At 40.6% G+C, this 61,565-nt stretch overlaps 5 protein-coding genes and 1 pseudogene across 11 annotated transcripts in view; 1 reads left to right on the plus strand and 5 right to left on the minus strand.

Moving 5' to 3' along the window:
• Window positions 1-253, plus strand: part of LOC133731772 (uncharacterized) — a 3,199-nt gene extending 2,946 nt beyond the window's left edge. The window contains exon 6 of the mRNA XM_062159179.1: window positions 1-253. This exon is cut by the window's left edge and continues 8 nt beyond it. Within this exon, the coding sequence (XP_062015163.1) occupies window positions 1-69 (69 nt within the window). The 3' untranslated portion in view covers window positions 70-253.
• Window positions 254-509: 256 nt separating this feature from the next.
• LOC133733721 (zinc transporter 11-like) lies at window positions 510-2,157 on the minus strand. Of its 2 annotated transcripts, none has more exons than XM_062161367.1 (3): window positions 1,713-2,157; window positions 1,571-1,590; window positions 510-1,164 (listed from the first exon to the last, which is right to left on the minus strand). In XM_062161367.1, exons 1-3 carry the CDS (start codon window positions 2,140-2,142, stop codon window positions 661-663), a joined length of 954 nt encoding a protein of 317 aa, XP_062017351.1. In that variant the 5' UTR covers window positions 2,143-2,157; the 3' UTR covers window positions 510-660. The 2 variants fall into 2 exon arrangements, with proteins under 2 accessions (XP_062017351.1, XP_062017350.1); XM_062161366.1 differs by having other exon boundaries at window positions 515-1,164; window positions 1,674-2,157.
• A 23,636-nt stretch (window positions 2,158-25,793) lies between these two features.
• LOC133728371 (zinc transporter 11-like) lies at window positions 25,794-27,550 on the minus strand (annotated as a pseudogene).
• A 349-nt stretch (window positions 27,551-27,899) lies between these two features.
• LOC133728370 (zinc transporter 11) lies at window positions 27,900-52,914 on the minus strand. 3 transcript variants are annotated; one of them, XM_062155786.1, is made up of 3 exons: window positions 52,258-52,914; window positions 28,741-28,784; window positions 27,900-28,621 (listed from the first exon to the last, which is right to left on the minus strand). In XM_062155786.1, exons 1-3 carry the CDS (start codon window positions 52,712-52,714, stop codon window positions 28,106-28,108), a joined length of 1,017 nt encoding a protein of 338 aa, XP_062011770.1. In that variant the 5' UTR covers window positions 52,715-52,914; the 3' UTR covers window positions 27,900-28,105. The 3 variants fall into 3 exon arrangements, with proteins under 3 accessions (XP_062011770.1, XP_062011769.1, XP_062011768.1); XM_062155785.1 differs by lacking the exon at window positions 52,258-52,914 and adding an exon at window positions 35,686-36,238; XM_062155784.1 differs by lacking the exons at window positions 27,900-28,621; window positions 28,741-28,784 and adding exons at window positions 50,888-51,606; window positions 51,726-51,772 and having other exon boundaries at window positions 52,258-52,869.
• On the minus strand, window positions 37,348-51,134 carry LOC133728373 (uncharacterized). Of its 4 annotated transcripts, none has more exons than XM_062155787.1 (9): window positions 50,994-51,134; window positions 50,411-50,472; window positions 50,270-50,318; window positions 50,205-50,223; window positions 49,641-49,722; window positions 49,498-49,555; window positions 47,719-47,875; window positions 47,520-47,625; window positions 37,348-37,693 (listed from the first exon to the last, which is right to left on the minus strand). In XM_062155787.1, exons 1-9 carry the CDS (start codon window positions 51,084-51,086, stop codon window positions 37,645-37,647), a joined length of 675 nt encoding a protein of 224 aa, XP_062011771.1. In that variant the 5' UTR covers window positions 51,087-51,134; the 3' UTR covers window positions 37,348-37,644. The 4 variants fall into 4 exon arrangements, with proteins under 4 accessions (XP_062011771.1, XP_062011772.1, XP_062011773.1 ...); XM_062155788.1 differs by having other exon boundaries at window positions 37,350-37,693; window positions 47,520-47,604; XM_062155789.1 differs by having other exon boundaries at window positions 37,352-37,693; window positions 47,520-47,601.
• A 2,275-nt stretch (window positions 52,915-55,189) lies between the features above and the next one.
• LOC133733874 (mitochondrial import inner membrane translocase subunit TIM50) lies at window positions 55,190-60,400 on the minus strand. The gene is made up of 10 exons (XM_062161527.1): window positions 59,995-60,400; window positions 59,544-59,635; window positions 58,381-58,417; window positions 57,779-57,840; window positions 57,573-57,686; window positions 57,243-57,347; window positions 56,999-57,097; window positions 56,320-56,476; window positions 56,128-56,230; window positions 55,190-55,560 (listed from the first exon to the last, which is right to left on the minus strand). Exons 1-10 carry the CDS (start codon window positions 60,260-60,262, stop codon window positions 55,512-55,514), a joined length of 1,086 nt encoding a protein of 361 aa, XP_062017511.1. The 5' UTR covers window positions 60,263-60,400; the 3' UTR covers window positions 55,190-55,511.
• Between the last annotated feature and the right edge of the window lie 1,165 nt (window positions 60,401-61,565).

Raw genomic sequence — 61,565 nt, forward strand, 5'->3', positions numbered from 1 at the left:
CTGGGAGATGTGGCAGGGCCTATTATTGTCTCATATTGCCTTGAGAGATCTTTCCATATAGAACTTTAGGCACTGGGAATAGTTTATCTGACATTTATTCTTTGCACTTGCTTCAATTTTGACTGCTGTACAATAGGAAATTTCTAAATTTGTGATAGTGTTCTTAATTAATTGGAGTTTTGCCTTTTCTTGAATCATGTTAGTGCTTTTGTTTACGATGAAATTTTGAATAAATTGGGCTTCTTTATGATCATGTTTGTGTCATGTGGGAGGAATGCACCCTGGATCGACGTGCACTGATTATTTGTGGTTTTTCTGTGGATAGAATTCAAGGTGTCGGTTTGTTGAACTTGGTATTTATGAATCAAAGGTTTTCTGCTTTCTTTTAATCTTGGTATATTAATAAAATGATGCTTGCAACGATGTTGAAGAATTTAAGATCTCTGAGTTTAAGTTCAACAAATTTATCCGTATAGTTTGCATTTTTGTGACATTTGTTGATGTGATATTCATATCGTCAAGGATTCGCTGACTTAATAATAAAAGGCCATTTTCCAATAGATCTACATCATTGCACAAAATTAGTTAAATTACAATGAAGAACAGAGAGAGTCGATTCTGGTGGGGGAATCTGTCCTTGGAGTCTTTAACGATATGAGCTTAGTCCCAGATCATGGCAACAGAGATCACCCCAACACCAAAAACAACAGCCAAAAACTTGTAATGGGGTTTATCAACAGAGACTGCATTTTGAGCTGTGTAACCTTTCGAAAGCAAATGATTTATTGACACATAGATGAACACTCCACAAGCCAAAGCTGTAGAAATAGCAAACATCCAATCTGCTGTGGCACCTTGGGTTTTGGCGTCTATTATGATCCCAACTCCTACACCAACTGGACTGGAAATGGCAAATACAAAAGCATATACCATGCATGATATGAATGGCCGATTTGGAATCATGCGAAGAAGGGCAATGCTCATGGCAATAGCTGCAATGATTTTGTGCACACACACTGTCCACAAGGCTTTCCAAGCATCCAGTTTTGTCTTGGCAATCCCAATTGCAATCCCCTCAAAGAAAGAGTGGAAGCACAAGGCTACGATCAACAGAATTGTGTCCCTGAATGAACCAACAGCTGCAATGTGGTGAGTATCATGGCCCTGCAGTGAAAGCATACATACAAGCAAAATGTTAAAGTTGGTATGTACTATTAAATCGAGGTGGCTCTATTTCTAAAGCATATGCTTCTGTGTTGCAAGATGAGGCTCATGGGTTGCGTTATACTGTTATAGTTTATCTTGGGCTATGGTGCTTAGGCTAGATCGCTTGCAGGAGAAGGCGACTGGTCAAAGTTGCTTATCAAGACGGTGAATAACCAGTATTGACTTGGCCAATCAATAACTAAGGATAGTCATTTCTGTTGTCACAAGTGTTTTTTAAGCATATATTTCTTGAAGCTAATATGACAGTTGATCAATTTATAGGCTAGAACCCTCATCAAAATTGTTTAAATGTTCCCTAGGGGATCTTCCTTGTAATAAAAATAGAGTAAGAATCCAATCTCACCTTGTGAGCCTCTTCCTTTCCTGTAGAATAAGAAATTTGTGAAATCAGCAGCATATCTAATTTTAAAGTTAAAAACCTCAATCAAGTCTGAATAATCACCAACCTAGAACTTCTGGGTCAGTAGTACTACCCTCCTGCTTACCATACACATAAGAAACAACACAATCAGCAAGCATAGTGATCAAGAACCCCACACATGCCAGCATATAGGCAAAAGGGTACTCCTTTTCAGTCAAGCCCTGAAAAGTCATGTCTGAATCACTCAGGAAGTGCATGAGAGCTGTTCCCAAAAACACACCACCAGCAAACTGTGTGCCTAGAACCAAGAATGCCTCGTTCCACCTTAAGAAGTAAGGTGACATTCCTGCTGCAAAAGTCCCAACAAAGACCAACAGCAAGCACCATATCTTGACCAGGACTAGAGACTTGGACCGAAGGTTGTGAGCACCATTTCCATTTTTGGTTTCATTGTCGTTGTCGTTGCTGTAGGCTAAGGAAGAGAAGGTGAGGCAGAGGAAGAGAGAGAGGAAAATAAGATTATTACAGCAAGCCATTTTTCTCTGGAACTGCATGGAAAGGTTTGGGGGGTATCAATATGTTATTATACACTGGCGATTTTGGACTCTACGTTAATTGGAGAAGGGGAAAAAACAATTGCAGCTTGGTCACTAATCTGGTATTTTATTACAAGGTATCAATTGCTTTTCATTTTCACATGGTTTTGTAAAATATTCATGGTCTGACCAAGTATCAGCACGCTCGATCAATTGAGCTGTAAGCCAATTGTTTAAGCAGATCTTTATTATTAAAAGAACGAATGCAGTTATCACCATGAAATAAAATTTCAGAAGTGAAAGCTACCTTGGTATAAATCTAAGAAACAGTAATCAGATTCTGATTACAATGACATACATGTCTGAATAAAACAGTAATCTGATTCTGATTACAATGACATACGTCTCCAAATAAAACAATAATCAGATTCCTATCTGGGGAGATAGTTTACTGGAGTTGGATTTTACTATAGTACAAATATTTTGTATCTAAGATACTTGTTAATGAATCTTTTTAGTTGTTAACCAAGACATGTTCACCCATTGCCAACTGAGCTGTGCTTGATAAGGATTTGGAGTTGGTAGAGCATTTATCCCAAAATTCAACTCTCCCCCTCCCTCCCCAGAGCTTTAGGCCTCCATTGTACATTGTGTCGACACTACTATTATGTAAGTCAACACAGATAACAATTTGTTTCTTCCTTTCTTGCTTATACACATGACCGGCCAATATCAAATGTTATATATCCAACCATATGACTATATCTAAAACAAGATCGAGAGGGTTAGTTTACATGAGTTGGATGCAAATACCTAACCGACACTTACTAACAGTGCCTGAACTCGAGCAATTGCAATACTTTGGTACTTCACATTTAACAAAACCATAAGATAGTCTCATAGTCTAACAGACAATTTAGTACATCCGTAAATTTTCCATTAGTATTTGAGGATTTTGAGTCACTGCTGTTAAGCTGATTGATTAGGCCATGCATAACCTGCCAAAGCTTTGGTGCGCATCTAAATAGCCATTTTATGCCTTTATATTGGTTTTAGCAAACTTCTGGAATCCCTAGATTTTATTTTTGTAAAGTCTCCAGGCACCAAACAAATTGACAGGAAACATCATAAATAATTACTCAGATAAAAAATATACCAAACTTTTCATTTCCTCAGACTTGAAACTTACTATTGCATTCTGCAAATGCACCAAACTTCTGCATCTTCTATTATTTTCATTTGGATGTGTTATCTATCGTCAATGTAACTACTAGAACCAGAGAAAGTTCAGTTAGTTATGTCTTGTAATCCATTGCACATTACTGAGTCTGTGTCAATGTTCACAACAACAGCAATGGCTTTGGCTGTGATCAGCCGATTGTTGGATTCGAGATAAGGGTGCAACTCAGCTACTCACCATATAACTGGTGAGATTATCACCGCTGCTCGATGCTACACCAGTTGAAACAGATGCCAAGAATCCCAAGATAACCACTGGTACTTGGGGAGCGCTAGAATACATGTCCTGCTTGTTTCTCTGATAGTGTGATAATATAGCACAGCATCCATTTGCAAAAGTTCATAGTAATGTACCCCTGCCCCGTGTCTCCTTCGAAGGATACAGATACTATGCCATTTGTGTTGGTGACTATAGACCTAACAGTAGAGTTTGCATGGTTGTATCCTCTTTCAAACAAGTCTCAAGTGTTTGCTGTCTTTACTGAGTCTTACGGTATTTGGTTCCACATGTTATCCTTTCCTTGAACCATGAAATCCAATGGTTGCTGAATCTAATTTCCATTGTTGCTAAAGAACTAAAATGCTATGAAATCAAAACTATCAGAAGAGAGAGGATGCTGAAAATGAAGTCAGAGTTGTCTTTTACTATTGATGGACTACAAACAATTACACCAGACCAAACACAAGAGATACGGTGTACAATACTCGATGTGAATCACTATACAACTATTCTAAGTTTTCAAGCAACTGTGTCAAATACTTGCAGCTGTATATCTAAACCTACTTTCTTATGCATTTAAGAATCTTTGTATTAATCAAACATGTAAAATGGAAGCAGACAATCTCTTGAATACATTAGTCTTCTGCACTTTTGAGTATGTCTTCTTCCCTTGCTTCTAGACTCCTAATAATTCAAGTGTCTTCTTCCTTACTTCCAGAACTCGAAGGAAGTGTTCGAGTCCTACGCCTTTTTGTCCTGCAAATAAAGTAAACAATTAATTGCAACATTTCCATGAAAACGAAGCAAAACTTAGATAAGACAATGAAATGTGCATACCCTCACCGAGGAGCAGTAATATTCAACTGCTTCATGTGCATACCCTCACCAAGGAGCAGTAATATTCAACCGCTTCTTTCATTTCTGCGCCATACAGGAACCATTTTTTCAACACATTATGCTAATGCATCCCAGGTTCCCATATCTGAAAGATATAAAAATTTTAGTATCCATGCTCTGCTCAGAAGACTAAAACTCCACATTACACACACTATGTTTACAACTGTAAAACAACCCTTGAAGCAGCACATCATCTCCATCATCATAGCCTTTCAATTTGACCGTCATCACTAGCATCGAACAGATAATGCGCTGTTTGAAAAGCCTCTGGTCGTTGCATCCCTGTAAAGTGACAATTAGCAAAGGGAAACCAAACATTTCATGATTAAGAAACCAAAAAAGCATTTCCTCTATGCTTAAAAATTGTAAGAACTGAAAGATACTAGATAGGGAACATACATAAAAATAGTAGGGAACATACATAGGGAATATTTTCTATAATTCAACTTTTCATCGATTCTATGATTTTCACTCTTGAATATTTTTGTTGAGTCATATGAGTCGCTCATAAAGTTTATTGATCCTAAGTCTAATAGATAACTCTATCATCTCAAATCCATTAGGAGGGGGTGAACTATTTGCTATTGATTCGGTTTCTTTTTTTTTTTTTTTGAAAAAAATTGATTCGGTTTCTTTGCTGCGACTGAATTGAAAATTTTGGTTTCATTATGTTCAAAACCTCCTCCAACATTGACTTTTTTTGACTAATTGAGCTGACGACACTTCTGGCCAGAGCCAAAGTAGATCCGGCCTAATTTCAACATAAGCCTCAAGATCTGACTAATAAGCCTCTATATTTGGCCAGATCTTGTTAATTTGCTAATTCCGACCAAACCAAACCAAGCCTAAAGCTTGATGTTAAGAAAAAAAAAAATTCTAAATTCAAACACTAATGTCAATAAATTTGAGTTGTAACACTTCGAAATGCAAATGAATATAAGTGAAGAGTGAACTGTTTATTACCTAATTTTTTTTTATGTTTTTTTTTTTTATGGCTGGAATACAGTAGGAGACTAGGCTGCTCGGTCATGAAGCTTGAGATTAAAAGCTTCTTGCATCCGATCGATAGAGATTGACAAATCAAGGAACGAAAAGAAAATGGACAAGTACAAAAGATGGAAACTAAACATGATTAGAACTGGAAGATCACGGCAGGTAGAAGAATGAGGCAGCGAGACAACATTAAATAGTAGAATAGGATTGGGCATTTAGGGTTAGAAGGGTATAAATATAACTGTATTTAGCAACGTGTCAAAATATCGTGGAAGCATGTCGCCATTGCAACTTCCATGGTAATTAAATATAGTAAACTACACATAAGTCCTTGACAAAGAAGGGTTTCACAAATACATCCATACAAGTTGATTTTAAGCTTATAAGGACAAACTTTTATACATAAGGACAAGTTGTTATTTTTTTACTATGTGTCAATAAGACATTTACAATTCTAACCTTCACATATGGATAACTAAATGTTAATTATTTTCTTTAATTCCAACTCTTTTTTGTTCAAATGAAGAGAAACCACATCAGAAAAAAAAAAAAAAAAAAAAAACAGAGAAACCTATTAGACACTCATCCAGTCCTGCTACTGCACTCATACTAGTCTAGTCCTGCTACTGCACTCGTACTCTTCCAATCCTGCTACTGCACTCACTGCACTCATACTTGTCCAGTTCTGCTATAACACTCGTACTCTTTTGGTTTTGCTACTACACTCGCTGCACTCATGCTCGTCCAGTTCGGCTACTGCACTTGTACTTGATTAGTTCTGCTATTGCACTCGTATGCGTCCAATTTTGTTACTGCACTCGTCTAGTTGTACTGCTTGAGGATCGAGACAATATTAAAGGTTAGCTGCTACTGCTTTGAGATGGAGATGAAATGAAGATTAGTTTTGCAATTGCTACTTGAAATTGAAACAATATTGAAGGTAGCTACTACTGATGCTACTGACTCTAAACAATCTCAATTCATCATTAATAAAGGCACATAGAGATCTTAAGCCTTTACCGAATGCTACCTGATTTAACTATTAGTGTAAAACTTCACATTGTCATGCCCTCTCGCAATTGTAAATTGGCTTGCATTAATAGAAGAAGTTATCTGCTTCATAAATCTTCTGTTACTCACTTTCGGAATAGTATTTAGCATCGTGTAACTCTTAGAGCAACTCCAACAGTTTTCCTATATTTTGATTTTTCTCTACTTTAGGGAAAAATGAGCTTCTTTTGCTCCAACAGATTCCCTATAATTATCCCTATTTTAGAGAAAGTGAGGAAAGAGAAAACCAAATTCCCTATATTTACAGCAATCTAAAATTTGAGGAAGAATATGGAGATTTTAGAGATTGCTGTAAAATAGAGAATCTGTTGGAGTTGGAGAAGAAAAAAATGCTAAAGCTTTGACTTTTGTTTCCCTATTATACAGAAATTATAGGGAAACCTGTTGGAGTTGCTCTTACGTCTGAAAAATTACCAACGAAAACTGTGAAACCTCAAGGTAATGCAATTTCTTGGATGATATCTATGCAACATCATTCACTAGATAATTCCACACAATTGGTTTCTCTTTGGTTTAACAGAGCACAAGGTCCAAGAGGAGTGCGGAATCACTTATGTTATAATTTGCCAATTTTGACCATTACAACACCAATAAGACTTTACTTAATCCAATTGAAATTCTCTATACAATAATTAGGTTTTGCCTCACTGTGAATCCATCCGTATTAACTTACAGTGTGGGCTTAGCTTCAATGGTGACCATGCGAGCTCCGAACTTGACGCTAATGGTGAGGTCATGAACAGGTTGGAAGTTGGAACCACTTGTCCGTCAATTGCAGTAGCAGATTTCCCTACACCTGCGTCCACACGAAAACCCCCAATTTTGTGACTCAATTCTCACGCTCCCGTTGAAGAACTCGTCATCGTCCCTCCGCCGGTTTTCTCGGTACTCGTTCTTCATGATCTTGGACCAGTCCGGAATGCCCACCGGCAGTGACGCAACCATCAATCTGTTTCGGTCGCCGGCGTAGAGCGCTTAGACGAGGCGGACTTCTTTGACGCCTTGAGGAGACGACGCGGAAACTCATCGCTGGCTTATGCATAGTACAGTGGCATCATTGTAATTTCAACAAAAAATTATTCTAATTTGTAATTGCTGATGAAACATCTGGGATTAAGTCTATTCTATTTGCCCAGTACCATTTGGTCTAGTGGCATAAGTCTCCCGGTCTCCCATTTGTAAGTGGGAGGTTGTGAGTTTGACTCACAAAAAGACTAGTTGTTGTTGTGATAAAAAAAAAAAAAGTCTATTCTATTTTCTTTGGGCTTGGGCTCCTTGTACTTTTTTGTATAAAACTTACACAAGTTGAGTTTTATGTTTTTTTTTCAACTTTTGTCAGGTATATTACTATGTATTTTTCTAATAAATTTATAGAAAATTACATATAAGTGTCATTTTGAAACTTTAATTATCAATACAGCCACTAAATTTTTTTTGTCAACATAAGGCCACTTTGAGGCTAAAAATGTGATTACTTTGACTATTATGCCTTATATGTAATTGACCCAATTAAATATTGTGCACCTTGAAAGTTGAAACCGCTTGTTAGGGTTAGTGGAGTTCCCAAATTAGTTTTGTAAAGGTTAAAATGGTAATTAAATTGCCTATAATAATTAATAAAATTGGTTAATGACATTTTATTTGTAATGAAATGAATCATTATTAGGCTAACCTAAATTAGGTCATGTGATTAGATTTTTCTCATAATTATGGAGAGATTCTTACGTACGGCAAACGAACCACGTGACGGTGAGGTAGCCCAATCAAAATCCAGAGAATTTTAAGTGTGTTTCGAAACTATCCTTACTTATTAAAATGAAATATCTAAAATACCCCATTGCATGTTCAATGATTGGACTGCCCTACCAGCCACGTGGTACGTTTGCCCTATGTAAGAATCTCTCTTATGTATATAATGATGGCTCGAAACATTATCGATCAACTTGTGGGTGACAATAATAAGTATTCGAAGGAACAAATTCATTCTTGTACAAACCCGATGCTGCAAAAGTTCCTATCCTATTGTTTGAACCTAAATTTGGCAAGGCCCATGTGGCATTAAGCTTGGACCCATATGAGGCAGGCCTAGGTCATGGGAGGCCGTGACAAAACAAATGTTTAGCTAAGGTCCGGCTCACCTTAATCGAGGCCTGGCTCACCGTAGCCGAGGTCCGACTCACCATAGTCGAGGTCTGACTCACTTCATCGTAGCCGACGTCTGGATCACTTTAGCCGAGGTCCGGCTCACCTCACCGACATCAAGGTCTGGCTCACCTCAGCCGAGGTCCAGCTCACCATAGTTGGAGTTCGGTTCACCTTATCGTAGCTGAGGTCCGGCTAGTCTTAGCCGAGACTAACTTTAGTCAAGGCCAACCATGGCTCAACTAGCCCTAGCCAGGGCTGGGTTTGGTAAGTTGAGGTCGCTGATGGATAGTTTGGCGGGGCATTATGAGCAAATAAAAGCCACTAAATATCAAATCAAACTTTTAGAGAAATTACAGCATCAAGTGTGGCCATTACCAAAATGTGCATCGAAGAGTCTTAATATTCAATCATAAGTTTCTACACAACAAAGGAACTATATTTTTAAATTTTAATTTGTAATCAATACTATCTCAACATTTAATACTAAGATTGTATTTGTTTCAGTATCCTAACCCTTTGTACTATAAAAAGGGCCATAGACATATTTGTTAGGGGTCTATGACCAACAACACAACAACTCAATACAAATTCAACATTCCCAAATTCTCTATCGCATTTCTACACACTATCAATCTACAGTATCTCTCGTGAATTATTTTTCTTACTGGTATTGTTTCTGTTTTCATGCACTTTACATTCTTGGAATTTATCTTCTTGTTCTATATTTCTATTGCTCGTTACTCTACTTGCATTTAATTTTTTTTGCATCTACTTTCCTGCACTTACTTTTTCACAAATCATAGTAAGAGAATCATAAAAACTTTCACAAGGGCGTCTGGATCCTATAAACAAGTTTTTAGAGTTCATGCGTTTCTTCATCTGTACTAGTATTGAATCGATCAAGGCATTAGGATAACACCTTATACTTTGATTTCATTTTTACTGTGACTTGTGAATATTTGCAATTTTGCATCCTATAAATTTATCTATAGCCACTCACACTTTCACATTCTGTTTGGCTCCAATTTTGTTGCAGCTGGTCAACAGTCTCTTTTCTGCGCGGGCGTGCCAGCACCGTTCAGGTGCGGTCGTCGGGGGTGTCCCTTGACCTGACTTCTTTCAAGCAATTGTGGACGAGGAGAGCACCAACCTCGTCGTGGGATTCTTTGTGCCTCGTGGCGAGGACTTTTGCTGAGCTTCTTGAAAATCACAATCGATACTCGATGTTGTAGATCGAGCAGAGCGAGAACCACTGGGAAGTGAGGAGAACTTGCTAAAGCGTGACTTTAGCTTGGCTGGGTTGCTAGGGCGTTACCCTTGCTTGGCTGGTTCTGTAACCGTTGTGGTCGTGGCACTACCGTCGGCTCCCGAGGAGACTAGGACCGAAGTACTTTGACAGAGGGTTTGGTGGCACTGAAAGTCGGCTTCTGAGAAGACTAGGACTAGGAGTGTGATCACCGCTAAGAGAAAGAGAAGGAGAGGAGTTGCTCTTAGAGAGGTTGCTCTAGAGAGAACTTAGATCATCTTAGAGATGTTTTGATGTTGTGTTGTGAATGTGTGTCTTAGAATGAGAGGAGAAGGTGTTTATATAGGAAAGAAAAAGAAGAGTGAAATGATGAGTGGAAGACAAATAATGAAAGTGGAGTATGAAAGTAATTTGTAAAATATGGAAAAGATAGAGAAATGATGAAATGAAAGCAAGGCATGAAGGTGCAAAAACATGGAAGTGATGATGATCTATTAAAGAGATTGTTGTAGAAAAATATATCCAAGGAAAAAAAGAAAAGCATCTAGCTTTCTTCATGTGGGTAGGAAACATGAACATGTGAATATTGAGCTGGTTTTAGGTCAGTTTCTGCCTCTTTATTCCTTCAATTATTTCTCCAACAAGACTTCAGATTGAGCCTTCGACTTCTTCATAAAAAATGTTCCACTATGAGTGTAGATCATCCTGACAAATTTTCAGAGCTTTATTCTATGCGGTTGGGCTGGAAATGCTGCTGGACCTCTTACAGGTCCAGTTTTCCAGTTTTGCTTCTGTAGAAAATTGGACTGATTGTTTGAAGGCCTTCCACTCAAAAAAATCTCTGGCACTCTTCATAAGAAATGATCCTTGGGCTTTCTAGAATTAATCTGGAAAGTTTTAGCTCATTTAGATTTCGTTTGGTTAGTCTGCCGCCCCTCCTTCCTTGTTTAGCTCGGTTTCTCCTAGCCGAAGTAGGAAAATGTGCTAAAGTTAACTTTTCATGCTTCCATGCTTCCATAGTAGGCTTTATTTAGCCTCTAAATATATATTTCGAGCTTGTCGACAATATATAGCTTGAGCCATTGACATTGGCTCAATTTCTCCAACACATGCCTTGTCAAGCCAAAATGTTCATTTTGGGTCCAAACATTGCCCCCCAGACCTCGAAGTCAAAGGTCTTCGTCTTGACTGAAGGGGTCTTGAATCAACACTACTCTTATAATGTTGTTGCTCCAAAGCCACTTGTATTGGCTTGACTGTTTCCATATAGGCCTCTAAATAGGCCATAAAGCTTGAATGCCACTACTGAATTGCCTTTGTCATGAACTGACGCTTCCTTTGCCAACTTTATTGCCCCCCATGGATCTGGCGAAACTTGGGCAGGTTGTAGGAGATTAGAACTTTAGCGTGCCCCCCATGCGAAGGAGACTGCTTTTGATCACGAATGAGTATCCTTCTCTTCCTTGGTGGTAGCTTCGCCATGTGTATAGCAGCAAGTATCGGCCTTGTTTGCTAGCTCTCTGTTGAGAATGCAATTGCTGCAAAAGAAGCCCAACTCGATGAACCTTTGGCTGCTTCTGAAGAAATGGGCCGCAACCTGGCCCGTGTCAGAGAACGGGCCACTTAGGCCGAAGCAAGTGCTATTGCGGCGAAACTCCGCGTGGAGGAACTTTGCTTGAAATTGAGCTTTTCGGGCCAATCTCTGTAGGCCCCCTCGAAAACCGTTCGGTCTCCTCACATACTGTTAATCCCTTCTTTTTCGAGATTTAAGGCATTAATTACTCGTTGAAAAACAACAGTCGTGAAAAAATAATCTTGTGAAAAGAACAGTTACCTCCTCGAAAACCGTTCGGTTTCCCCACATGCTATTAATCCTCTAATAATAGCTAACTCTTCAAAAACCGCTCCTCACATTCTGCTAATCCCTTTTTTCTCGAGATTTGGAATCACTAATCTCGATTTATTGACATCGGTTTTGAAATAGAGCTTCATTCAAGGGTGGGGATTTGCCTGAATTCCCTATAAATAGTTGTATTTCGGGAAGGGAATACTCACAACAATTTTTCTGAAATATTCAAGAAATGGCCTTTCAGTCCTTGCTTCTTTTTCTCCTTCTTCACAAATCTTCCCCTCATGAAATGACCTTTAGCCTCTAAATTTTAGGCTTTATGGCGTAATCTTAAGCCTGGGTTAGGCCTCATGGCGTAATCTTAGGCAAACCCTTGTTTCATCCTTCTGGGAGTCTGTAACAACAATGCCAGGCTTCAGATTGGTTTAGAAACGCGAGGGGGCTCCGAGTGTGGGATCTCCGGTCATGTAAGATCATTTTTTGTTAGGATCCCCCACTTGGAGCAAATCGGGGAAGGGAGGGAAGCCAAATTGAGGTTCGTCTTTCCTCCTCTGTTTCCTTCCTTCTGGACCCGGCCCGTGTTGTGCCCTCCAGATGGAAGGGGCTTTGGTTCTCACCTCCTTCTCCCCCTTTCTCTTCTTGATAGAATCTTGGAGGGATGAGAAGGGATGGACTCTTTGAAGGAATGGGTTCAAGCTACTGAATGGCTGTTCCTGTACTTCATGTCCAGCTAATGGTGGTTACCAAGGCTAGAGGGCGTGCAGAGACTCAAGCTGATATTCGGTTCCTTCACTCTCTGCCCCTCCAAGAGATAATGGCGCGGCTCAACCCGGCGTTGGATTCCATAGCTGCTTCCAATTGAGGGGGCTTGGAGGCTCCATTTTCTTTCACTGGAGTCTCCCCTTCTCATGAATAATGGTGTTGGCCAAGCCTATGTTGTATTCCTCTACCGCTTCCATGTAAAGGAGGCGTGGGGGCTCCGTTACTCCTCTTTTTCCTTCCCTGAAGTCTGCCCCTCCTTGGGATAATGGCGCGGCTCAACCCGGCGTTGGATTCCATAGCTGTTTCCACTTGAGAAAAGATTCAGAAGATATCGGAAGATTCATGTTTTGTATTCTAGCCACTTTTGGCTTTGTAATGAATGTACTGCTTTTGGCCGCAAAACCACTTTATGAATACAATAATATTTTCTTATCCTGATATTCAAATATCCGTGAGAAGCTGTGTCAACGTGTCTCGCAAGGCCCCAAATATAGGCCCCCATAGTTGTATATTGAAAATAATACGAACTTTTAAAATATGCTCCGCATCAAAAAGAGCCTCGCGGCGAGGGTTTTGAGAAAATATGTATCTTTTGGATCCACTTGCTGGCTCCCAACTCAAAACTCTTAGCGCCAATAACTCCTTCTTTTCCGAGATTTAAGGCACTAATCACTCGTTGAAAAACAACAGTCGTGAAAAATAATCTCGTGAAAAGAACAGTTACCTCCTCGAAAACCGTTCGGTTTCCCCACATGCTATTAATCCATTCTTTTCCGAGATTTAAGGCACTAATCACTCTTTACTGACACTCAGTTTGACTCTTCTTTTCAACCGTCCATCCAAGGGTGGATATTTGCATGCCTATATCTTCCTCCACAATCTCCAATCCCAAAACCATTTCATCAACTCCAATATTTCTAACAGCAATCTTTCTTAATTACTTGTCACCACCATTCTTCAATTCTCGCATTCTCTCAATCCTTCACCAATGGAACCACAAACCCAGCAACCAACCGAGGATGGAGGAAGTAACAAAGCAGCCGGGAGTAGTGCTAACATGCTTTGTAGGCGGAGCAGGTGGACTCCCACTATAGATCAGATAAGAATCCTCAAGGAGCTTTTCTACAATAAGGGAGTTAGGTCCCCAACTATAGAGCAGGTTCAGAGGATCTGTCTCCAGCTGAAATGGTACGGCAAGATCGAGTTCAAGAACGTCTATTTTTGGTTCGTGAACCAAAGGGCTCGGGAGAAGCGGAAGAAGAGGTCCACTTCGGATGTTCATGTGCCCATGCAAAAATCAGGGATTGTTGGTGATAACAATGGTACCAATTGGAAACCTGAGGATCAGTATATTAACTTCGGATCTTCTGCATCTGCTTCTGCTTCTTCAGCTGGTGTGATTGCTTTTAACGGGCAGATGGGGAACTATGGTGGTTATGGATCTATGGACATGGAGATTGAAACCCTTCCTCTGTTCCCCATGCATGGTGAGGACATCTTTGGTAACATGAAGACTACTTCCGATGGAGGTGGCGGTCACGGTGGTGGCTCTCACATTTCCCTTGAGCTCAGCCTTTCCTGCGAGGGCAAAGCTGAAAAAAATTTCCGGAGCCGCTGACTCGGCTTAGTATTGTATAGTGTTGCCCCCCTAGTGTTGATAGGCAAAGCGAAGAAACGATTATGGGCCTCAAAAACAGGCCTTCATGAATGGGCTTCGCGAGTGTAGGAACACTAGAATTTCCCACGAAGGCTTATGCATGCGAAGAGACTGGCTAATAAATTAATCCCTCAGTGTTTTGACTCCTCAGTAATTTTTGGATCGCACTATATATATATATATATATATTTTTTTTTTTATTTTTTTTTTTTTATAAGTAGTTGAATTCAATAAGACAATGTGAATCAAGGTTTAGACATGCGGCCCAAGTATAGTCGCCTAGACACAAATTTTCTTTCAAATCCTTTGGGCAACCTTACTGAAATGGCCAGGTGGGGGAGGGCGAACAAGAGAGGCAGAATCCATTTTGGCATGAGCTATTCCCACATAGTGGTTTAGACCCATTTGCACGCACTTCTGGATTCAAGAACCTGTCATGAACGTTGTCCCCTTTCTAGACACCATTTCACATAGGCTATACTTACTAAGATGAGAAAGGTCATAAGTGTGAAGACAGTTCAACAAGTGTTAATAAAAGGCGCCCTTAACCTTAAGGGACCTGAACTAGGCACCAATAAGGAGTTTAGGCCAATATTAACAAAAGAGACTTCACCTATTCCGTTATGATTCACAACCCCTTTACCAAATTCAACTTTTTTTTTTTTTTTTTTTTTAATGAAAAGAAAAATAGAAACGAAAAATTAACAAAAAATTAAAAGCAAAGAAAGAAAGAAGCTAGCAACACTATGTTTGGCTAACCTCTAGAAGACCACGGGGGAGGCCATCTATGCTTCATTCCAAGCTCCGAAAGCTCCGATGTATCAAAATTTGTAGGGTAAAAATCCCTCCTGTGAGAGCTCATAGGAAAAGAACAAAGACACTTCTCGTTGAAGAATTTGGAGGAATTTGGCTCGTGAGAGGGGTAATCTTGCCCCCGAAGTATCTTTGTTGGTTGATGAAGCATGATCTTCAATTGCACTTTTGGAGATGAAGATGTTTCAAGATCGGCTTTGTCGCCAACTACCATGTCATAGAACATGGTGTCTTTAGGATTAGCCACAGATTGGCCATTATAGACGACCACTTGCTGGTCTGAATTCTCCATATCAAGAGCTTCACTTGCTGGATAATTGTAAACAAGAGTTAACTTGTATTGATGATACTCAAATTTACAGTTGTGAAGGACAACTTGGCCACTAGAATAATTGTTCTGGCCATTCATGCAACGTGGGTTGTAGATGTGCCCTCCACATATATCAAAGCCACCGCTTGGCCTTGAAGAATATATGAAGAACTTCAAGATGAATTGATTAATAAAGCCACAAATTGGCTTCTGTAGACCACAACTTAATTGATAATTAAGTTGGTCCTGATTTTGATCACCTTCCCCATGACGTCCAGTAGCAGAGTCACAATTAAAATGATCATGAACTTGCTTCTTTTGATCAAAGGGATGATCATGGGCCATATCTTGCCCCCCATGCATCTGATCAGTGGCCACGTATTTGGCTTGATCAGTGGAGAAATCAGATATTTGTTCCGAGACAATTTCATTGTCAGAAAAACATTCTTGTTGATGACCTTTTCCATGCACAGCCTCTGTGTAAGGCTGTGACTCACCAGTGAGACCCTTAGGTTGATTGCCACCTATAGGCAAGTTAGTCTCAGAAACGACCTCTTCGCGAGCAGGTTCTTGACGTTCCAATTTGCCTTGTGTTTGTTGTGCCCCCAACTCGAGTTTTGTGACCGAAATCGTGAACTCATCGAGCCGTCGACGGTCCTCCGCAAGGGCTTTTCTCAGATTCTCATGGTATGCGGTAGAATTCTTTTGAAGGATATCAAGCCGCTCTTCTATGCTCGCATTCTCTGGAATGGGAATGGGCACATAACCTTCTATCGTAGCCATGACTTCAGGAATTTCTTTTGGTAAAGATTTTCCTCTGGCATCCCAATGATGGTGAACATAAAAAGACTCTGGTGCTGTCCCACTGGGCGTGCCAAAATGTTTGTTTTGAAGCCCGGTGGTTGAATGTGCTTCAAGAGAAAAAACTTCTTATGTGGTCCCACCGGGTGTGCCAAAATGTTTGTTTTGAAGCCCGGTGGTTGAATGTGCTTCAAGAGAAAAGACTCTGATGTTGTCCCACTGGGCGTGCCAAAATGTTTGTTTTGAAGGCCGATGGTTGAATGTCTTCAAGAGAAGAAAAAAAATTCTAACATTGTCCCACTGGGCGTGCCAAAATGTTTGTTTTGAAGCCCGGTGGTTGAATGTGCTTCAAGAGAAAAAACTTCTTATGTAATCCCACTGGGCGTGCCAAAATGTTTGTTTTGAAGCCCGGTGGTTGAATGTCTTCAAGAGAAAAAACTTCTTATGTGGTCCCACTGGACGTGCCAAAATGTTTGTTTTGAAGCCCGGTGGTTGAATGTGCTTCAAGAGAAAAAACTTCTTATGTGGTCCCACCGGGTGTGCCAAAATGTTTGTTTTGAAGCCCGATGGTTGAATGTCTTCAAGAGAAAAAAAATTCTAACCTTGTCCCACTGGGCGTGCCAAAATGTTTGGCTATGTTTTGAAGCCCGGTGGTTGAATGTGCTTCAAGAGAAAAAAAAAAAAAAATTCTAACCTTGTCCCACTGGGCCTGCCAAAATGTTTGGCTCCAATTTTGTTGCAACTGGTCAACAGTCTCTTTTCTGCGCGGGCGTGCCAGCACCGTTCGGGTGCGGTCGTCGGGGGTGTCCCTTGACCTGACTTCTTTCAAGCAATTGTGGACGAGGAGAGCACCAACCTCGTCGTGGGATTCTTTGTGCCTCGTGGCGAGGACTTTTGCTGAGCTTCTTGAAAATCACAATCGATACTCGATGTTGTAGATCGAGCAGAGCGAGAACCACTGGGAAGTGAGGAGAACTTGCTAAAGCGTGACTTTAGCTTGGCTGGGTTGCTAGGGCGTTACCCTTGCTTGGCTGGTTCTGTAACCGTTGTGGTCGCGGCACTACCGTCGGCTCCCGAGGAGACTAGGACCGAAGTACGTTGACAGAGGGTTTGGTGGCACTGAAAGTCGGCTTCTGAGAAGACTAGGACTAGGAGTGTGATCACCGCTAAGAGAAAGAGAAGGAGAGGAGTTGCTCTTAGAGAGGTTGCTCTAGAGAGAACTTAGATCATCTTAGAGATGTTTTGATGTTGTGTTGTGAATGTGTGTCTTAGAATGAGAGAAGAAGGTGTTTATATAGGGAAGAAAAAGAAGAGTGAAATGATGAGTGGAAGAAAAATAATGAAAGTGGAGTATGAAAGTGATTTGTAAAATATGGAAAAGATAGAGAAATGATGAAATGAAAGCAAGGCATGAAGGTGCAAAAACATGGAAGTGATGATGATCTATTAAAGAGATTGTTGTAGAAAAATATATCCAAGGAAAAAAAGAAAAGCATCTAGCTTTCTTCATGTGGGTAGGAAACATGAACATGTGAATATTGAGCTGGTTTTAGGTCAGTTTCTGCCTCTTTATTCCTTCAATTATTTCTCCAACAAGACTTCAGATTGAGCCTTCGACTTCTTCATAAAAAATGTTCCACTATGAGTGTAGATCATCCTGACAAATTTTCAGAGCTTTATTCTATGCGGTTGGGCTGGAAATGCTGCTGGACCTCTTACAGGTCCAGTTTTCCAGTTTTGCTTCTGTAGAAAATTGGACTGATTGTTTGAAGGCCTTCCACTTAAAAAAATCTCTGGCACTCTTCATAAGAAATGATCCTTGGGCTTTCTAGAATTAATCTGGAAAGTTTTAGCTCATTTAGATTTCGTTTGGTTAGTCTGCCGCCCCTCCTTCCTTGTTTAGCTCGGTTTCTCCTAGCCGAAGTAGGAAAATGTGCTAAAGTTAACTTTTCATGCTTCCATGCTTCCATAGTAGGCTTTATTTAGCCTCTAAATATATATTTCGAGCTTGTCGACAATATATAGCTTGAGCCACTGACATTGGCTCAATTTCTCCAACACATGCCTTGTCAGGCCAAAATGTTCATTTTGGGTCCAAACACATTCACTCACCAAGTTAAATAGCACGAACATTCCGGCTAGTAAAGCCGACTCGTGTATAGTCCTTACATATTCAAGGCAGATTATCTATATTGGTATTTGAAAAAGCAGTGGGTGAAAGTGTATATATATACATATATATACAGGCCGGTTCTGAAGCAGACGTCCGCACTTCGCTAAAGTGCGGATGGTGACGCAACAGGGGAGTTCCAGGCGGCGACGGCTGCTCGGGGCTTGGCGGACGGAGGCCGGAGGCATCCCAGACAGTTCTGGGCAGCGATCGAGGTCAAAGGAGGTCGAGGTTGCAGGTTCTAGGCAGCGACTCGACCTGCAACTGCAACTTTCTGGGCAGAGCTGCAACCTCGTCGCCGGCGACTCCACCCGACTGCAGACCGGTCCGTCCTACTCCTGGCCTCCGTCCGGCAAGCGGCGCCGTGTCCTCTTTAGAACCGCTCCGTATATATATATATATATATATATATATATATAGACACACACACACACATACTTAATTGGTAGCTCATTACGTACGGATATAGATCATATCGTAGACTTATGCAAAGTAAGAGAGACTAACAGTGTTGAATGTTATCTTTTCTGTTCCAGTTATACTTGAAGAACATCAAACGATACTACAAAAATAGTGGACAGTTCAGAGGAGATTAATTTATGAGACATGAGAGAGACAAGAAGTTGCTGATGATCGATACGAGCTTAGAGCTCATCAGGAGCTGACCAAAGCTTATTCTTTTATAGAATGCTATTAGAAGGGAGAACACATTAGCTCTAATATGTGTATGAAGTGCTTACGATTATTTTGGTATTTCTGGAATGTTATTGCAATGACTCTACATGACAAGTATTGACAACGTGGTGCAACATACTAAATGGTAATATATATGGAATCACTATTAGTTTAATGGATTGGATACGCATGAATCAAGACTTTTCATCACGAAGTCACGACAAAGCTTGATCACTTAAAGAAATCAAAAAATTAAAAACAAACATTAGCATCTCATTTAGTCAAGCCATATATATATCGAAAATGGGTGTTTTGTTGAGCCTGTTATCAATTGATAAATATTTTAGGGTGTTGCTATTTGTACCCAGCAAAGTTCTTAGTGTACCCAGCAACACAATTATTGTTCTTAGTTTTCCATTTTTACCCCTTATTTAAATTTCAAAAAAAAAAAAAAAAACAGAAAAAGATGAGAAAAACCTACACCCCGCCATCGTGAGTCTGTCTCTTCCTCCCCATATTTCTCATTGGCTAGCTGCTGTCACACTCTCAATTTGAGAGTCTCGAAACCTTCTTCATTGAAGGGAGGGAGAATTTTGTTTTATTTTCCTCAAGGCCTCGACCAGAGGTTTCTACTTTTGCTGCTGCTGCTTCTATTTTTTTTTTTTTTTTTTGCTTTTTTCTTTCTTTCTTTCTTAGGTGAAATTGGTTCTTCGTATGAAATTTTACTCATGTCGTTGTTAACATTAGTTTGGACATACAAGATATACATATATGTGATTGATTAAGTTAGAAAAATGAATCAATAACAATATATGAAACTATGAGACCAAAAAAAGAGAGAGAATGCTTAAGAGGCGTCTCCGAGCTTCTCGGAGCGACCTTGGTTTTCGAAACCTAGGTTTCGATCTGGTGGCGGCGATCTTCCCTCAGGCAAGGCTATCTTTCCTCAGGCAAGGCGATGATCGTGGAGCGACAGGATGCGGCGGCGTGGAGTGGGGCCTCGACGTTGATCGTGAATGGCGGCGCGAGGTTTCTGGGTTGGAGGCCTCACTGACCGTGTTTTCTTTTGGATTAGATCCTGTCTTTGAGCGTCGTGCAGCGACGACGGAGGTGGCTGGACGAGGCCGGCTACTAGGGTGTGTAGATCGGTGTTTCGATCTGGGGGCCGTTGTTCTGAGACGTCGATCGAGGTTGTTCTTTGACGCGGCGGCTCAAATAATGTGGGCAGGAAGGCCGCCGGAATTGATGGCGGTGGTGGAGGAGGAGTTGCAGAAGAGGATCTGGGCTCTTGCTAGGTTGGGCTGGAATGCTCCTCAATTGTTGGCCTTTGGGCTGATGGGGCAGGAGATTATTCATGCTAGGCAAGGTTGGTCTTGGGATTGGCTCAATGCGGCGGTAAGTCGCGAGGAAGAATATGGTCCGGAAAAAACGGCGGGAAGCCCTAGTTTTGAACTAGGGTTAATTGCTGGCTTGACTGGGTCGGTTGCTGGGTTGAAGACTGGGCCTAGGGCAGAAATGGGCCAAAGGCAGAGACTGGGCTGAAGAAAAGGAATGGGCCTATGCGGCTCAATTCTGAAAATAGGGGCTATATGCGGCAGACACTCAAGAAGAGCTCAAGGAGCAACCTGATGCCGAGGTTGTTGGCTACTGAGGAGGATGGAGATGGTGTTGGTTCCAACCCTACGGGGAAGGGACTCGCGCTTTCTTAAGTCCCCAAGCTTCTAGACATTCTGGACTCAAGTCTTTTGAAGTAGGGGTAATTTCTATAAGCTATTCTAAGACGTTTCTAGTTGATCTTTGTACCACAATTGCGTGATTGGCAGATTAGACTAGATGAATATTCCTCCCTTAGAGAGCGAGACTACTCTTGCTTAGTTTAGGCTTGCTGTTCAGCGAGCGTCCCTTTAGATCTTAATGAGTTTAGAGTGGCTTAGATAGGTTATCCGGTTTGTCCCGGGTTTTCTTATGTAAGTTATGTTAAACTCTGGCCTGTTTTTATGGCTTTGATATCTAATAACATCAAATCCTTTCAAAAAAAAATATATATATGAAACTATGAAATTAAAAATGAGAGGTGAGAGATAGAAGTGGAGCAACCAAGTTGCTGGTTTTAAAACTTAGATTGCTTAATCTAGATCTCCAAGATTAGAGAAAAAGAGAAAACCGAAAAGAAGAAGGGAATATAGAGAAAGAAGAAGAAGAATAAAAAAGGATGAAGAGGAACAAAGGTGTCGGAGTGCAGGTGCAATTTTTTATCGATGGAGAGGGCAGGTGCAGTTCTTTTGATTAAGAGAGTGCAGGTGCAGTTACTATTATTGCTGCTTTTGTTTTTCTATTTTCAGTTTATTAAAAAAAGGGTACTATGGGAAATAAGGAGTAAAAACTATGTTGCTGGGTGTAAAAAGATTTTTGCTGGGTACATTTAGAAAGACCCATATTTTACTAGTAAAATGTTGAACCAATTAATGTTTCTGCCCATGAATGTCATTGATGATTGTGTCACGTTAACAATTGACATTACGCCGTAAAACGAGGAAGTTAAATGAATTGAACCCAGAAAAATTACCCTACCAACGAGTCTCAGGCCCCGTTTGAGATTGCTTCGCTTTTAAAAAAATGAGTTTTTGTTCAAAATTTTAGATTTTATTGTGTTTGGTAAATAAATAAAAAGCAGCTTTAATTGAAAGTTATAGGTCACTAGCAGCAGATTTTAGAAGCAGCCCAGAGGTTGCTTTTAGAAGTTGATATGGATCAAAACACGCTCTGCAGTTGTTTTATGTACTTACAACACTTTTAAAAATACTATTTACCAAACACGAAACTGTTTTAATTCACAGCTGATTATTCTCACAACACAGCAGCAACAGTTTTTTTTTTTAAAGTCACAGCAATCCCAAACTAACCCTGACCCACATATAAGTAGGCTAAAAAAAAAAAGGCAAAAACTAATTAATAAGAAGTTTTTTTTTTCCCCTTTAGGGTTAGGACTCCTATGTTTTAACTTAGGAGAAACATGATTTAATCTTTCTAGCCCGGACGCTTATGAGGGTTGAAAACACGCAATTTCTTCAGTTATAGGAACCAAACCAAGGGTAGAAGCTGCAGTCGTTGTGGGATTGCTTTTTGAACAAGGAAAGCTTGAGCTTCATTGAGGAAGACTTATAATGCTCTGAGTCGTGCAGCTTCCAGTTTGAACCAATGAAGACAAACAGCGTCCCAGAGACGGTAAAGCGATTCATCAAAGGGCGCTGGCATAGGCCGGGGAGATGCGTCGATCATCCCTCCAATCCCCAAAATAGAGAGCATGCAAGACGTTGGGCATACTAGTCTTCAATAATTAGAAAGTAATTTTTGGGAAACTATCAATAATTATTTGGTCCGATGAATTCAAGGGCTTTTTTTTATGGTGGAGGAAATAGTCCATATTCGGTTATATATTCATATATAGAGGTTTTTGAATATGAATCCAATTTCATTCCGTCCATAATGGATGCAGTCCATAGGTAAGGGTCATTGACTCAAAACATCAAAATTGTTGTAAATATTATTATTTATGTAGATGTCCACGTAAATACTCATTACTTATGTACTTTGATGTAAACCCTACCTCTATATAAAGGAGGCTAATGAGACTGAATGGGAACACTTCTACTTCCTCTCAACTATTCTCTCTCCATCTTCTTCTTACTTTATAACACGTTATCAGCACACTTTGCTCTATCATCTTTTCATTTAACTCTATGATGATCCATGAGGTTTATGGTGCAATCCTATTGCTTTGACCAATAACTTGAATCTATGAGTTTTATCTTGTATATTGATTTTATTTATCGCAGACTCATTTGATCAGACCTTCGTATTGATCAATAACGATAGCTCAGTGCATAGGATATATGACTTGTTTTATTGGGTTTATCATCTAAATGTTCTTCTTTATCTAGTATATACCTGTACATCTTATATATATATATATATATATATATATATATATATATATATATATATGGGTCATCGTTCATGTTCAATGAAAGTTCTTGCGATGCCAATTTCGTTTATCATTGTGATCATTGATTTATATCTAATTATCTTGATCCCCTAAATATGCATGAGATATGATCATATATGAGAGCAAATCATGTTTTGTTTTATTTTGTATATCAATATACTAATGGTCTCTGTGTATAGGTTGGTTTGGTGTTTGTTGATTTATATAGACCTTAATTTTCCTGTACATAGAATTGCGAAACCATACTTAGACTTGGGTTCTTTCAAGTAAGGATTTGTGACGTACGACACAAAAAGTTGTGCGCAAGCATATATTTGAGAGGGCAGATTCGTTTATTTGATTACTGGCCTATTGATCTTATATTATTTTATTTTCAGCCACCCATCTCTTATATGTATTCTGTCTTACTCATATATGCGATAAGCAAAGTTTCTAATACAATATTGCTGTGTTGCTTGACATTCGTTAACTCGAACGGTACATATCTCGGTGGTCGCAATATAGCATTGGGATAGCATACCTACGATACAACAGTATGTCTTTATTTTATAAGCAATCATTTTACATGATATTGATGTACTTTTACAAGTTTGATTCAACTAGATTTTGTAATCATCTTTCTTGATCCGATTATATGAGAACTCAAAAGTTTTTTCATTAAATGTTATACAAGTCATATATATCGAGACCTGAAGTCTTTTGATTCGATTACAGAGGGCCTGAAGTTCCTTGAGAGTTACAAAATCAAAATTGCTACATGAAGTTTCTCAGAGCTTATACAATTAACGAGGGCCAGAAGTTCCTCAGAATTATACAATGATCAAAATTGCATGTTGCTTGATCCCTGATCATATGGGGACCTAAAGTTCCTCTAGGGTCATGAAATGTAAATTGTAAAATTGTGACATGAAGCTCTTCAGTACTTATGCAATTACGAGGGCCAGAAGATCCTCAAAGTTATATAAATCGAGCATATGAACTCACATATTTTTTTATCCCCAATAATTATAAGAGGGCCAGAAGTTCCTCAAAATGTTTGGGTATTGGGGTACCTCCTCCGCACGACAATGTGAATTTGAAGTTCCTTACCTTATTTTGAGATTATGTTCTTGTGCAATTAGAGGAGAGAAACAAGATTATCATATTTGTGAAGTTAACCAGACCAGAAGTTTCCAGTGTAAAATATATTCCATTTTTTTTTCCCTGCAATCTTACTATTTTGTTATGTACCTTCATTATAGTACTTATCTTTTAAAATCCTTTGTTATTCATATGGGCAAGCAGCTCTATATCTCGTAAATACAAATTTCGAGTGTAGAATTTTTGAACCAGAAGTTCAAAATACCATAGAGTAGAACCCGAAGTTCTAACATTTAAAGCTTGAACCCGAAGCTTCGAGTACAAAATACAAATTAGTTAAAAAGTGAACGTAAAACTTCACTTCATTTACCTCGAGCCTGAAGTTTCGAGCACCAAATTTATTTGAACCTGAAGTTCAACATAAGAAATTTTAGAACCAGCAGTTCTAATAGTAAAAAGTTCGAACTTGAAGCTTCGATTACACATGATTTATTTTAACTTGAGAAATTTTTAAGAACAATACATGAACTTAAGGCCACTCCGAATTAAGGTGGCTAACATTTATATAACCCAACATAAGTACATGAGCTTTGAATCCCGACCCACCTTTAACATAAGTACATGAGCTTTTAAGAACAGTACATGAACTTAAGGCCACTCCGAACCAGCAGAAACTGATGGATTTGGGCTCTTCATTACTGAGGCATCTAAGTCAATTCGGATCGTCAAGGAGTTGGGCAGCTGTGGGGCCCACTTCACTCTATGGACCGGACTATGATTGTGTCCGACAAAATCTTCTAGCCCTAGTTTGAAGGGTAAAGGAAAAATATAGATGGGTGCGGTAAGGGCCTATATACTATGTCTTACTTTTCTCCATAGTCTATAGGCTCACTTTAAATAAGTGAGCGATTAGTTCGAATATAGATGGTCTGTTTCTATATATCATAGTAGTTCTCTTACTACAACTTCTTGATCTGTCTAGTTATGATGTAGGACGAGAATGGACCCGACTCAATCAGAAAACCATAAAAGTAAAGAAGCGGCATAGAATCAAGAAAAGTGATTGGAAAATAGGTAACTCACGTGTAAAGAGGTTATTAGCTGCTGGAATATTCAAGAAAAATTGGTTTTGGACTTTTCGGGTTTCTCGTGCGAAAAGTCAGGTTTTGATTTTGAATCAGATTTGACTAACTTTTGGCCAGAATGTCCGTTTGAGACGCATGATACCTTTCCAGAATGGGAACGACGAGATCTTCAAGACTCACTTTAGTGAGCCCTAACGGATTTAGGCCAAAATATGTCGTTTTAATTATCCGATTCGGGATTTAATATTTTAGGTTTTCTAGTTTGTTTTGTTTTTACCCATGGGCTTTAGGGTTCAATGTTAGTCGCCCTAGGGTTTTATTTCTCTTATTTAAGCAGCCGTATGTGGCTGCAGAACGCATCTTTCATCTTTTATCAATAAAATAGAGATTTTCTCTTTTATCTCTGGTGGACTCCAGAATTCTTTGTTAGGTTTATTGCTGGTAAACCTAGGTTATCAATCCGATCATTCTGTCTGCGTCAAGTTAAAGGCAGTAGAAAGATATGTAATGGCCATCTTGACATGCGTTAATGAAATCCATATTTCTTTCAAAAAAATTGGGTACTATTAATACAGGAAACATCTGAGAGAAATTTGATATTAAGTAAATCGATCTACCCTTGAGAATGATCGATGAGCAATATATGCGATTTAAGTGTCCCAGATCATGGCCACATAGATTGCTCCAATACCAAACACAACAGCCAATAACCTGTAATGGGGTTTGTCAACAGAAACTGCATTGTGAGCTGTGTAACCCTTTGAAAGCAAATGGTTAATACTCCACAAGCCAAGCCTATAGAAATAGCAAACATCCAATCTGCTGTTGAACCTTGTGTTGTGGAATCTATTATGATCCCAACTCCCACACCAACAGGACTAGAAATGGCAAAGATAAAAGCGTAAGCCATGCATGATAAGAAGGGACGATTGGGAACCATGCGGAGGAGAGCAATGCTCATGGCAATGGCTGCAATCATTTTGTGCAGACACACTGTCCAGTGTCCACAAAGCCTTCCAAGCAACAATTTTCGTCTTCGCAATTCCAATAGCGATGCCCTCAAATAAAGAGTGGAAGCACAAGGCTATGATCAACAAAATGGTGTCCCCAAATGAACCAACTGCAGCTACGTGGTGGGTGTCATGGCTCTGCAGTGAAAGCATACATACAAACAAGATGTGTTGTCAATTCTATATAGCGTAATGTTCTCTAACAAAATATTTGACATGTCTTGTTGACAAACTCTTGATCTGCTCATATATCCGATCAACATTCCACGAGAGTGGCCACAAAGCATGTTGTTTTTGTTCGATCTTTAATCCTAACCGTGTATCATAATTTCAAAAGTACGTAGTGAATTGGTAATAACTTTTGGGTATGTATGTGAGGTCAAATACAAGATTTTTAGTTTATCAAACATAGATGGAAACAAGCACAAACAAGAGCAGAATATATACAATATATCTCACCTTGTGAGCCTCGTCCTTCCCTGTAGAAAAAGAAGTTTGTGAAATCAGTAATAAAATCGAGTTGTATAGTTAAGGCCCAAAACCAAGTCTCTAGATCCACCACTGACCTTGAAATTCAGGGTCGGTTGGACTGTCCTTCTGCTTAGCATAGACATATGAAACCACACAATCTGCAAGCATAGTGATCAAGAACCCTACACAGGCCAGCATATAGGCAAAGTTTCAGTCAAGCCCTCAAAAGTCTTGTTTGAATCACTCAGGAAGTGCATGAGAGCTGTTCCCAAAAACACACCACCAGCAAACTGTGTGCCTAGAACCAATAACGCCTCGTTCCACCTTGAGAAGTAAGGTGACATTCCTGCTGCAAAAGTCCCAAAAAAGACCAACACCAGGCACCAAATCTTGACCAGGATAAGAGGCTTAGACCGAAGGTAGTGAACACCATTGTGTATTTGTGTTTTTCAGTTTCACCCTCGCCATGGTTGCTGTAGGCTAAGGAAGAGAGGGTGAGGCATAGGAAGAGGGAAAGGAAGAGATGATTATTGTAGCAAGCCATTCTTTCTGGCACATGGAAGGGTTCGAAGGGTTCAGTGTGTTATTAATTATTATACACTGGTGGGTTTGGACTCTACCATAATTACAATTAGGGAAAAAACAAACTAGTGCTTAGTCACTAATCTGATATCATCTTAAAAAGTATAAACTGCTCTCTATTTTCATTTGGTTTTGTAAAAAAATATTTCGGTCTGATCATGCATCAGCATGCTTGAGTATAAACAACTGTTATAGGCAAATCTCATGAACGAGTGTTCCTTGCTCTAAGTAAAAGAATCAAATGCAGTTATCACTGTGAATAAAATTTTAGAAATGATAGGTATATACCTAATCAGATTCTGATCACATTGTCGACATGCCATAACACGAGACCTAGAGAGAGTATATACCAGTTGGATTCAAATATCTGACAGATGCTTTGTACCTTGATTAACTTACTGATGAATCTATACACTTTACAAAGACATGTTCATCCATTCCCAAACTGAGCAGTGCAGCAAGAGTTGCAACTCCAATGGTACATTGTGACATTATAATGATATGTAAGTCAACGCAGATAACATCCCTTTCTTTCTGACATACATAATGTGTCACATACTGTCAAAGCTAACAGAACATATGAATTCCTATCGATCAAAATATATAACATGATCCTCACCTAGATGATTGCCAAGCCATTTGTACTGTAAAATCCAAACGAATATAACTTATTCAAGGAAAAATTTGGAAGAGGATATGCAATCTGTTGTAACAATTTCACTATATTGGGAATGATAGCAGTCTTGTAGACTGAACTAATACTACATGAAATTTATATACACAAAACAGATTTAGCTATTACCCTAGTCTTGCTACTCATCAAAGAGTTCCATTCCATATGCTTCATGAGGCATTCTTTCACAAACAAATATGGTAAAGGCACAACCTTTGACATGTCTTCAAGTGTCCCAAATCATCACAACAGCTATAACGCCAACGCCCAACAACACTGCCAAAAACTTGTAATGGGGTTTGTCCACAGAAACTGCCTTATCGGGTGTGTAACCCTTTGCCAATAAATGGTTTACAGCTACATAGATAAACACACCACATGCCAGACCCATTGAAATCGCAAATATCCAATCTGCCACAGCACCTTGGGTTGTCGCATCTATTATGATTCCAATGACCACGCCAATAGGACTTGAAATAGCAAATGCAAAAGCATAGGCAGTGCAATATAAGAAGGGACGGTTAGGCATCATTCGCAGAAGAGCTATTCCCATGGCAATAGCTGCAAATACCTTATGAAGAGAAATTGTCCATAAGGCTTTCCAAGCATCAGCTTTAGTCTCAGCAACTCCAATTGCAATGCCCTCAAAGACAGAGTGGAAACACAAGGCTACTATCAACAGGACAGTATCCCCACGTGAACTAACTTTTGCGACAGATGCCTTTGCAAAGTGGTTATAGCTCTGCCAAAGCATTCAAATAAAGTACATAATCAGTTTCAGGACAGTAGTCTTCCATACCAAGTGGCAGATCTTAATTAGTACATATGTGAACAAGAACTATATACAACTATATATCTCACCTGAGACTGTGATGCTGTGACGACTTTTTCATGTTTAACACTCCCTGAAATGAAGAAAATAATAATCAATCTGATAGTTCTAACAATCTTACATCATCTTAGGTAGCAGAGAAAATTTTAGGCTTTTCTGATTTGTTCAATTCTTTACTCCTTAGTCCTTATCCTGACTCAAGACTCAAGATTAACTCATGTTATCATAAAAATGTAATTTAACACCGGATCCAGCTCCTCTAAAGTGAGAGGACTGTGAATTTATTTAAAATTCATAAAATCTACATCCTCCAAGTAATCCAATGGTAAAAAAAATGCCACACCAGTTGGAATTAACTTTATGATTTCCTTCTCAAACTGACGCTAACGGTGTCGTTGACTCTTGAACAAAAAAAAAATGCAGTCGTCCTCTATTAACCAAAACAAACGAAATTAATCCTGCTTTCATGAATTGAAACCAAATTCTGTATCTTCTTTCTAATTCTGTTCTTCTTTCTTTAATTGAAACGAAATTCAACGACTAAATCTTCTCATATTTGAATCTCAATGGCTATGTTGTCCACATATATATATGTAAAGGCTTGCTCACCTAAGGGACAGTTTTTAAGGGACTGTGAGGTACAAGTGAATCTGACGGTTGAAAATAAATGCACAGTTTTAAGTTGTTATAATTTATGCTTTTATATTTAATACATGTGGTTGAGATGCATTTGTCCCTCACAGTCCCTTAAAAATGTCCATTAGGTGAGCAAATCTGTATATATGTATGGCTCTTTCCTGTAATTTTGATTCTATTTCCTTGAAGTAGACTAGGGTTGAGAGGGTAGCTCTCTGTCACGGGCCGAACTTTGCAATGCGCAAAGCTGACCGTGCGGCACTTGCTAGCAAGCAAGTCAGCCAAGTGAGTACCTTGCAAGGACCAATGAAAGCCACACGATATTAAAATAGTGCTAGTGACAAGCAAGAACACAATTATATGAATGTTGGGGCAACCACGAAGAACAATGAATAATCGAAAGGAAAGATCAAGGAGCAATCTCACGGGGCACAGATGATTGAATAATTCCTCTTTTATTGATGGTAAGACGGTAAGGGAGGCAAAAGTACATGTGCTTACCTATACTAGTTCCGTAGTCCAAACTATGCCGACTAGGAACCCCTCCCTATAGAGCATATCGGCCTTACATGAACCTGGCAGGAGGAAACATGAAAAAGGCCGAGGAGACTAATTGCTAAATAAAATAAATTACATAATTTGTAAATTACCAAAACAACCCTAGCACGCAAGCAAACGAACCAAAGGCTTAACTAATGACCCTGGACAAGGTTGCTTGCGGCATTACAAGTGCGGCCCCTAACATCCTCCCCCACTTAAGCTGTCGGCGCTCTCGACGACGGCCTTGATCTTGAAGTCTTCAATCTTCTGCTGGAACTTCTTCTTCAGGACGTCAGCATTCTCCCAACTGGTTTCTTCATCTCCAAGACCCTTCCACTTGACCAGGAACTGCTGGCATGGGCGCCTTGACACTCGGATCACTCTCTCTGCTAGGATCTCCTCCACTTCTTTCGGCTTTGGTGGTCTGATGTCGACGTGCTCCCGAACAGGCTGGTTACATGCTTGATCTTCACAGTCTGGCTGGTGCGGCTTGAGGTTGCTGACGTGGAAGACGGGGTGAACTCTCATCCAGGCGGGAATATCGACTTTGTAGGAGCACTTCCCCACTTTAGCAATGATGGGGAGCGGTCCTTCATACTTCCTGAATAGTCGTTTGTCTCTGGAGCGCAGGAACTTGAGTTGTTCCGGAAGCAGCTTGATAAGGACCATGTCCCCTGCCTGAAACTCCCTGGGCTTGCGGCCTTGATCTGCCCACTTCTTCATTCTTCCCGCCGCTTTCTCTAGATAGGCTTGAGCGATCTCGGCATTAGTCTTCCACTCTTTTGTGAAGTTGAAAGCACGCGGATTCGCCCCTTTGTAGACTTCTTGCACCGTATGCGGCAAGAGAGGCTGTTGGCCAGTGACAATTTCAAAAGCACTCTTGTTGGTGGATGAGCTCTTCTTCGAGTTGAAACAAAATTGCGCAACATCGAGCAATTGCGCCCAATTCTGTTGGTTGGCATGAACGAAATGGCGCAAGTACTCCTCCAACATCCCGTTGAACCTTTCTGTTTGCCCATCAGTTTGTGGGTGATAACTTGAAGATATGTTGAGCTCAGACCCGAGGAACTTGAATAGCTCGGTCCAGAATGTTCCCGTGAACCTAGTGTCTCGATCGCTGACTATGTTCTGAGGCACACCCCAATACTTTACAACATGCTTGAAGAAGAGGCTTGCTGTGTCTTCCGCCGAACAATACTTTGGGGTTGGCACAAAGGTGGCATACTTTGAAAACCTGTCAACCACAACCAGGATGCCTGATAAGTCTCCCACCTTCGGGAGGTTAGTAATAAAGTCAAGGGAGACACTCTCCCACGGGCGAGTAGGAATAGACAGTGGTTCCAACAGCCCTGGAGTCTTTTGGCGCTCAATCTTGTCTTGCTGGCATGTCAGGCAAGTCTTGGTGTATTCCGTGACATCGTCTCGCATCTGGGGCCAGTAGTACCCCTGCTTGAGGAGTGCATGGGTCCTCTGCCATCCAGGATAACCTGCCCACAGGGTGTCGTGACACTCCCTCATAAGCATTCTTCGCAGTCCGTCCGCTCGCGGAACAAACACTTGTCCTCCTTTGGCCCTCAATATGCCATCCTCCATCCAAAACCGACGGCTCTTCCCTTCCTTCACCATTTTCATGAGGGATTGCGCCACGGAATCCTTCTCCAGACTCTCCTTGATACGTTGCTTGATGTCTGTGGCAATGATGCTGCTCGACAAAGTGGACAACACCTTGAGGGTGGCAAGGTCAGCCTTGCGACTTAGAGCATCAGCAACTTGGTTTGTGTGCCCAGCCTTGTGTTCGAAATGGAAGTCGAACTCAGGGAGAAACTCTTGCTATCGAGCTTGCTTTGGAGTTAACTTCGGCTGGGTCAGGAAGTGGCTGACGGCTGAATTGTCTGTCTTCACAAGGAACTTTGACCCCAGCAAATAGTGTCGCCACGTCCTCAAACAGTGAATTACGGCTAGCAACTCCTTCTCCTGAGCCGCGTACCTCCTCTTAGCTTCCGAGAGTTTATGACTTTCATACGCAACAGGGTGCCCCTGTTGCAGCAGGACTCCTCCTAAGGTGAAGTCAGAAGCATCTGTCTGGACTTCAAATGGCTGGTTCAGGTCGGGTAAGGCAAGGACCGGATCTTCCATCACGGCCTTCTTCAAATCTTGAAAGGCCTTCTCACAATTACTACTCCAGTCCCATGTCACTCCTTTCTTCAAGAGTTCAGTTAAGGGGGTCGTCTTCTTTGAGTAATTCTCAATGAAACGTCGGTAGTAATTGGCCAGTCCAAGAAAAGAACGTAGCTCTTTCACATTCTTGGGGTTTCTCCACTCCTTTATGGCTTCTACTTTCTCCATATCCATCCTGATTTGACCCCTTTCAATAATGTGACCTAAAAACTTGATGGTCACTTGCGCGAAGGAGCACTTTTCGCGCTTGACATACAACTGGTTGTCCCGCAACCGTTGGAACACCAACTTCAAGTGCTCTACGTGTTCTTCTAGGGTAGAGCTGTACACCACTATGTCATCCAGGTACACTACCACAAACTTATCTAAGTACTCGTGGAAGACTTGGTTCATCAAAGTGCAGAATGTGGCTGGCGCATTGGTCAACCCGAACGGCATCACCAGGAACTCAAAGGCGCCATAACGGGTGACGCACGTTGTCTTGGGTTCATCTCCTTCTGCAATGCGAACTTGATAGTACCCCGAGCAGAGGTCTAGCTTTGTGAAATATTTGGCACCACTGAGTTGGTCAAACAGATCTGCAATCAGAGGGATCGGGTACTTGTTGCGCACCGTGACTTTGTTGAGAGCCCGATAGTCCACACACAGTCTCCAACTTCCATCGTGCTTCCTTTGAAACAGCACAGATGCACCAAAGGGGGCTTTAGATGGCCTAATGAATCCCGCCTTGAGCAGGTCTTCGAGCTGCTTTCGAAGTTCCGCCAGTTCTGGGGGCGCCATTCTGTAAGGTGCCTTTGCAGGTGGTTTGGCCCCCGGAAGCAGTTCGATCTCATGGTCCACACTCCTCCTTGGAGGTAATTCTTTGGGAAGTTCAGGAGGCATCACATCTACATAGCTCTCCAATACCCCTTCAATCTCCTTCGGAATCACTTCTCCTTTAGTCTCATCCTTTATCAAAGGAACTGCTACATAGGTAGGCTCATGACGCTTCACGCCTTTCTTGAACTGGAGGGCGGACAAGAGACGGGGTTCACTTGGTTGCTCGATTCTTGCCGGAACCACACACGGCCTTTCTCCCATAATAAGTAAGTGTTGGGCACTAGGAATGGGAATAGCTTTGTTCGCCAACAAGAACTCCATCCCCAATATGACATCAAAGTCGTCCATCTGGACAACTACGAGGTCAGTCTTCCCTTGCCAGTGACCCAACTTGAGTGATACCCCTCGAGATAGTCCAGTTGTAGGTGAGGCCTTAGAGTTCACAGCTTTCATGCGGCCAACATCCTTCTCCAACTTCAGCCCCAACCTCCGTGCTTCAGGTTCTGACACAAAGTTGTGAGTGGCCCCTGTGTCAACCATCACGCTCTTGGCTACCTTTCCATTAATACTACCATCTATGAACATCAAGCCTTTAGCCTGGGACTTCTTAGGTGATTGTGGTCGCTTCTCCACCGCACCCAAGAATCTTAGAGCTCCCATGTGACCAGGTTCCTCCTCTGGCTCTTGCTGATCTTCTATTTCTTTCGAGTGAATATGAGCCTGTAGGGCAGAGAGGGCGGTCTTATGAGGGCACTCATTCACTCTATGTGGTCCTCTGCATAAGAAGCATGCTAGTGGCTTTGGAGCATAGCCTGAGGGATTAAAGGGTCGAGGGGTGAAGACCCCTGTCGAGGCAACAGGCTTGGACGTTGCCGTGTCCCTCGCATTCACTACTCTCCTGTCCCCTCCTCTTGAGTTGGAAAACTTGGACTCCGCTCCCCCACTTCTACTCGGTCCAGGCCTTACATTTCTGTTAACATTCACATTCGAAAACGGCTGAGTCTTCTTAGTAGAGTTCTCTTCGAATGTGTAGTCCGTCAACCTTTCAGCAGCAGCCTGTGCGGAGGCCAAATCTTGGACTCTCTGCCGCTGAAGTTCGGTCCTCGCCCATGGCTTTAAGCCTTCCAGGAAATAAAACAGCCGATCCTTCTCTGACATGTCCGGGATGTCAAGCATGAGCACCGAGAACTTGTTTACAAAGTCTCGGATGTTGTTGGTGTGCTTGAGCTCCCTTAGTTGCCTTCTAGCAATGTACTCTACATTCTCGGGGAAGAATTGAGCTTTGAGCTCCTTCTTAAGATCCTCCCAGGTGTCAATGGTGCATACCCCTCTTTGTATGTCATTATACTTGGTCCTCCACCATAGTTTAGCATCTCCTGACAAATACATTGTCGCCATGTTCACCTTCACCTCTTCCGAGTCTGGCTTCACTGCTCGGAAGTATTGCTCCATATCAAATAAGTAATTCTCAAGCTCCTTGGCATCTCGCGCCCCTCCAAAAGCTTGAGGTTCTGGTATCTTTACCTTCCTGTAGTCCGTCACAGGTTGGTTTCCCATCGCACGGATGGTTAGGTTGAGCTTGGTATTCATCTCCACCAGCTCGTTTCTAAAAGCATCAATGGTGACTCAAACATCTTCTGCCATATTGTCCACGACCACCTGGAGTGTGTCAAGGGCATCACTCATCGCCCCCATTTGCTCGTTCGGAACAGGAGCTTCTTCCTCATTTCTCTCCCATCCGCTACCTCGAGCTTTCCAATTCAAGGGCCACAACTCGGTCCTTCAGGCACTCCACCTCTATAATCCGCGCCGCCAACTCATCTAGGTCGACGCGGTCCAACACATTAGTGATATCAATCAACCTATCCGGCACTCCCGCAAGTTCTCCGAGCTGTTGGTCATACCAATCGAATCTTTGTTGGTTTGTCATCTTCCCCGTCATCGTAGTGAGCTTCTTGAGCCGAGCTGGCTCTGATACCAACTGTCACGGGCCGAACTTTGCAATGCGCAAAGCGGACCGTGCGGCACTTGCTAGCAAGCAAGTCAGCCAAGTGAGTACCTTGCAAGGAACAATGAAAGCCACACGATATTAAAATAGTGCTAGTGACAAGCAAGAACACAATTATATGAATGTTGGGGCAACCACGAAGAACAATGAATAATCGAAAGGAAAGATCAAGGAGCAATCTCACGGGGCACAGATGATTGAATAATTCCTCTTTTATTGATGGTAAGACGGTAAGGGAGGCAAAAGTACATGTGCTTACCTATACTAGTTCCGTAGTCCAAACTATGCCGACTAGGAACCCCTCCCTATAGAGCATATCGGCCTTACATGAACCTGGCAGGAGGAAACATGAAAAAGGCCGAGGAGACTAATTGCTAAATAAAATAAATTACATAATTTGTAAATTACCAAAACAACCCTAGCACGCAAGCAAACGAACCAAAGGCTTAACTAATGACCCTGGACAAGGTTGCTTGCGGCATTACAAGTGCGGCCCCTAACACTCTCCTAGGGCTTTTTCTACTTAATTTAGTTCTCACTTGGCCATGTTAAATGACAATCTCGCTAATAATTTCTCAGCCACATGACCAAACCACGCCAATTTAGCACCAGAGAAAAAACATTCATGTACATCTGACATATTCAATCTCTTTGGTCCTTATCTAGCTATCCTGACTCTAAAGAAAGTTAATTCTTCTTGCAACTAACATCACACATCAAACAGTTGGCATGGAACAAACCCACAACTCTCACAAAAGAAAGTTGAAATCTGAAAACAAAACCCACAACTCACCTTGAGTCTCAAGATCAGAAACAGAGCCACCGTCCCTTTTCTTGGAAAACACATAGGAAATGACACAATCAGCCAGCATTGTCAGCAAGAACCCAGCACAAGCCAACATGAACGCAAAAGGGTACTCTTTTTCAGTCAAGTCCTTAAAAGTCTCATCAGCATCACTCAGAAAATGCATCAGAGCCGTCCCCAGAAACACGCCCCCAGCAAACTGGGTCCCGAGGACCAAGAAACCCTGATTCCATTTGAAGAAGTAAGGAGAAACTCCAGGGATGAAAGTTCCGAAGAAGATAACTATCAAACACCAAATCTTTGCCATGATCAGAGGGCTGGCGCGGAGGTCAGTGTCGTCTGCGGCGGTTGGTTCCTCGTCTTCATCGCCGTGGCCGCTGTGGGCGGAGGCGGCGAGGACGAGGGAGAGGAGGATGAGGTGGAGGAGGAGAAGTGGTCGAGCCATTTTTGTGGAGAGGTTGTGGACATTGGAGAATGCCAGAGTTGGGTTAGTTATAAAGTGGTTGTTGGGTTTGTACTTTGTAGTACAGACTACAGAACTGTACCGGAAGAAGACGAAATTGGAAAGAAGCGTTGTGACTGAGACTTGTTTTGATGTGATTACGACACAGAGAGACTTGGATTAGATCGGTGGTTTCTAAAACAAGGAAGACTTGACTTGGAGACCCAACTTCCAAGGAGCTGTCACAGTGTCACTTGTTGAAAAGTCATCAACAGTTTTAGAGGAATATATTCTATTTTTTCTTTGGGTGTGGTATAAGATTATTTTCTTTCTTTGGTTGTACACGTTTACATATCTATATGCCCGACTCATGTTCACCCATTCAATAACTTCTATCGTTAACTGTATTCATTCGTTAACTTTCAAAAACACAATTTGCAGATAGATGAGATGAGATCGATGAAATCAAAAGGAACAAAAGCAATAATAGCAAAAAATCATTGTATTTGTATGCACTTGCACCTATAGATTCAAAAAAAGGTCTTTTGAAATACAAAAGGATAAGTTTTTTTTTTTCTTCTACCTAGTCTTTACTCTAATGATGATGGTATCGACATCAGTTGATTTGGTAGCTCGGTTTGTATATCAAAATCAAGAGTAAAATTCAAAATTACTGAGTGTATTTAGATATTTCATATTTGTGGAATACATTTAGAAATACAATTCTTTTCTTCTTACATCAAAACAGACTTTAATTCTGGATAGGAAAAACGGGTCATAATTGTGGATGGAAAACTTTCTTGAACAATCAAAATGTCCCACGCGCTTTAGCTGGTGTGAATGTTGAAATGAAAATCACATTCACACCAGCTAAAGTGCGTGGGACACTGATTGTTCAAGAAAGTCTTACATCTACAGTTAGGATCCGTTTTTCCTATCCATAATTAGGGTCTCCTTGTACAAGTTAAACTGTTGGCATCCTTTGATTCCATCCAAAGCTTGTGGCGCTAGTTATATCCAACTAACGTGCCTGGGACGTTCGTAATATCTTCTTCCATCTAATAAATGGTGACATTTTCTGGATTATAGTATCTGTAATCTTATTTACATGAAAATGCAATTACAAAAAAAAAAAATTTCAACCACAAGAAATTGGACGGGGACCATAACCAAATTGAATTGATGTAACAGCCATTAATTCTCAAGGCACAATATCATAATCCAATCTCTTTCCGAGGCACAGGAAAATTGAAATTGATATTGTTAAAACTTTGATGTTCAGAAAAAATAGATTAGATGCCAGAAGTATACAGTGTCAGCAGCCCAGAGACTGGGCTGAACATATACTGTTCCAGATTTTATCCACGCTGCAAAATAAATTTTTTTTTTTAATCTTTGAAATTGGCTTCATAACTTCTATAACTCTGCGTACTTCAAAACCAGATCGCCAATTACGCCTGAAACCATCTCCTAATTTTTACATTATTCTGACTCAATCTCCAGCATCAATGCCTCCAAAGTCGAGGACCATGTTGCTTCTGTTCTTGCATTTTCCTGCAATGTGATTTCAATTTTATTAGGGAAAATCGTCCGTACAGTACCTGACCTTTTCCACATTCTAAACTTCAGTACCTCACGTTCAAAAAAATTCAGAACGGTACCTGAGGTTTTGACCCCGACCGAAGATCGGTACCCTGGTGTCGTTAGCTCCGTTATGGAGCTTGTTAGAATTCAAATTTTGAAGGGTAGTCTGGTCCATTCACCTCAACTAAACCCTTAACCCTATCTTGTTACCCGTTATCCGTTATCCCCAATTTGGAAAATCTAAAAACTTTCCCTCTCTCTCTCTCTAAATTGAATCTCTATCTCTCTCTCTCTCTCTAAATTGAATCTCTATCTCTCTCTCTCTCTCTAAAGGGGTAGCAATATTCTCTTACAGATTCTCTTATTTCTGAAACATCAGAGAAAGGGGATTTGATTCTCTACAAGAATCTAAGCATGGGCGAAGTGTGAAGATATTTTCGTGTGGATAGGGAAGCACCACAGTATCCAGGTAAAAATGGTCCCCCTTTCTAAATGGTGTTGTTAACCCTTCCCTTTTACTAGGGTGGAATAGAATAGTGTCAAAATTGGCCGAAAAAGTTAAGGTTTCTAAGGTATTGTCTACAGAGGAATTTGGGGTTTTCTAGGGTTTTGTCTAATGTGAGTTTGGGGTTTTTGGCATCATCTGCATTTTTGTATGGATGCGTTTGTTTGCTTTCGTGTCGGGTATTAGTGGTTGATGATGAATAAATGAATTGGGGTTTAGCATTTCAACTGGGTTGGTGAAGAATTAAAAATCCTACAGGTTTGGGGTGGGTGTTTGGACTTAAATGAATGGGGTCATTCGGGTTCAGGGTTTAGTTTACGGTGTTGGTGGCATCATAACTGTAAAGTGTGGTTCAATGGTTGTGCTTAATGGTTGTTTGAAAGCATATGATAATGATCGATTAATTTTTTTGCCCTAATTTGATTGCTGCAGATCCAAGTCTCTTCACAATGAAAATCTATCATGGAGGTAGATTTCATAGCTAGTGAAAAGGGGCTAAATAGACAGTATAGAGGAGGGGATGTCTTATATGTTGATGGAGTAGACCCAAACAAGGTCTCATTTACAGGGTTAGTGTACTGGGCCTATGACATTGGATATCAACACCCTCCTCTGCAATTCTGGTTCAGGATACCGGGTAGTGAAGATGGGAGTGGGTTTCTGTCTATATCAAATGATAAGGAGGCATTGGACATGTGTAAATTTGTCCCCCTAAGGACCAAGGAGATGGAGCTTTTCATAGTGTGTGAATCTGCAAGAAGGGTGTTTACAGAAGAGGATATAGGGGTTTTTGAGGAAGGGCTGGATCATACTAGGTTTATGGGTTGGTGGATTGATGATATTGAAGAAGGGGAAGTTGGGCCTGATGATGGAGATTACTCTGATGAAGAAGACTGGATTCCTAAATTTGTGCCTGAGGTTGTAGTTGATTTGGATAGGCCTGAAGTGGAAGGTAATGAGGATGGGCCAAGTATGGAAGGTCATGAGGATGGGCCAAGTATGGAGGGTCATGGGGATGAGCCAGTTCTGGATGGCAATGGAGGACATGAAGCTGATATGGATGGACATAATGAGACTGGGCTAGATGGTGAAGAAGCAAGTAGACAAGGGAGAAAGGTAGACAAAGGAAAGAGACCAGTTATTTTAGAAGAAGTTCCAGAGCCACAAAAGAAAAAGAAGAGAATTAAGAAAGTTGTGGAGAAGAGATACTCAACCAGGAGTGGAGGGGAAAGTTCAAGGAGGCCAGCTCAATTTGATTTGTCGTCTGATAGCTCTACAGACTCAAATGACCCTAACTTTGATGGCATTGTGGATTCAGACTATGATCTAAATGAAGAAGATGATGATGTTGACTTTCAGCACAATGTGGATGGTGATCCCAGTAGGGTGAACGAATGGGATGATATGGGATTTGATGGTATCATTTCATCTGATGATGGGAATGAATCTGATGGGTTAAGGAGCTTGCATGGATCTTTAGATGATGAAGGAGAGGATAGAGGGAGGTTTCCAGTTCAGCGTAGGAGAAGGTACAGTGAGTGAAGGGAGTTCAAGGAGAAGGAAGATATGAAGAAGCCAACCTTTGAATTGGGGATGGAGTTTGCAAACTCCAAGGTTTTCAAACAGGCCATTAGGAAGCACTCTGTCTTCACAAAGAAGGAACTTAGGTTTTCCACCAACACAAGACACAAGGTATGTTGTTTTCCCTAATTTGGTTGCTTAATGGTTTATGAACAATGAATTAGGGCTTTATTGACTTGGTTTATAAAAATATCAATGCAGGTGTGTGCTAAGTGTTATACCTCACCAAACTGTCCATGGAGGATATATGCCTCCACAACTGACTTAGGCAACCCAACAATCTACATTAGGAGCATCAATCTAGAGCACAGTTGTTGTACAATTGGGAAGAAGGTGTACCTCATGCATGCACCATTTATAGCTGCTGAATACCAGGACTTCTTCATGAGTGATCCTGACTGGACAAGAGAAGGAATTCAGAATGCCATAAACAAGGATTTTGGCATGGAGGTTGACTACCAAATGTGCTACAGAGCAAAGTTGAAAGCAAAGAAGATGGCACAAGGGAGTCATGAAGATCAGTACCACCTATTGGAGAGCTATGCACATGAGCTCAAGAAGAGAAATCCTGGCACCTCAGTGTGGCTACAAACAGAGTTGGATGGAGAAGTCACCAGATTCAAGAGAATATATATATGCATAGAGGCATTAAAGAAGGGCTGGAGGGAAGGTTGTAGGCCTTATATAGGCTTGGATGGCTACCATTTGAAGTCTGTGCACAAGGGACAGCTGCTATCTGCTGTAGGGATAGATGGGAATAATGGCATTTATCCAATTGCTTGGGCAGTTGTGGAGGTTGAAAGCAGAGAAACCTGGACTTGGTTCTTGGAGTTTCTGAAGGTTGACCTAGAGATCCATCACTCAAGCCATTACACCTTCATGAGTGACAAACATAAGGGCCTTGAGCAAGCCATTAAGGAGCTGTATCCAGATGCAGCTCACATGCATTGTGTGAGACACCTCCACAACAACTTCAAGACTGATGGTTTCCATGGTTAGAATCTGTGTCTTCCATCCATTATCTGTTTTATGATTTACAAGTGAAATGTTTACTAACTTTGTTGATGGCATTGTGTGATGTGAGCAGGTTTGGAATTGAAGCAAAAGCTATGGGCCATTGCAAGGAGCTGTACAATAAACACATTTCAAGAAGCAATCGAGGACATGAAGAAGAGCACAGTCCAAGGATGGCAGTGATGCTTAGATAGACCTGCTGTATATTGGTCCAAGTCACATTTTGATCCAAAGTTCAAGTGTGACATATTGCTGAATAATCATAGTGAAAGCTTCAATAAGAGTATACTGCAAGCTAGGAAAAACCACATCCTTGCATGTTTAGAAGACATAAGAACTGGAACCATGGTGCGGCTGGCCAATAGAAAGCAATCTGGCTTTGGCTTTGAAGAAGACTTTGAAGAAGAATGCTGAGTTGGCTCAAGAGTACAGAGCTCTTCAGTCAAGTCCTTTGAGGTTTGAAATTCAAGGAAGGGGTGTAGCTTGTACGAGTGGTGTGGTTTCTGCTCATTCGGTGGCTTTGGACCTGAAGTAATGCAGTTGCAAGAGATGGGATGTATCTGGATTGCCTTGTGCCTATGCAGTTGCTGCAATATTATCATTGGGAAGGTCACCTGATGAGTTTGTGGATGACTACTTTACCAAAGACACCTATCTCAAAGCATATAGTCCAATAATGTTCCCAATAGCTGGAGTCACTGAGTGGGATAAATTGCATAGGCCAATTGCACCTCCTCTATACAGGAGGCAACCTAGGAGGCCTAAACAGTCTAGGAATAAAGAAGCAGGTGAGGCTTTATATTGATTAAGTTGTTTTTTGAATGGATGCCATTTGATGGATTTAACACCTGTTTTTAAATTACTGAATTTTTACAGGTGAAGTAGCCCCATCTCCTGGCACACAAAAGCTTCCCAATGTGTATTACTCTCAAGTCACTTGTGGCATTTGTAAGAAAAAAGGCCACAATAAGAGGACTTGCAAACAAAGGAATCAGGTATGACTTGTAGCTTCTTCTATTGAGATTCAATTTGGAGTAGCTAGAATTGAACATATCTATGCTATCTTTAATTGTAGCAGGCTGGCAATGTGGAAGAGGTTGGCATTGTGCAAGAAGAGGCTGGGAATGTGCAAGAGGAGGCTGCAAATGTGCAAGAGAAAGCTGCAAATGTGCAGTAGCCCACTGAAGTTTAACAAGAGTCACAACCTGCTTGTGAGGCCACTCAGCAATCACAAACTTCTACTGCTCCAACAACCTCATCCATTCCCCAATTCAGACAGAGAAGGTACAAGGTCTTAGCACAAAGGAAGCCAAAGCCACAAAATGTCCCTCGCTCCTCCACCAGTTGATTCATCCAAATACCTGGGCTTGGTTGTAGCTTTTTGTATTAGGAGCTAGGCTATAGTTTTAGAAACTACCCAGTCAACCATTATATGGATGGTTTTTGTTGGAACAATTTGCCTTCAGTTATGGGCTGTTTCAAACATTTGAATTGTGCTAAGTATTGTTGAATTTGCCTATAGTTGTGGTATTTTGGTTTCTGCCATTATGGATGCATACAAGTACTATTTTGGGTGTTGTTAGATTGTTGTTATTATGTGTGAAAATGGCCATTAATCCATTACAAGTACTCATTTTCGGTCGGGTTTTAAACTGTACATACCTCCAATAATATGGAGTATTTGCTATCTCACCAAGCATAAGTAACTCCTACTTTGGGACATCCACGAGACATGGCAAGGCCCAACCACGACATCCATCGTGTAGCCCTATGTTCAAGCTACACCACGGTATCCGGAAGTCACAAATCCGCCTCCGGGAAGCCACGTTCCCGCCCTTGCCAAGATGCCCTCACAACTAGGCTTTCTAGACTAGAATTGAGTGGTTGCTTATCCCACATCGAAAAACATGTAAAGGAAGAGCATTCCTTCATCTATAAAAGGAATGCCTCCTCCCACAATTCAACACATTCATTGATCCCATTACATACTTTGTAATCTTGTTAGGCCGCAAGGCTCGACACACTAGTATAGCTTTCAAGTGGACGTAGTCTCCCGCTCATGCGGAGGCGAACCACTATACATCTTGTGTCACTCTCTCTCTCTCTCTCTCTCTAAAGCTAACTAGAGATCCCACGGATCACTAACGTTAACATTGGCGCCGTCTGTGGGAAGCCAACACAATGGCTTCGTCACCTACCGTGAGCTAAGTCTGCTTAGCGGAACTCAAAGAAAGTTTTCCCTCCTTCTTTGAGCTACTTCAAAATCATTGGTTTAATCATCATTCTTGAGTCATCATTGGCTCCCAGTGAATGCATGTTTGAATTGATGTTTCCTGGCGGCAACTTTTGCCAAGGCATGATCAACATTACTCCAGCGGTACAACTATAGCAGGAATGTGCAGAAATTTGCACTTTGAGGGCCGGTCAACACGTGGTCAACGCCCAACTCAAAAAGTCAACGCTGGCAAATTTGGTCACCGCCAGCTAGAAGGGCTAGTGAGAACTCCGGTCAACTTCCACAACACTTGGTCAACGCCGAACAATTCTGGTCAACGCCAGCTTTGGGCTCAGTCAACGCCCATGGTCAGAAAAGTCAACGCTGACTGCCAAAAAAAAAAAAAAAACACAAAAACTTGGCGGCAAATTCTATCTGGACACCCAGAGATCTGCTTTGGCCACCCTCTTTCTTCTTCGTTGCTTCACGCCGCCAGCAGCTCCCTCCGCTGAACTCAACCACGAGCTCCGCTAACGAGCCACTGCTAGCCACACCTCCGCCGAGCTTTTCCGCTGAACTTCACCGCGGCCATCCTCCGCTAGCATAGCTCCGCCGACAAGATCTCATCCTCATAGCATCACCGCTAGCTGTCACCAGCGGCACCACCGCTGGACACCTCCGCTGGACTCCAAGCCTCCGCTGACCAGCAAGCCTCCGCCGGATAGATCCGTTCCGCCAACCAGCATCACCGCTGGGACACCTCCGTTGGACTCCAAGCCTCCGCTGACCAGCAATCTTCCGCCGGAATCCAAGCCTCCAATCAAACCCACCGCCGAACTCGGATTCTCCGCCGAGCTCCAGGACTCCGCCGACCTCCAAATGCTATCTTCGATCATCGTGAGGCACCGCTGGGCGCCATGACGCATAACCCACTCCCAACGGCCTCGAGCCTCTGTTAAGACATTGGCGGAATTCCTCCTTTGACCATCACTTCCTCCGCCGGGAAACCTCGGCTAGAAAACCATCATCACCACACCTGCATCTTCACTCCATCCGAGTTAGACCCATCGCTTGCTCACCACTATGATGCTCAATGGATATCAATTGTAGTGGCCTCCGACCATTCTGGTACTTGGTCAGCGGTATCTGGGCTATGCTTGCTATACCCAGCCACATAGCAGCTCTCTCTCTATGGCAAAGCTAAGTTTCCCTCGATATATACCTCTCTTTACTGATGCATGCACCACGTGCTTCTACTTTTTTCATATACCATGATACAGTTGCCCGCACATACAGTTCACACATATGCTTCTGTATTGGCCGCATGCACTCCAATCAATTACAAACACACGTATTAGACTGTTGACATCATTATCAAATTCATGTCTTTCCGGATGTATGCTTCCACTTGATAACTAGGGTCATGAGTAAGTTTCATAACAATACAAACACATCCCATCATAGCTTGCAAACACAGACGCGTTCCTTGCTCGTCTACCATGGTCACTTCATGTGTTCTGTCAAGTTCCCTTCAATTAATGTTAAAGCATATTTCAAATGTCCATGGCATAGCTGTCATGCATGACTATAATTGATTTATGTGTTGTATATGCATGGCCTATTTATGTCTTCTATATGCATGGCGCATAGCACACCCACAACACACATTCTTAATTGATGAGTTAATCCATTGTACAAGCTAGCTAACTCTTATCTACACGTTCCAGAGCTGCATGCATAATTGCAATTAATCATCACATTTGACATTCAAAGTAGATATATGTATACATGTTATTTGTCATCAACCACCGCATTTGCTTATACACTTTGCTTACAATTTTGCCAAAGTACATATGCAAATTGTTGATGTCGATTTTACAATTCCATATATTAATCATCTATTTTATTTCGAGGGAAATTCAACTATTTCTATCGAGCTCATCACCTCAACTACGAGTTGACGGACATTATCGGAGTACTTTATCCGCCACAAGCAATGACCGTCATGCTCGGATAACTCCGCTAGCCTCCAAATCGGCATAAGATAAGTCACTATATCTTATCTCTCACGCTCTCGCAATTAGAGCTATTGTCATGTCTATACATGTCTCCATGACCCTTACGCATGCCTACGACATGTTCTTGGCCACTTTACTACTTGTACATGCTAGCTCTATGTGTTTGTCATTTTTTCGTGCAGATACAAACTTTACGGGTCCACGGTCTACGACCAAACCGCCAAGCGGTCAGGCAACGCCTCATAATAGCCTACGGCAGCCATTGATCCGGCAGCAAGGGACTAGTTAACACAGCCTACGGCAGCCATTGATCCGGCAGTTAACCCCGACGCTTGGGTACCAAAGATTGGGATCACTTCCCAACACCCTCTGCTCCGTGCAGCTCCCCCTCAACAAACAAATTACCGACCATCCGGAGGTCCGTCATGGCTGGGGAGTCGGGGACTCTCTAGCGGGCCTAGCAGGGGCCCACCCATTGAGCTTCCGCTCATGCCTTCCTGGCACCCCATTGAGCTTCCGCTCATGCCTTCCCGGCAACCCATTGAGCTTCCCGCTCATGCCTTCCCGGCAATCCTCGAGCTTCCCGCTCATGCCTTCCCGGCAATCCTCGAGCTTCCCGCTCAGGCCTTCCCGGCAATCCTCGAGCTTCCCGCTCACACCTTCCCGGCATTCCCAATCTTTACGCTCATGTCTACTCGGCACACCACACGTTAATGGAACATGGAATTTTTCTACCATTTGTCGCCCGCGACAAATCAAATTCTTTTTTCGTTCCATTAATACAAGCGACAACCAAACAAACGCTTACCTTCGCAGCGCTCATACAACTTACATTTATCATATGCAATCCATATGCTCACACGGCCATACGCGCTCTCGAGTTTGTACGTCATAATCGATCGTACTCGGCGCCATTCGCGTGCATACATCAACATGTATCACGCACCCCATACGTTTATATATGCCAACGCATATCCATACAATTCACATTTGTTGCTCAATGCAACGAGCATTCTACGTATGCCTGCTTTTTGTTTTTGTTGTGCAGGTTAACGAGTCCCTTCTTGCTTACGGAGTTCGGGGACTTGTAGGGGCTCCGTACCGTCCGGTTACTTATGCTTGATGACCTCATGATTTGAACTCCCCAACCAAGAAGCTCCTCTTACTTGGGGACTTCGGGGACTTGTACATACCTCCAATAATATGGAGTATTTGCTATCTCACCAAGCATAAGTAACTCCTACTTTGGGACATCCACGAGACATGGCAAGGCCCAACCACGACATCCATCGTGTAGCCCTATGTTCAAGCTACACCACGGTATCCGGAAGTCACAAATCCGCCTCCGAGAAGCCACGTTCCCGCCCTTGCCAAGATGCCCTCACAACTAGGCTTTCTAGACTAGAATTGAGTGGTTGCTTATCCCACATCGAAAAACATGTAAAGGAAGAGCATTCCTTCATCTATAAAAGGAATGCCTCCTCCCACAACTCAACACATTCATTGATCCCATTACATACTTTGTAATCTTGTTAGGCCGCAAGGCTCGACACACTAGTATAGCTTTCAAGTGGACGTAGTCTCCCGCTCATGCGGAGGCGAACCACTATACATCTTGTGTCACTCTCTCTCTCTCTCTCTCTCTCTCTCTAAAGCTAACTAGAGATCCCACGGATCACTAACGTTAACATAAACATTAGGTACTGAACTGATATATATTTTGCACAACTAATGGAAGGAATTAACTAACTATTCAAATTTGGCGGTAAATGGGTCATTAAATGGAGGGAATTAATTTTGGCGCCACAGAAGACGGCCTCAAATAGCGGGAATCACTTAACAGACCAAATTACCATTCATAATATGCCACTTTGGCAAGCTCCGTAACGGAGCTAATGGCACCAGGTACCGATTTTTGGTCGGGGTCAAAACCTCAGGTACCGTTCTGAAATTTTTTGAACATGAGGTACTAAAGTTTAGAATAGGGAAAATGTCAGATACTGTACGGATGATTTTTCCATTTTATTATGTAAGAATTTGCGCCAACATGTGACATTATAAGTGACTTGTAGCATGTTGTTTATTCAATGAAATGCAAATAGGTGCTTCAAAATTGCCTGCAAGTAAATCATACTACTCGACTTGGCACTCGAGGAGAATCAAACCTGGGCATTCTGTATATATGTATAAATCAAATACATATAAAACAGTTGACTGTATGGTACATGTGGGGGATCACAGACAATTTAGGAAGGGGAGGGAGAGGACATGGGTGGGTAAGATAAAAGAGTGTCTCAGTCTTGTGAGTATCAGAAATCAGAATAACAAATGTAAATTAAGTACATGAAATGAAAACATCCCTCTGCTTTTTACCCAAAAAAAAAAATTAAGAAAAAAGATTAATTGAACATAAGTATCAGAATAACACATGTAAATTGGACTCGCATATTACGTATATATTACCTCTGATGCTCCTTAGTACGCCTAATGAACTCAGCTGGAATTTCATGTCCTTCATATATACGATGCATTACTTGTCTGATATCTGCTGGAGGGTTACGGGTGACAACCGCACATATACCAAGTACAAGCAGGCCCAAAGTTAGTGGAATTCCAAGGGTTATTCATTCTTGAGAACAAACAAAAATCACAGATGACTTACATTCAAGAAATGGGATGAAATCTACAAGAGCTGTATCATCCAGCTCAGACTTATATGGCCTTATTACGGCACCATTTTCAGGCTGTAGGCTATTTTCTCGTGCATGGGCACTCGGATATATGATCTTTTTTGGATCTCTATTTAGCTTTGAAAGGTCCTGCCACAAGAAACTATGTCTCAATATCTCATATACCTTAATGATCGCACATGTAAAACTAGATACATCCTTATTAACCCTGATGAATTACTAGGGCTGCCGGCCACTTGGTTTGGTAATTACCAAACCGACCAAATATCAACCGATACTTTAGGTTTGGTAAACTGACTTTTTGATAACCGAAATCGAAAATTATCGAAAAAGTTGGGTTGGTTTTGGTAAATACTGAATCTACCGATTATCTAAATATTAGCTTTATATACCATGATTTTCAATACACATACATGTATATTAAGAAATAAACATAAAAGTTTTCATAATAGTATGAACATTACTCAATATACTACATAATTAATAGTACATGTATTTTGAGTAACCTAGTCCAAGATGGTTAAATAACCTAGTTTTATTGAAAATAGATAAAATTTGATGTCATATATACAAAAGAAAGCTATGATTAGTAGATGAATACAAAGTTTACAGTTATAAAATTGAAAAACCTAATTTTGTTCATTCTAATTTATATTACAAAGAATTAGTTGTTCTAAAGTTGGTAATACCGAAAACCGAAATACCGAATTTGGTAGATATGATTAAAAACCGAAAATTTTGGTTGGTAATTGGTAGCTCAATTTTAAAACCGAAAGCTTTGGTTTTTAAGTTGGTAATACCTATAACCGATTCGAACCGACCGAGTGACAGCCCTATGAACTACCCATAAAGAGAGGAGGAAAAACATTTCAAGTCATTAAGCAGGTTGGAGTTTATCAATTATTTAATGGTTTGACCAGCAACTTTTTGGTCAAAGCTGAGTACATCTACCATCGAACACATCACCCACGAACAGTAGTATGGCGTATTTTAATTATAAAATAGGGAAAACATCACCAATGGTCACTGAGTTATGACTTATTCGACACTTAACTCACTGTATTTTCAACAATATCACTTAACTCACTCAGTTTTACATCCGTCTTTCACTTAACTCACTGTCGTTAATTTTGCCGTTAAAAGCTATTAAAATTTAGGGTATATTTGTCTAAACACTAAAAAAATGCATTTCTAACTTCTTCTTTTTTAAAAAAAAAATACAATTTTTTTTCAAATTATATTTAAGTTAAAAAAATCATTTTTTTATTAGAAATCTCATAAATTTTAAAAATTGAAAAAAGTCTAATAAATGTAAATTGAGGGTATATTTATCTAAACACTAAAAAAATGCATTTCTAACTTTTTTTTTTTTTTAAAGACAATTTTTTTCAAATTATATTTAAGTTAAAAAAATCATTTTTTATTAGAAATTTCAGAAATTTAAAAAAATTGAAGAAAAGTCTAATAAATGTAGTTTTTTTAAGTTAAAAATGATTTTTAAGTGTTTTGACAAATATACCCTCAATTTTAACGGCTTCTAACGGTAGAATTAACGGCAGTGAGTTAAGTGAAAGACGGATGTAAAACTGATTGAGTTAAGTGATATTGTTGAAAATACAGTGAGTTAAGTGTCGAATAAGTCATAACTCAGTGACCATTGGTGATATTTCCCCTATAAAATATGTCGAAACTTTTTGCAAAAATTAATGTACAGAAGAAAAATATAAATTTTCAATAAAATAGTAACTCACGTTGGGTTCATTCAAGAAGAAATGAGCCTCAGCAATCAATTTTGCTGGTACTGTCCAACTATATAATTTTAGTGAACATTTTCAGAACTTGAGGGAATCGAGCGTCATTCAATGGAACAGCAAAAATCTAGCAAGCCACATACCCTATAATGCACTCCATCTTGTTCCTAGCCTGAATCTTACACAATGTTTTGGGTCCAATCTCTCCATTACAGGATCTACATACTACATTCACCAAAGAAAAGTAAGATGCCGTTAGTGATTATTTATTACTTTAAATTGAATAAAAAAGAAACAAAAAATAAAAATAAAACAGGTTATGAAAAAGCCTGAGCAAGATGTTCCAAAAGAAGTGATGGTAAAATTACCATATTTGAATAGTCTGAAAATACAATGATTTCATAATACTGAGCAAGATGTCTTGCTCTAAGAAAGCATCAACTCTAGGTCTTTTGATCGTCTGCCAGCCCTTTTCTCTCTTCATATGCCAAAGAGATACATCCTCATAAGTAATCACACAAAAAGGTAAAATGAAAATTTATGGCATGAGGACTGTACGTAACGGTGACTACTTATAGGTGGCACAAACAAAGATGGAAACAAAATGCATTGCTTAGATATCATGTGCGCATATACAAATGCACAAGACTACAACTAAATCTTCTAATTTGCAGAACGACCACGACCATTTTCCAGCCTAGCCTTACCGTCCAATAAGAGTAAAGTAATGTCTCCTGAAGATCCAGAACAAGTGTATAAACATTTCTCTCCAAGGGATGCAAATCTGGAAGAAGCTTTTCCGCATATGGTTCAGTATAACCCTATAAAACCGAGAACTGTGGTCAAACAAACCAATATGATGACATTATAGTGTGCCCAAGTATAAAGCAAGAAACAGAAACAAAATACCCACTCGAACTTGTTCTTCAATTGCCCTCCTTGCATCAAGGTAAGCTTCAGCTGCTTTAACAGGCACTGAAAATATCGGGAAGAAAGAATCAGCATAAGTGGTAACAATAAAAACTCTAATTAGAGAGAATTTCCCTTTGGTACTAAGCAAGAGGTTTCAAAAGTCATAACTTCATTTGCATCAAGCCCAGAGGCGATATTTGACAACCAAGTGAGCTCTGTAAAATTATATCTTAAGCCTACAAGTGGCCACTACAGAAAGATGATTGTCAAGAACATTTACACACGTATGTTTAAGTAAATCTGCCTACCTACACTCTGTCATTATAGAGTTCAATCAAAATCTTAAATTATTAGTACTATGAATTCTTATCGATCAAAATATATAACATGATCCTCACCTAGATGATTGCCAAACCATTTGTACTGTAAAATCCAAACGAATATAACTTATTCAAGGAAAAATTTGGAAGAGGAGATATGCAATCTGTTGTAACAATTTCACTATATTGGGAATGATAGCAGTCTTGTAGACTGAACTAATAACTACATGAAATTTATATACACAAAACAGATTTAGCTATTACCCTAGTCTTGCTACTCATCAAAGAGCTCCATTCCATATGCTTCATTAGGCATTCTTTCACAAACAAATATGGTAAAGGCACAACCTTTGGCATGTCTTCAAGTGTCCCAAATCATCACAACAGCTATAACGCCAACGCCCAACGACACTGCCAAAAACTTGTAATGGGGTTTGTCCACAGAAACTGCCTTATCGGGTGTGTAACCCTTTGCCAATAAATGGTTTACAGCTACATAGATAAACACACCACATGCCAGACCCATTGAAATTGCAAATATCCAATCCGCCACAGCACCTTGGGTTGTTGCGTCTATTATGATTCCAATGGCCACGCCAATAGGACTTGAAATAGCAAATGCAAAAGCATAGGCAGCGCATGATAAGAAGGGACGGTTAGGCATCATTCGCAGAAGAGCAATTCCCATGGCAATAGCTGCAAATACCTTATGCAGAGAAATTGTCCATAAGGCTTTCCAAGCATCAGCTTTAGTCTCAGCAACTCCAATTGCAATGCCCTCAAAGACAGAGTGGAAACACAAGGCTACTATCAACAGGACACTATCCCCAAGTGAACTAACATTTGCGACAGATGCATTTGCAAAGTGGTTATGGCTCTGCCAAAGCATTCAAATATAGTATATAATCAGTTTCAGGACAATAATCATCCATACCAAGTGGCAGATCTTAATTAGTACATATGTGAACAAGAACTCTATACAACTATATATCTCACCTGAGACTGTGATGCTGTGACGACATTTTCATGTTTAACAGTACTCCCTGAAATGAAGAAAATAATAATCAATCTGATAGTTCTAACAATCTTACATCATCTTAGGTAGCAGAGACAAATTTTAGGCTTTTCTGATTTGTTCAATTCTTTACTCCTTAGTCCTTATCCTGACTCAAGACTCAAGATTAACTCATGTTATCATAAAAAAAGTAATTTAACACCTATCCACTTCTACAATATACCCTAAGCCCAGCTTTTTCTACTTAATTTAGTTCTCACTTGGCCATGTTAAATGACAATCCCGCTAATAATTTCTTAGCCACATGACCAAACCACGCCAATTTAGCACCAAAGAAAAAAATTCATGTACATCTGACATATTCAATCTCTTTAGTCCTTATCCAGCTATCCTGACTCTAAAGAAAGTTAATTCTTCTTGCAACTAACATCACACATCAAACAGTTGGCATGGAACAAACCCACAACTCTCACAAAAGAAAGTTCAAATCTGAAAACAAAACCCACAACTCACCTTGAGTCTCAAGATCAGAAACAGAGCCAGCGTCCCTTTTCTTGGAAAACACATAGGAAATGACACAGTCAGCCAGCATTGTCAACAAGAACCCAGCACAAGCCAACATGAAGGCAAAAGGGTACTCTTTTTTAGTCAAGTCCTTAAAAGTCTCATCAGCGTCACTCAGAAAATGCATCAGAGCCGTCCCCAGAAACACGCCTCCAGCAAACTGGGTCCCCAGAACCAAGAAACCCTGATTCCATTTGAAGAAGTAAGGGGAAACTCCAGGGATGAAAGTTCCGAAGAAGATAACTATCAAACACCAAATCTTTGCCATGATCAGAGGCCTGGCGCGGAGGTCAGTGTCGTCTGCGGCGGTTGGTTCCTCGTCTTCATCGCCGTGGCCGCTGTGGGCGGAGGCGGCGAGGGCGAGGGAGAGGAGGAGGAGGAGGAGGAGGAGAAGTGGTCGAGCCATTTTTGTGGAGAGGTTGTGGACATTGAAGAATGCAGAGTTGGGTTAGTTATAAAGCGGTTGTTGGGTTTGTAGTACAGAAGGGAGAGTAGTACTGGAAGAAGACGAAATTGGAAAGAGGACATGTACTGCAATGTTATGGCGGAGACTTTTTTGGTGTGTGATTACGACACACAGAGAGAGTTCTGAAACAAGAAAGAGGCAACTTCCAATTTCCAAAGCGAGCTATCACTTGGTTAACGCGCGCACTCGCTCCTCCATTGTGTGCGAAGAAAAGTCATCAACAATTTTAGAGAATTTCTTTGGGTGCTGTATAAGATTATTTTTTTTCTTTTGGAGGATTCTATATTTGTACACGTTACAGAGTCATATTCACCCATTCAATAACCTTTATTGTTAAATATTTTTTTTTATTGAATCAAATAAATATATCATTCATTATAAACACATTTGCAAACATGTCTCGACCTAGCAGAGCTCTACTAGGGTTGGGAGAGCGCCGCCTTCGGGTTTGGCCTCTCTGTACCTCTCTCTGTCATGTATGGAGTACAACTACGGCGTCTCTTTTGGGATCGCCCAAATCAAGGCAGGGCTTTGCCGTGTCTTCTCTTTCGCAGGTTTCTCCTGCGTCATCGTGGATAATAGGACTGGGGACTTGGTCTTTTCTGGAGCGATTGGTTTTTGCGGTGCAGGACTGTGCAGTCTCGGGGGTGCCGTCAAGTTATGGTGGCTCGTCTAGGCCACGGCGTGCGCGGCTCAAAGGATCTGAGGTGCAGGCAGATCTGGTTCGAGCATGGCAGATGCGATTGAAGGGTTGGGTTTTGTACGGGTCGGGTCAGATCCTGTTCAAGTCCCTTCATGGTTGTCTTCCGGCTGACCGGCGACTACTGGTATGGGGGCTAAGTCATCCTGCGACTCCATCTCCGTTTTGCTCGTCTGTTTTCCAGGTTGACGACGTTGGGCTCCGTCTTTTGGTCCCTCGTCATCGGCAGGTTGAAGGCACAGTGGTTGGCGTTCTCTCTCTGCCTAGGTCGTCTGGTTGTAGCAAGTTGACCGGAGGTATGGTGGCAGGTAGGGACGGCGGTGGTGGCAAGACCAGAGCCACTATTGTGTTGGCTACAAGGGCAAACCCTAATTGGGTTTGGGCTTGGCTCTACTTTCCTGATTTGGGCTTGGGCTCTAATGGGTTGACTAAGGCTGCAGAGTGTGGGCTTCTGCTGTTCTGGATTCGAATTTGGGATCCCGATGGATTTCTTATAAAGATTTGGGATCCAGGACGACATCTCCAATTGTTATTTAATTTTGTTAGGTCGCAAAGATCATAATCTCTTAGGGTTTTTTTTATCTTGCTTCGGAGATTTCTGATTTTTGTTTGGATTAAAAGTGCGTGAACTGTCTAAAAGGTGGGTGTATTGGGGGTATAGTAGGTTCTTGTTCTTGTTTAGAATAGGAGTCTCATTCTTTCTGTCGACCCATTAGGGGTGCTGAATCTATATAATGGGCTGATCTCTTTCCATCAAATAAATAAATATATCATTCATCTCAAGCTAAAGTGACTATTACATACCTTTCTGCTGTCTGATAGACAAGAAAATATGTTAGTACCTACAATAGTACATAAAACTAGACCATTCATTAGACATCAAATACATTGAAAAACTGATATCTTCCTTTGGTACTACTCTAGAAAATTCGTTAACTGTATTCATTCGTAACTCCTAAGAACCTAATTTATTGAGCAAGTAAATATGACTGATCATCTAAATGTATGGATTAAATTTTGAAAAGCACAATTTTCAGATGGATGATCGATGAAATCAAAAGGAACAAAAGCAATATAATAACTAATGGCAAAAAATGATTGTATTTGTAATTTTATATGCACTTGCACCTGTAGATTCAAAAAGAAGGTCTTTTTTTCCTACTAAGGATAAGTAATGATGGTGTCAACGTTTGCTGTTCTGGTTGCTTGGTTTGTATATCAAAATCAAGAGTAAAGTTAGAAATATCGTGCTTTATTCTTAGATTTTGGATGTATTTAGATATTTGTTGAATATATATAGAAGTTTTCTTACATCAAAACGGACCTTAATTATGGATAGAAAAAACGAACCCTAATTGTGGATAGAGGACTTTCGTAAACAGTCAATGACAAATAAAAATTTGGAGGAACAAGAGAGAACAGTGCAAATTGCCACGCGCTTTAGTTGGTGTGAATGTGATTTTCATTTCAATTTGTCTTCTCGTACAAGTTAAACTGTTGGCATCCTTTGATTCCATCCAAAGCTTCAAGCTTGTGGTGCCAGTTATATCCAACTAACGTGCCCGGGACGTTCGTAATATCTTCTTCCATTCAATAAATGGTGACATTTTATGGACTATAGCATCTGTAATCTTATTTGCATGAAAATGCAATCATTACAGAAAAAAATTTAAACCACAAGAAACTGGACGGACCGTAACAAAATTGAACAGATGTGACAGCCAATAATTCTCGAGGCACAATACCATCATCCAATCTCTTTCCGAGGTACAGGAAAATTTAAATTGATATTGGTTAAAACTTTGATGTTCAGAAAAAATAGATTAGGTGCCAGAAATAGTGTCAGCAGCCCAGAGAGACTGAGCTGAACATATACTGTTCCAGATTTTATCCACGCTGCAAAATATTTTTTTTTTTTTTTTAATCTTTGAAATTGGCTTCATAACTTCTCTAACTCTGTGTACTTCAAAACCAGATCGCCAATTACGCCTGAAACCATCTCCTAGTTTTTACATTATTCTGACTCAGTCTCCAACATCAACGCCTCCAGAGTCGAGGACCATGCTGCTTCTGTTCTTGCATTTTCCTGCAATGTGATTTCAATTTTATTTTGTAAGAATTTGCGCCAACATGTGACATTATAAGTGACCTATAGCATGTTGTATATTCAATGAAATGCAAATAGGCGCTTCAAAATTGCCTGCAAGTAAATCATTCTACTCGACTTGGCACTCAAGGAGACTCAAACCTGGGCATTCTGTATATATGCATTATGTGTACAAATCACATACATAAGAACAGTTGACTGCATGGTAGATGCGGGAGATCACAGAAAATTTATGAAGGGGAGGGAGAGGACATGGGTGGGTAAGATAAAAGAGTGTTTCAGTCTTTGTGAGTATCAGAAAATCAGAATAACAAATGTAAATTGAGTACATGAAATGAAAACATCCCTCTGCTTTTTACCAGATAAAAATAAATAAATAAAAAATTAATTGAACATAAGTATTAGAATAACACATGTAAATTGGACTCGCATGTTACGAAAATGAAAACATCCCTCTGCTTTTTACCAAATAAAAAAAAATAAAAAATAAAAATTAATTGACCATAAGTATCAGAAAATTGGACACGCATATTACGAATATATTACCTCTGATGCTCCTTAGTACGCCTAATGAACTCAGCTGGAATTTCATGTCCTTCATACGATGCTAATACTTGTCTGATATCTGCTGGAGGGTTACGGGCGACAACTGCACATAAATCAAGTACAAGCAGGCGTTAGTGGAATTCCAAGGGTTATTCATTCTTGAGAACAAACAAAAAATCACTGATGACTTACATTCAAGAAATGGGATGAAATCTACAAGCGCTGTATCATCCAGCTCAGACTTATATGGCTTTATTACGGCACCATTTTCAGGCTGTAGGCTATTTTCTCGTGCATGGGCACTCAGATATATGATCTTTCTTGGATCTCTATTTAGCTTTGAAAGGTCCTGCCACAAGAAACTACGTCTCAACATCTCATATACCTTAATGATCGCACAAGTAAAACCAGATACATCCTTATTAACCCTGATGGATTACCCATAAAGAGAGGAGGAAAAACATTTCAAGTCATTAAGCGGGTCGGAGTTTATCAATTACTTAATGGTTTGACCAGCAACTTTTTGGTCAAAGCTGAGTACATCTACCATCAAACACATCATCCAGGAACAGAAGTAGTAGGACTTATTTTAATTATAAAATATGTCAAAACTTTTTGCACAGTTACTGTACAGAAGAAAAATATAATTTTTTAATAGAATAGTAACTCACGTTAGGCTCACTCAAGAAGAAATGAGCCTCAGCAAGAATGTTGATGAAAAAAAAAATCAAATTTTTTTTGGTACTGTCCAACCATTCAATTTTAGTGAACATTTTCAGAACTTCAAAAATGTTGATCATCAAGAACATAAACAAAAGAGGGAATCGAGCATCATTCAAATGGAACGGCAAATATTTAGCAAGCCAAGTACCCTATAATGCACTCCATCTTGATACTTGGTGGCAGCCTTTCCTAGCCTGAATCTTACACAATGTTTTGGGTCCAATCTCTCCATTACAGGATCTACATACTACATTCACCAAAGAAAAGTAAGATGCCGTTAGTGATTATTAATTATTTTAAATTGAATAAAAGAAGAAAGAAAAAATAAAAATAAAAAGACGTCATGAAAAAGCCTGAGCAAGATGTTCCAAAATAAGTGATGGTAAAATTACCATATTTGAATAGTCCGAAAATACGATGATTTCATAATACTGAGCAAGATGCTCTAAGAAAGCATCAACTCCAGGTCTTTTGATCGTCTGCCAGCCCTTTTCCCTCTTCATATGCCAAAGAGAAACATCCTCATAAGTAATCACACAAAAAGGTAAAATGAAAATTTATGGCATGAGGACTGTAATGGTGACTACTTATAGGTGGCACAAGCGAAGATGGAAACAAAATGCATTGCTTAGATATCATGTGCGCATATATAAAGGCACATGTCTACATCTAAATCTTCTAATTTGCAGAACAACCACGACCATTTTCCAGCCTAGCCTTACCGTCCAATAAGAGTAAAGTAATGTCTCCTGTAGATCCAGAACAAGTGTATAAACATTTCTCTCCATGGGAAGCAAATCTGGAAGAAGCTTTTCCGCATATGGTTCAGTATAACCCTATAAAACCAAGTACTGTGGTCAAACAAACCAATATTATGACATTATAGTGTGCCCAAGTATAAAGCAAGAAACAGAAACAAAATACCCACTCGAACTTGTTCTTCAATTGCCCTCCTAGCATCAAGGTAAGCTTCAGCTGCTTTAGCAGGCACTGGACGTATCAGGAAGAAAGAATCAGCATAAGTGGTAACAATAAAAACTCTAATTAGAGAGAATTTCCCTTTGGAACTAAGCAAGAGGTTTCAAAAGTCATAACTTCATCTGCATCAAGCCCAGAGGCGATATGTGACAACCAAGTAAGCTCTGTAAAATTATATCTTAAGCCTAGTAATGGGCGCTACAGAAAGATGATTGTCAAGAGAATTTACACACATATGTTTAAGTAAATACGCCTCCCTACACTCTGTCATTAAAGAGTTCAATCAAAATCTTAAATTATTAGTACTATGATTTTCCAATGTTGGTCCTCAAGATACAGGTTACCAAATGCTAGTAACCAGAGAAAATATATATCTGTATATATTATATATAATGCAGCTAGTAAACAAATCCTCCACATAACAGTAACGATTAATGTGAATGATATTAACATCAATCAGTTTTAATGAAACGACTGAACAAACACCTCATAAACTACAGCATCTGTAAAGCTTGACTACCACAGAACAGAAATGTAGTTCAGAGAACCCACCTATAATTGCAGAAGAGTAGAGCATAGTTTTGAATTTCTGCAAAAGAAATTGATAGCAAAATATCAATCTACTGAAAATACCAACACATTCAATTAATAATGATTATATAACAATCACAATGAGTAAGGTTCCATAACTTCAATAAGTGCAAACAAAAAGTAATGTGCTACTAGGGTCTCATGTGCAGCTTATAGACTAACCAACGAGGAGTTAGTAGGAATGGTAGGCCCATGGTTTGCTCCCATGTGGTCGGGGGTTCGAATCCCTCATGGTAGAGTTATCTGGCGCCTAACGATCGTAGGGTTTGGCAGGAGGGCCCAGTTTCAAGCCTGGCTCTATAAAGCGAATTTGGGGGATTTATGGGTATCAAAAACGAAATGTATAGCTAATAAACTATAAAACAGTTTATATGACCAATACTTGATAACAAATATGTTAATGAGCTACCCGGTGCAAGAAAGCTATAACATATGATATTTGTTTAGAGCGCATTTGATATCAAAACCAGATAGCTGGATAATTTATTGTCTCTAAAATAAACAAAGGCATTATTATGTTGTTTTTGGACATGATTTTTCCGGATACAATATTGAACAGAAATTATTTGACAATAATAAAGCCGTTTTCGTCATTTCATGAGCTTCTATCCAAAAACTTTCAAAATACTGACCCTTTTTTATTTCCTTACTACTTTCTCCACTTCATCTCTCAATTCCCCACTCTCATTTCTTTGACCAAACATCCTCTCTAGCTTTGTGAAATCAAAGCTCTCTGATCCCTAACTTCAATTGAAGGATAAAGTCGTTGTTGCCCAACAAAGAAAGCATGCTCAGAACGACAGGTTTCTTTTTGGCAAAATCTGGGAGGGAAAGGTGGAGAGTTTTACAATCTTACATAAAGGTTAGCCAGAAGATTTAATCTTCAAATTTGATTCCAATAGCGGTCGGAGTGAATCCTAGTTCTAAACAACGCCTTACAACTCATTCTCTCTCTTCCTCCTCTCTTTTTCAGGTTAACTCACTTTTTAAATAATTGTCATCCAAAGCTAATCAAGTATCTTGCAACTGAAGTAAAGATAAAAAAAAAAAAAAAACATACAAACATCAAATTATGCACACAGCTGAGTAACTGCATTTTCATACATAGTCTGACTCAATCTTACATCAAGAGTAGACGCATCATCTGGAATTTCGATACTTGCACGCGCTTCTCGCAGAGCCTTTGTCTTTTCAGCTATTTCATCAATCGAGTAAGCTGCAAAAAAAAAAAAACAAATGTTCATCCAAAACTCACTCTTCCTCTTTCATAAAGAAACAAAAGAACAACATAAAAGGATACGCAAATCTTTCTGTTCACCTAAAATCCCACACCAAATTTCCCACAAGCCAAAAAAGAATGAAGTTTCACAACCAATATCAAATCACAAATGTACAATTCTAATCTGTTCAATTCAGTTAGCAAGAAATGAAAACTTCTCTCCATGATCCAAACTAACACACACAGCACTAATCATTTCTTGATCTTTCAGCCAAGGCCCACATCGAAATTTCGTTTCCGAATCCAATTCAAGAGAGAAGGAAAAAAAAAAAGCAAAAATGAAGTAATATTGATACCATAGGAGACATAAGCAACAGAAGCGGTGGCTCCGGTGAGAGCGCCAATGAGGGAGTACTTGAGAAAGCTCCAGGGTTTTCTAGTTGACGCGCTAGCAGCGGCGGCGCTTGGCGGTGGCGGTGGAGGAGGTGTGCGATTGGAAGCGAGGGTTTCGGCGGCAACGAATGGGTCCTTAGGAGGGTTTGAAGCGACGTCGGAGCTCAACAGACGGCGACCGCGCTTCGATGCGAGAGAGGCTAAACGGGAGCGAAGTAGTGTTGAAGACATTGATGGGTTTTGGAGGAGGGTTTTAGTTCTGATCGCTGCTGTGGGTTTTGGGTTGAAGTAGGGTTTTTGCGGAGTTTGGAGAAAAAGGGAGAGAAGGGGAAAAGGGTACTTTGGGGATTGGAGTTATTTGAAACTTCTGGCCTCTGGGGGGGGGGGGTTAAAACGGAGTGTTTCCATGTCGTTTTGTCGGTTTAGGGGATTCTAGAGTTCTAGTTTAGTCTTCTGACCAAAAAAAGACTTGTAGTTTAGTCTACCGATGCATGTGGCTTCAAATTATTTCCACGACGGCACGACCCAAATCTTGGACTTAATTTCATCTCCCGCCGTCGCCGGCCAGGTCTACATTCCCATAATTATCGATGAGGACAACAACGTTGGACCGTTATGTCTTGGAGCAAATTCATATCGATGGGCTTTGAAACCGCTCTCTTGAGCCATTAGTACTAGAATTAAATCGAGGTCATGCCGCTTAAGGTTTGAGCGCTGAAGTAGATTTTTTATTTATTTAGATTTTGCAAGTGATTGTTCTGGGAACCTTTCATGAGGATACCTTGCATGCAGGGCCGGTCCCTTAGCCAAGGCGGTCGCCTTAGGCCTCAGGCTCCGGAAAGGCTCGTATATTTCTAATTCAGCATATAAATATATAGTAAACCCAAATTGTCATATATATATATATATATATATATATATATATATATATATATATATATATATATTTTAATGAAATTCAACATTTCTCATTAATAGTCTCAAGCTAGAGCAGTACATTACATACCTTTCCACTGCCTTGAAAAACAGAGGGCAAATAAGAAAACGTGGTATATATATCTAGTACCACTCATTAACGAACATCCATGCTCACTTATTCTAAACAGGCCTATCTTACTATGATCGAAACGATAGCATAGTAAATAAGCATAGTACATAAAAGACTTAAAAGGAAGGCTAAAGAAAAGCCTTATGAGCCCATACCCTCCACTAGGATCCCATAACCGAAACCCTAGTAAGCCAGAGCCAGCCTGTTTGGTCCAAACTTGGGCCAAAATCCACAATCTTGACACCTAATCTGTTTTGAGCACCCAAAATGATCTAGGCACCCAAAGCTTCCCAAAATTAGGCTGCAAACTTGACCTGGGCCATACAACAGATTTGGGCCGCCCAATCGAGTTGGGCCTCGAAACTGATCTTGGCACCCAACCCAGAATGAGCATACCCACGCCTGCTCGGCTGCTCCGATCACTATCACGGCCTCCACCTCCGCCGCACATACAAGATGCAAGCCATCTGGTCTCCAACCCGAATC

This window comes from Rosa rugosa, chromosome 2, assembly GCF_958449725.1.
Source record: "Rosa rugosa chromosome 2, drRosRugo1.1, whole genome shotgun sequence".
In the NCBI taxonomy this organism is placed as follows: domain Eukaryota; kingdom Viridiplantae; phylum Streptophyta; class Magnoliopsida; order Rosales; family Rosaceae; genus Rosa; species Rosa rugosa.

Coding starts and splice junctions, on each gene's coding strand:
- LOC133733721 (XM_062161366.1), bottom strand. CDS start 2,142: ATGCAGTTCCAGAGAAAAATGGCTTGCTGTAATAATCTTATTTTCCTC. Junction 1,591..1,673: donor TACTGACCCAGAAGTTCTAG/GTTGGTGATTAT, acceptor CTTATTCTACAG/GAAAGGAAGAGGCTCACAAG. Junction 1,165..1,570: donor GAAAGGAAGAGGCTCACAAG/GTGAGATTGGAT, acceptor CTTTCACTGCAG/GGCCATGATACTCACCACAT.
- LOC133728373 (XM_062155787.1), bottom strand. CDS start 51,086: ATGCCAAAGGTTGTGCCTTTACCATATTTGTTTGTGAAAGAATGCCTA. Junction 50,319..50,410: donor CAATTGAAGAACAAGTTCGA/GTGGGTATTTTG, acceptor TCGGTTTTATAG/GGTTATACTGAACCATATGC. Junction 37,694..47,519: donor CGTACTAAGGAGCATCAGAG/GTAATATATACG, acceptor ATCACATTGCAG/GAAAATGCAAGAACAGAAGC.
- LOC133728370 (XM_062155784.1), bottom strand. CDS start 52,714: ATGGCTCGACCACTTCTCCTCCTCCTCCTCCTCCTCCTCTCCCTCGCC. Junction 51,773..52,257: donor TTCTGATCTTGAGACTCAAG/GTGAGTTGTGGG, acceptor TCTTCATTTCAG/GGAGTACTGTTAAACATGAA. Junction 51,607..51,725: donor TCACAGCATCACAGTCTCAG/GTGAGATATATA, acceptor ATGCTTTGGCAG/AGCCATAACCACTTTGCAAA.
- LOC133733874 (XM_062161527.1), bottom strand. CDS start 60,262: ATGTCTTCAACACTACTTCGCTCCCGTTTAGCCTCTCTCGCATCGAAG. Junction 57,841..58,380: donor CTACTCTTCTGCAATTATAG/GTGGGTTCTCTG, acceptor TGATACGTCCAG/TGCCTGCTAAAGCAGCTGAA. Junction 55,561..56,127: donor CGTACTAAGGAGCATCAGAG/GTAATATATTCG, acceptor ATCACATTGCAG/GAAAATGCAAGAACAGAAGC.